Source organism: Hyperolius riggenbachi, chromosome 11, assembly GCF_040937935.1.
Source record: "Hyperolius riggenbachi isolate aHypRig1 chromosome 11, aHypRig1.pri, whole genome shotgun sequence".
NCBI lineage: Eukaryota > Metazoa > Chordata > Amphibia > Anura > Hyperoliidae > Hyperolius > Hyperolius riggenbachi.
The window spans coordinates 133,199,140-133,256,134 of NC_090656.1; the positions used below are offsets into that span (position 1 = coordinate 133,199,140).

The window sequence follows — 56,995 nt, forward strand, 5'->3', positions numbered from 1 at the left end:
ATTTTAGATTATTTTACATTATTTTCAGTTAACTAATGAGATATAATGTAAATAAATGTATAATATACATGTATTAGAGCTGAAACAGGATCAATGCCAGCACTGGAAGGGTTAAAGGGAACCTTAACCGTGGTTCAAAAAAAAAAAAAGCCTCCTGCAGCCGTCCTGTGCCCACGCAGCTCCTCCAGTATCCTCCGGTCCCACGCCGCGGCCGGCCTCTGCACCGTGCACGGAGACCATGACAGCGGTCGGTGTGGGACAGTCGGCTGCAAGGGGCTGGAGAAAGACCCAGGTGAGTAAAGCTCATTTTCACCAGTTTGCCTGATGTCTCCTTTAAGTAGATTTAAAAATTCTCTTATTATCATGTAGAACAGTTTCCCCTGCTGGTTAGAACTGTTTAAAGAGGAACTGTAACGACAAAACGGCCCCTGGGGGGTACTCACCTCGGGTGGGGGAAGCCTCAGGATCCTAATGAGGCTTCCCACGCCATCCTGCGTCCCTCGGGGGTCTCGCTGTAGCCCTCCGTACAGCCGTGACACAATATTTACCTTCCTGGCTCCTGCGCAGGCGCTCTGATGGCTGTCGGCGCCGAAGTAGGCGGAAATACCCGATCGCCGTCGGGTCTGCTCTACTGCGCAGGCGCAAGTTTCCGGCGCCTGCGCAGTAGAGCGGACCCGACGGAGATCGGGTATTTCCGTCTATTTCCATGCCGAAAGTCGCCACAGCGCCCCCGCTGGAGCCAGCAAAGGTAAATATTGAACTGACAGTCGGCACAGTCGCCGGCTGTTCGGAGGGCTGCGGCGAGACCCCCGTGGGACAGAGGACGGCGTGGGAAGCCTCATTAGGATCCTGAGGCTTCCCCCACCCGAGGGGAGTACCCCCCAGGGGAGGTTTTTGTTGTTACAGAGTCTCTTTAAGAAGAAAAAAAATCAGATGTAGAAAGTGCATTTATTTTCAGGGTGAATATGTACAATAGCTTGTAAGTTCCATGGCTCTCCCTTCTTAGTCAGGCCTAGACTTCAGAACACCAGTGAATTTTATTCTGCAAAAGCATTTTCTTAAAGAGACACTGAAGCGAGAATAAATCTCGCTTCTTGTCTCATAGCTTATCCCGCGGCTAAACGAGGGTCCCTGACCCCCCAACCCCCCCCCTCAAAATCTACGACCAACTTGGTCGTAGATTTTGCTGCTCTTGAGGCAGGGCTAACGGCTGCAGCCCTCTCAGCGCCGTCTATCAGCGGCGCATCGCCGCCTCTCCCCCGCCGCTCTAAGCGAAGGAAGGCTGAGAGGGGCGGGGGAGAGGCGGAGATACGCGCTGACAGACGCGCGTGAGGCAGGGATGCGGCGGTTAGCCCTGCCTTAATCCGGAAGAGGGGATGCGCTGTTCGGAGGGGATTTCGGGGGGTAAAGGACCCCCGTTTAGCTGCGGGATAGCGGCGTTTTAGCAGGGGCACACATTCCCCTGCTGACTATGAGTATTTTTTTTTATCAGTGAGGGTCACACTTTAGTCACTTCCTGTCTGAGTCAGCCACTTACATACCTGATATTTAACTCTTTCAGGCAGAGAAAGAAAAAAAAAAGGAACACAGCATAGTTATTTGTGTGCTAGGCACTGTATATACCCAAGTCTATCTCATCATGTCACTTCGGGTATCCTTTAAAAAAAAAGAATTCAAAAATGTATTAAATAAAAGTATCATTTGCAATGAATGTGTTTTTCTCTTGCTTATTATCTGGTTTGAAAGAATGTAACTACAGCTACTGAACCCAGGCCCATAGTTTAATCCGGAAAAGTTTACTTTTTCCTAATAAGGCGAAAAATGCTGCACTTTCAAGTCATGACACAGTTCCAGCTTTCACCAGAAAGCAGTGAAAGAACTGGAAAGTCCAAAATAAAATTGCATTGGATCGCTGCCTTCATATCCCACGCAATGTTACATCTTAGAAGGCAGCGCAACACAACTTCCGCTGGCGGGGTCTGGATGTGGAAGTGAGATAATGGACACAGGGGGGAGTGGCAGCTATCAGTGCGCCTGTTGGGAGAATCGGGAGCACACCAAACCAGCATCAGCCTATAGTGCCAGCCAGAGCCCAACATATGGGAAGAGCCTGTTCAAAAACTCTATGCAACGACCCTGAAACTTACAATACAGAGAAAGTACATTCTCTGTCTTTGTGCACCATGCTTATTACTTGGCTATTTAAAGTATCTGTAAAGGTGCATACACACGAGTATTGTCATCCACATGGACCTGGACTCGATTCCTCTTTGCATGACAGTTCAGGACCAAATACTGTACAGACGTTCTAGCCAGTGGGCTGGTGAGACAAACTACTGCTACAAAAATTGGAAAAGGGACGACACACAGCACCGAACAGGAGAGGCAAGCAGGAGGCCAATGCCTTTGACTGATATTATCCAGCACTCCTCCCCAACCAAGAACTATTCTAGCACGTGTACAAGGCTTTAAGCTTTTTCTTTTTACAGACAGTAGAGTAAAGTTGCCCAAAACTATTGCTCACTATTGTTTTGGGTAACAATGTATTGTCTGACAAATTGTCCCTGCCCCTTTAGCCATTGGCTTTTCTGGAATTTTTTTGGCCCATGTCTATATTACTTACCTTTGCACAGTGGTATCTACACATCCCTCCTACCATAGGCACCTGCACAGAGATTCTGTATTTGAAGATACTAATACTGCAGATTAGACATCAGATTAAATTCAATAAGAACATAATGCATAACAAAAATCTATCAAAAATTAGGCACATCCACTTGTATTTTTGGGACCAGTATGTGATTGAGGTTTGTAGTTTTTTTAATTGCTTTAAGTATTACAAAGCTAGAGGCTGTGTGATTAATATTTGAAAAGATTTCAGTAGAAACCTTGCTTAATCAGGACTTCTGTCTTATTTGTAAGAGGTGTTTTTTAAAAATGCCCAAGAAGGTTAAAAAGATGACCAATAAGGAGGCCCTGAAAAATCTCATGTACCATATATACAATTTGACAGTTACATACGTTGGACCAATACTACAGAATATCCAGATAGCTCGTGGCGACCCAAAACCACTAGGTCCAAGCCCTATCCCATAGAGCCATATCAATCCAAACCATGCACTGATAAGTGCCAAAAACGTAAGAAACTGCTGCATGCATGTTTGATTGCTGTGGCTCTGTAAAAATTATTACCTATAGGCTCACTATACGCCAGCGGTTCTAGATGTGCAGCCAGGCTTTTGCATATTCGGGAGTGATGCATCATAGGAAACCACAGCTGCTCACTTAAAGGGCAACTGAAGCTAGAGGGATTTGGAGGCTGCCATAGTTATTTCCTTTTAAGCAATACTAGTAGCCTGGCTATCCTGCTGATCCTTTGCCTCTAATTATTTTAGCCATTGATCCTGAACAAGCATTTGCAGAGCAGGTTTCTGACATTATTATCAGACCTGACAGGATTAGCTGCAGGCTTGTTTCTGGTGTTATTCAATCACTTCTGCAGCCAAATAGATCAGCAGGGCTGTCAGGCAACTGATATTGTTTAAATGGAAATAAATGACAGCCCCCATATTCTTCTCACTACAGTTGTCCTTTAAATCTGAATTATCACACATATCTTCTGTTTTAAGAAGGCATAATTATATTCAGTGTTGCTTTTTAGCAAGAGGGTGTTTTTCTGTCTCTTTTAGCCTTTTAGGCTATGTTTCCACTAGTGCATTGCGATTTAGTTGCAGAAAACACACAAACAAATTCGCATACGAATCGTTTATGCAAATTTTAACGCGAAATCATGGCAAAAACACTTTTTTTCCCCAAACCATGTCAGTGCCTATGTGCTTTTTAATTGAAATGTATGCGAAAACGCACGCAAATTCGCATGGTAAAAATCCAGACGAATTTCCTATTCATTACATTACATGGGAATCGCACACTATGCGTGTGGTGTGCGAATTCTGATGGCTCTGCTGTGCAGAATTTCTCTGCACAGCCCTGCGCGCAGATTCTGTTTGTAGTGGAAACTGGCCCATTGACTTATGCAAATCTGCAAGCGGAAAATGAGCTATCTTTGTATTCTGCATTTCTCTGTATCTCCTCTCTGCCAACTGATCTATCCTCACCAAGCTTTAAAACAATTTCTCTATAAGTCAGCTGGATAGCGTACTGGTAAAGCTGTTGCCTTTCATGTAGAATTTGAGCCCTTAACCAGGGTTCAAATCCCAGCTCAAGCCAGTATATAAACCAGTAATCAGTCCTAGGGCAAGGCTCCATAATGACTCTGGTCACCCATGGAGCGCACCCTATTATTATTTAGTAATGCAGCACAATTTACTCCTTCAGGTTGTCTCTTTATTCTTTAAAAAAACATTTCCATGCCATGGCTCAACAAATTTCTCGTAACCAACCTGGAACTGGCTGGCTTAAAGGGAACCTAAACAGAGGGATATGGATGTTTCCTTTTAAACAATACCAGTTGCTTGTCAGTCCTGCTGATCAATTTGGTTGCAGTAGTGGCTGAATCACACACCTGAAACAAGCATGCAACTAATCCAGTCTGACTTCAGTCACAGCACCTGATCTGCATGCTTGTTGAGGGGCTGTGGCTAAAGTATTAGAGACACAGGATCAGCAGGAGAGTCAGGCAACTTGTAATTAGAGATGGCCCTGCCTAGGAGTACTTATGGAGAAGCATGTGATCAGTTTGATCAGCTGATAGATTTTTAAGGTTCTGATTTGCTGCTCATGATCATGTGTTAAACCAGGAAGTCATCACAGCAAATCAGAACCTTACAAATCTATCAGCTGACCAAACTGATCACATGCTTCTCCATGAGTTCTCCTAGGTTGGGCCATCTCTACTGGTAATATTTTAAAAGGAAAATCCATATCCTTCTCAGTTTAGGTTCCCTTTAAGCTGGGAAAGAAACACAAGGCTGCCGAAACAGCCATTTCACAAGGCAACAGCCAATCACAAGGCACGTAAATAAATGGGGAAAAAAAACTGTGAACTTAATGCACAACCACAAATATCACCTAAAGTGCCATAATTTGGAAAAAAAAAACAATACCATTAAGGGCCACATCATAGAGATATATACCAGCATCATATTTCTACTTGTAATCGTTACTATTAGCATGCTTAGCAGCTGTTAACTATGTCATACTAGCAGCAGCCTGTAGCTGTATAGACTTGGATTTTAGCCAGCTATACATCTCAGCCACAACGTTGCTTCTGAGTCATAGATAGAACAGTAACCCAAATAAGAATTATGTCCAGTATTCTGTCATTTCAAAGAGATAGCTGAAGACATCAGTTCGCTGGGCAATCTCTTGTGCTGTCTCCCCCAGCTTGTTAGCAAGTTGTGGATTGAGATAGCGGTTCATGAGGAGGAGCTCCAGGATCTGCCGGCTATCTCTATTAGCTGCAGCAAGATGCAGCGGGGTCAGGGAGCCCTTTGTTTGTGCATTGATATTTGCTCCATGCTGGAGCAGGAATGAGGCAACGGCAGTGTTGTTCCACTTGCAAGCGCTGTGCAGCGGAGTCCACCCATCCAATGTGACAGCATGTACATCGGCTCCCTTTAGAATCAGCTCACAAACTATAGCCAGGTGGCCATTGTAGGAGGCTCTGTGCAGTGGTGTGTAGCGATCTTCGTCTGTTCCATTCACAAGATCTGGATGGATTGCTAGAACACTCTGGACGGTTTCCAGCTGGTGAAGAAAATCAAAATTGAGAAATGTAAGCATATGTACATTTTGAAGATTATGAAAAAGCAGCATTAATGCTATCATTCTATGGTACTATTATATGTACACACATGGTCTGTAATTAAAAGGAAAATTACACTTGTTGAGGAAAACTCAATAGCTGTGTACGTATGGATTTGGCACAGTACGTTTTGGCGCTGGCTTCTGATAAGTACACGGTTAGCCATACTCTGCTTTTTCATGGTTGCACTTGCATAGCGTAAAGTTCTACCATATTACATTTTCCGTCCTCAGAGGAGCTCATAATCTAATCTTACCATAGTCTAATGTCCTACCATAGTATTATGTATTTATATAGCACTGACATCTCCTGCAGCACATTACAGAGTACTTAGTCATGTCACTGACTGTCCTCAGAGGAGCTCACAATGGAATCCTACCATAGTCATAGTGTAATGTCCTACTATATTATTATTATTATGTATTTATATAGCACTGATATCTTCTGCAGCACATTACAGAGTACATAGTCATGTCACTGACTGTCCTCAGAGGAGCTCACAATGGAATCCCTACTATAGTCATAGTCTAAAGTCCTACCATATTATTATGTACAGTACTACTGACCTAAGCCCGTTTAAAAACAGGCTACCAGTCTGTCACCGCCGAGCACACACACACTCATGCGCGTTCCGTCTTGCGTTTTGTCCCAACGGCTGTCAGTGCAGGACATGGGCAATAGCACTGACAAAGGGACATGGGACACAGGGACACTTGTATATTATTAGGTAGGATTTGTATAGCACTGATATATTTTGCAGCACTTTACGGAGTACATAGTCATGCCAGGCACTATTTCTGCCATTAATCTAAAGTCCAAATGCAATCACCAGAGAGGGGGATGCTAGAGTCAACAAGACTATAAAGAAGCATTGCCCCTGTAACAGTCCAAATAGCTATCCACAACATATCAACAACAACAAATAACATTTGTAAAGCGCTTTTCTCCTGTAGGACTCAAAGCGCGTAAGCATGGCTCAGACCAATCATTGGTTGATCCATATTAGATGGATTACAGTAGCTGATCTGTAAATGCTGGCTCCCCCACCTCCCCCTACTCTGTGACAGGACTAGGACCCCCAGGGAAACTTCTGTGTTTCTGCAGGGATTGCTACTGTTTACTGTACACATACTTCAGCTCATGAATCTTCACACTTGGGAAAGGACAGACTTCTGTGACACAGACCTGCAAGAATGGGTTGAGTTTACCTAATTAATCCTTTCTTTGTAATGTGAGATACGAGATGGCATCACATTGCCATGGAGACTGTCCCCCCTCCTGCACAGCCACTAGATTACAGGCACATGATGAGGATCAGGGGAAGCATCATATGTCGCTACCCCTGCTTCTAGGAAAAAACATGGCAGCCCCCTGCTCTGCTGCTGAACATAGTAATAAATGCAGTTACAGGCGAAAAGTGACAGTCTACTGCTCTGGACTTTCAATCATTAATATTTGGAAAGACACTATCCTTTTACACTTATTTTTTTTAAATATACTTTTTATATGCTCAGTTCCCTTTAAAGGGAACCTAAACCCAACGAGGAAAAAAAAAAGAGTTTCACCCACCTGGGGCTTTTACCAGCCCACTGCAGCTGTCCTGTGCCCTCAACATCATTCCTGGATCCTCTGGTCCCCCGCCGCCAGCTAGTTTCGTTTTTGTCGACTTTGAGTCGGCGGGCCAACACGCGTATCATTGAACACGTTACTGCGGTAACAGGACGCTACAGCGGGTGTCAACACATATCTTTGTACGCTTTGACTCCCGCTATAGCGTCCTGTTACTGCGGTAATGAGTTCAATGATACACGTGTCGGCCCGCTGACTCAGAGTTAGCAAAAACGAAACTAGCTTGCAGTGGGGGACCAGTGGATCCAGGAGTGACGTCGAGGGCACAGGATGGCTGCAGGAGGCTGGCAAAAGCCCCAGGCAAGTGAAACTAATTTTTCCTCCCTGGGTTTAGGTTTCCTTTAAGCCAGGGCTGCCCAATAGGTCTATCGCGATCTACCGGTAGATCGTGACCGCCTGATTGGTAGATCGCGGCCTCATGGCCGCGTCCCATTGAATTCTGCAGCCAGCAGCTTAAGAACGCGGCCGATTGGCCGCGTCCTGTCAGACTCTGCTGCTGGCCGCTGTTATCTTGTGGGGAGGAGAGAGGCGCGGCTGAGAGGCCAGGGGCGGTGACGCAGTGTCATGGCTGGGTGGCGGTGACGCAGTGTCATGGCAGATGGGCGGCGCTGGAGACAACACTTCCGCCTCCATTCACGCTGCCCGCCGGAGCTTCACTCAGCCGCCGAACTGCATAGCTGCCCTCCAGGCAGCCGTGGCTGAGGGAGTGAAGCCAGGATGCCACCGCTGGAGCTGGAGGGAGGTAAGTTGCGTGCACCTATACCTAGATACCTGTACTAAGGCACATACACCCTGCTAACCTACACTGAAGGCACCCAGCTAACCTACACTGAAGGCACCCAGCTAACCTACACTGAGGGCACCCAGCTAACCTACACTGAGGGCATCCAGCTAACCTACACTGAGGGCACCCAGCTAACCTACACTGAGGGCACCCAGCAAACCTACACTGAGGGCACCCAGCTTACCTACACTGAGGGCACCCAGCTAACCTAAACTGAGGGCACCCAGCTAACCTACACTGAGGGCACCCAGCTAACCTACACTGAGGGCACCCAGCTAACCTACACTGGAGGCACCCAGCTAACCTACACTGGGGGCACCCAGCTAACCTACACTGGAGGCACCCAGCTAAACTACACTGGAGGCACCCAGCTAAACTACACTGGAGGCACCCAGCTAACCTACACTGGAGGCACCCAGCTAACCTACACTGGAGGCACCCAGCTAACCTACACTGGAGGCACCCAGCTAACCTACACTGGAGGCACCCAGCTAACCTACACTGGAGGCACCCAGCTAACCTACACTGAAGGCACATACACCTAGCCAACCTACACTGAAGGAACATACACCTAGCCAACCTATACTGAAGGCACATACACCTAGCTAACCTATACTGAAGGCACATACACCTAGCTAACCTATACTGAAGGCACATACACCTAGCTAACCTATACAGATGGCACAGATGCCTAGCTAACCTATACTGAAGGGACCTATACCCAGGGGCGTAGCAATAGGGGGTGCAGAGGTAGCGACTGCATCGGGGCCCTTCCTCAACTACAGTATTAGCTCTCTATTTGTCCTGTGTTCACAATAATCACTTCTATAGATACTTTGAATAGTGGTAATCATTAACAAGCTTTTCCCCATCCCCTTCTTGCACCTCTGACACTGTAGTTGCCATTGACAGGTTTTGGTGCGCCGTACCAATTGTTATGTATAGAGTGCTTGGGGGGCCCCATTGTAAAACTTGCATCGGGGCCCACAGCTCCTTAGCTACGCCACTACCTATACCTAACTACCTTCTAGGGGAGTTCCGGGGGCGGGGGGGGGGGGCTGCGGTTGAATTTGAAATGTCGGTAGATCTCCTGGCCTCAGCAAATTTAAAAGTAGCTCGCGAGCCGAAAAAGTGTGGGCACCCCTGCTTTAAGCGGTATTTCAGTGCCCATGCTTCATCAATCACATAACCTTTACTAAACTTCTTAATGCAAAATCCCCTTTCTGACTCCTAACCACAACCACCAACCCTCCTGATAACTATTTCCTAACACCTAAACCAATCCTCCCCAAATGTAACTCTTTCCTGACACCTAACCCAATCCTCCTCCAAATGTAACTCTTTCCTCACATAACCCAATCTTCCCCCAAAGGTAACTCTTTCCTGACACCCAACCCAATCCTCCTCCAAATGTAACCCTTTCCTCACATAACCCAATCCTCCCCCAAAGGTAACTCTTTCCTGACACCCAACCCAATCCTCCTCCAAATGTAACCCTTTCCTCACATAACCCAATCCTCCCCTAAATGTCACTCTTTCCTGACACCTAACCCAATCCTCCACCAAATGTAACTCTTTCCTGACACCTAACCCAATCCTGCTCCAAATGTAACTCTTTCCTCGCATAACCCAATCCTCCCCCCAAAGGTAACCCTTTCCTGTCACCTAACCCAATTCTTCCCCAAATGTAACTCTTTCCTGACACCTAACCCAATCCTCCTCCAAATGTAACTCTTTCCTGTCACCTAACCCAATTCTTCCCCAAATGTAACTCTTTCCTGACACCTAACCCAATCCTCCTCCAAATGTAACTCTTTCCTGACATAACCCAATCCTCCTCCAAATGTAACTCTTTCCTGACATCTAACCCAATCCTCCCCTAAATTTAACTCTTTCCTGATACCTAACCCAATCCTCCCCTAAATGTAATGCTGGGAATACACATTTCGTTTTTGCCTTCGTTTTGATTGTGCCTTTTGTCCTTTTCGTTCCCGAAATAATCGAACGTACGGTTAATATCACCACCCACGGTTTCGTTTTTTTTTTTTCGATTCTGATGGTTTCGTTTTTCCAATAATCGAAGGCTGCAAAGAAACGAAACGAAAATCCCTTTTTACAGGGACGGACTAACATAAACGAACATATAATCGATCTGAACAGCCATCAAGCCTACCAATGGCTCGATTAGATGGATAAAGAGAGATAATATCAAACATGTTCGATCACTAGTCGTTCGTTTTTGGGGTCTATTAATCGAAACTATAATGAGATTATGACTATTTTCACATACGTTTTCAACACTCGATTCGTTTACTGAACGAATCGAAGGCTAAAACGAAGGCAAAAAACGAAACGTGTATTCCCAGCATAACTCTTTCGTGACAACTAACTCAATACTCTCCCAAATGTCACTCTTTCCTGACACTTAAGCTAATCTTCCCTGAATGTAACTCCTTCCTGACACCTAACCCAACCCTCCTCCAAATGTAACTCTTTCCTGACACCTAAACTAATCCTCCCCCGAATGTAACTCTTTCTTGACACATAACCCAATCATCCCCAAATGTAACTATTTCCTGACAACTAACCCAATTCTCCCTTCTGTCACCTGCTTCAACATCCTGGCACCTACTGCTAGTCACCATGACCAACCAGTAACAGTGCACCTGGCGGCACTGCTCAAAATAGCGTGCAGGACGCTACAGCGGGTGTCAACACATATCTTTGTACGCTTTGACACCTGCTATAGCGTCCTGTTACTGCGGTAATGAGTTCAATGATACATGTGTCGGCCCGTCGACTCAGAGTTGGCAAAAACGAAACTAGCTTGCAGTGGGGGACCAGTGGATCCAGGAGTGACGTCGAGGGCACAGGATGGCTGCAGGAGGCTGGTAAAAGCCCCAGGTAAGTGAAACAAATTTTTCCTCCCTGGGTTTAGGTTTCCTTTAAAGAGACACTGGAGCGAAAAAAAAATGATATTATTATGATTTGTATGTGTAGCACAGCTAAGAAATAAAACATTAAGATCAGATACATCAGTCTAATTGTTTCCAGTACAGGAAGAGTTGAGAAACTCCAGTTGTTATCTCTATGCAAACAAGCCATTAAGCTCTCCAACTAACTTGGAGAGGGCTGTTATCTGACTTTTATTATCTCAACTGTTCCTGGACTATTTACTTTTCCTCTGCCAGAGGAGATGTCATTACTTCACAGACTGCTCTGAAAGACTCATTTTGAATGCTGAGTGTTGTGTAATCTGCACATATTATAGAATAATGCAATGTTAGAAAAAACACTATATACCTGAAAATAAAAGTATGAGAATATTTTCTTTGCTGCTAATCTTCTAGTAATTATTCATAGTACACAACCAATTCATTATATCATATTTTTTTTTTCGCTTCAGTGTCTCTTTAAGCGGTATTTCAGTGCCCATGCTTCATCAATCACATAACCTTTACTAAACTTCTTAATGCAAAATCCCCTTCCTGACTCCTAACCACAACCACCAACCCTCCTGATAACTATTTCCTAACACCTAAACCAATCCTCCCCAAATGTAACTCTTTCCTGACACCCAACCCAATCCTCCTCCAATTGTAACCCTTTCCTCACATAACCCAATCCTTCCCTAAATGTCACTCTTTCCTGACACCTAACCCAATTCTTCCCCAAATGTAACTCTTTCCTGACACCTAACCCAATCCTCCTCCAAATGTAACTCTTTCCTGTCACCTAACCCAATTCTTCCCCAAATGTAACTCTTTCCTGACACCTAACCCAATCCTCCTCCAAATGTAACTCTTTCCTGTCACCTAACCCAATTCTTCCCCAAATGTAACTCTTTCCTGACACCTAACCCAATCCTCCTCCAAATGTAACTCTTTCCTGTCACCTAACCCAATTTTTCCCCAAATGTAACTCTTTCCTGACATAACCCAATCCTCCTCCAAATGTAACTCTTTCCTGACATCTAACCCAATCCTCCCCTAAATTTAACTCTTTCCTGATACCTAACCCAATCCTCCCCTAAATGTAACTCTTTCGTGACAACTAACTCAATCCTCTCCCAAATGTCACTCTTTCCTGACACTTAAGCCAATCTTCCCTGAATGTAACTCTTTCCTGACACCTAACCCAATCCTCCTCCAAATGTAACTCTTTCCTGACACCTAAACTAATCCTCCCCTGAATGTAACTCTTTCTTGACACATAACCCAATCATCCCCACATGTAACTATTTCCTGACAACTAACCCAATCCCCCCTTCTGTCACCTGCTTCAACATCCTGGCACCTACTGCTAGTCACCATGACCAACCAGTAACAGTGCACCTGGCGGCACTGCTGAAAATAGCGTGCACTCAAACCAAGCACCCATTATCTATGAATTTATGCACACAATAGCCTGAATTATTGGGATTCTAGACCAAAACAACCAGCCTCTCTCCACAGTATATATAGTAGGAATTGACAAGGAGTGTAGTTTACTAGCAGACATGGGATGTGCCCAGGCATCTTGCTTTTGCAGCTAATTAGCTGCACAAAGCTAGCCCCAAGTTGGTAGGTAGTAGAAATCTGACAGAAGCGACAGGTTTTGGACTAGTCTATCTTTTCATAGGGGATTCTAAGGGATTTATTTTCAAAAGCACTTAGTGAATGGCAGTTGCTCTTTCCAACTGCCAAAAAACTGTAGCGAGCAGGGAAGCTGACCAGCATCATTGTTTAAATCCTTTTTAGGGAATATCTTTATAAAGAATAAAAGCCTTGCTGAGAATCCCCTATGAAGAGATGGACTAGTCCAAAACCTGTCGCTTCTGTCAGACTTCTACTACCTACTGTAAGTGACAGCAACATAGGAGAAAAGTAATTTATGGCTCATTTTACTGTGGAAAAAAACGTACTTCTTATTTGTCTATGTTTGCACATATTTTACATTTTAAAATTTTTCACCATAGTGCCCCTTTAATGTCAGTTTTAGAAATTCTGGGGCTGGAGGAAGCTGCAGGTAAGTCCAGATTTAATTTTTTCGCCACTGCTTAGGGTCCCTTTAATGAGGATGATTGTACATGCCATTGCCATGCATTGGCAAAGCAGGGGGATATGGATGTGGATTCTTGGAGACCGGTACTCTGTAGAAACTGTGCCACCAAGATTTTCTAAATGGATGGATTGCTGAAAAAGAACGAACTGTTGTTGGGGGAACGCCTAAACACATGGTGGACTGGCACCTGCACCACAGTCACTTTGGGTGACAGTTGCCTGTACAATATTTCACAAAATTGAATACAGGTAGTCCCCGACTTACGAAGGACCTGCCAATACGAATGCCCACCAATCCACCGCGATGACATCACAAAGTGTGTGACTACGTCTTCTGAGCTCCCCCAGCCCTGTTTCTTTTTCAGAATAGGTGCAGCGGAAAAATGTCTCACCTGGTCCACTGGTGCCTGCGGCGATCAGTGACGTCCTCTCTCCCTTCACTGTTCCTCTATACCGGCTTTTCTTGCATTGTATAATGACACGATTAGGACAAGCTGCCACTGGGGGTACAGTGAAGGGAAAGAGGACGTCATTGATCGCCCAAAATGGCAGGCGCCCATGGACCAGGTGAGATACCCGCTGCGGCTTCCACTGCGCCTACTCTGCTAAAGGTACAGATCTGGAGGAGTGCAGGAAGCACAGGGCAGGGCATAAAAGGGGCACAAGACATGGGGACATGAAAGACACTTGGGGGCTTAGGAGGCACAAGGGAGACCAAAGATGCACAGAAGGGGACACTGGAGACAGCCTGGCTGTCCCCAGTGATGCAAACCTGACCAAGCTACCACTTCACACCACCTCTGACCAACATAAAGAGAGCTGCCTGCCCAGAACTTTAACTGCCTGGCATGTTGGCCTGTTGGGACGAGTTTCCTAGTAGGTAAGGGACAGGGTGACGTGTGCATCTTGGTGCTGCTAGCACATGAAGCACTGATCTTCTGAATTAACCAGGTCTGGAAGCAGGGAGATAGGCTGCTGTGGGAACATAAGTGACACCATAGAGGAGGGGGTGAGACATGGGAATAGGAGGCGGAATCCAGGACTGTTGGGAGCTATGCAAGGGACATGTGCTAAGAAGAGGGGCGTGAAGAGGAGGAACATGGTCTGAAGCTGGCTTACCGATGTTGGCATGCTATTTGATCTCACTCCAGTCAGTTTTATATGGTTGGCACATGGAGGAGCGCTCACACAGTGCAGATGGTCCTGCCTAAATGCTTTGCCCAGCTAATCCTTGGGGTTCTCAAGGTGCCAAATTAACCTTTATGCTGACAGCTGGGCACTTACCGGTAACTAAATTAGCCGGACTGAGTCCCTGGCTGAAAAGTGCTAGGGAAAACAACAAATCTATACAATGCTTATCCTCAGAACTGTCACCATAACAACCATTAATGCATGTATAAGGCTTATGCTTTTCGATAACTGATGCAAATTCAGCTATTTGTTTACACAATTTTGTATAACTGTGCATTACATGTACATACCCGATTATTTTCTGCAGCAAATAGCAGTAACTCTTTTGGATTGTGCTGTAGCTTAACCTCCTGTGCCTGGTACCATTCCTCACTCTTCTCCTCATCCTCCTCATCAGACTCTCCAGGCCACTGGCTCTGGGTGCCCGTTGGAATCAAATGTCGGTGAGTTTCCAAGAGATCCAGCTGATTAAAGTCATCAGGAAAGTGATCAAGTTTCTCCTGTGCCTCCAAGTCATCCTCGGGACTCTCTGTGACTTCGGCCAGGTCCGAGGAGACCTTCTCCAGCGAAGTGTTCATCTAAAAGCCACAACAAATTAATAGTATATATACACTACAGTGTATAAAACAATAGACAGGTACAGTGGACAGATTAAAGGAACTATTCAGCTGCTACAATACAATGTACAAATAGATACAAGAAAGTATTTTGAGCTGTGAATCAGCACAGAAGTAGATTATTTTTTTTTATTGAAATTCAGCAATGATGTCCACCATAATCCGAACATTTGTATAGTGCTTTTCTCCTGTCGGACTCAAAGCGCTCAAGAGCTGCAGCCACTGGGACGTGCTCAAGGGTCCACCCTGCAGTGTTAGGGAGTAATACTTTTTTTTGTATTATTTTATGTAGCACAGTACATACAATTAATCTTTCTGCTTAAAACTACTAACCAAGATTTTGCAGTAGTCCATTTCCTCTTAATTTATTCTTTTAAAAAGCACCACCTGGCAGGAAATATACAAAGATGCCAGCCATAGTCTCTATTTGTGTGCCACAATTCCAGCAGTTGGACTGTGCTACAGCCTTTCAGAGACTGCATTTGAAAATAAATGAAACCTGAAGAACCCCCATGAGGAAACATACAACTCCAAAACCTAACAGTAAGGCCCCATTCACACTCGATTCTTGGCGGCGTTTTGCGGGAGTGACTTTTCTGCAATTTCACGCAGAAAAATCACTGGACAGTGCAGCAATTTCTCCGTGATCGCGTTTAGCGCTACTATAGCACTGAAACACGATCGCCGGGAAATCACCTGAAAATGGTGCAGGCTACACATTTGCGTTTCGCGATTTTGGGCAATTTGCGACGATTAGCGCAAATTGGCCAAGTAAGAACGGGCCCATAGGGTTTTAATACACTAGCACTTTCAAAAGCGCTAGCGTTTGAGCGTTTTGCCGAAATCGCTGGCAAAACGCTTAAGTGTGAATGGGGCCTAAGAGATTCACAGCCATCAGATAACATCTGAAAAAAAAAACCCCACTTTAACCACTTGCCGACCGCCCACAGCCGATGGGCGGCGGCAAAGTGGACGCCGAAAGGACCGCAATACGCCCAAGGGCATTGCGTCCTTTCGGCATGCCGGGGGAGCGATCGCGTCATTGATGACGCTCGCTCCCCCCGGCAACTGGCTCTGCCCACCTGCGACGACAACCCGCCGGCCGTTCAGAAAGCACCGGGGGGTTGTTAACCCCACGATAGCCGCTACAAAGTGTATAATACACTTTGCAATGTATACAAAGTGTATTATACAGGCTGCCTCCTGCCCTGTTGGTCCCAGTGTCCGAGGGACCACCAGGGCAGGCTGCAGCTACCCTAGTCTGCACCCAAGCACACTGATCTCCCCCCCCCTGCCCCCTGATCTCCCACAGCACCCTTCAGACCCCCCCCCCCCCCTCCCACACCACTGTTCACACCCAATCACTCGCCTAATCACCCATCAATCACTCCCTGTCACTATCTGTTAACGCTATTTTTTTTATTAGGTCCCTAACTGCACCCTGGGGACTCCTGATCACCCCCCCACCACTCAGATTCTCCCCAGACCCCCCCCCCCCGTGTACTGTATGCATCTATCCCCCCTGATCACCTGTCAATCACCCCCTGTCACTGCCACCCATCAATCAGCCCCTAACCTGCCCCTTGCGGGCAATATGATCACCCACCCACACCATCAGATCGCCCTCAGATCCGACGTCAGATCACCTCCCAAGTGCATTGTTTACATCTGTTCTCTACCCTAAACACCCACTAATTACCCATCAATCACCACCTGTCACTGTTACCCATTGGATTAGACCTTAATCTGCCCCTTGCGGGCACCCAATCACCCGCCCACACGCTCAGATTGCCCTCAGACCCCCCCATTATCAATTCGCCAGTGCATTATTTACATCTGTTTTTCCTTGTAATAACCCACTGATCACCTGTCAATCACCCATCAATCACCCCCTGTCACTGCCACCCATCAATCAGCCCCTAACCTGCCCCTTGCGGGCAATCTGATCACCCACCCACACCATCAGATCGCCCGCAAACCCGCCGTCAGATCACCTCCCAAGTGCATTGTTTACATCTGTTCTCTCCTCTAAACACCCACTAATTACTCATCAGTCACCCCCTATCACCACCTGTCACTGTTACCCATCAGATCAGACCCTAATCTGCCCCTTGCGGGCACCCAATCACCCGCCCACACGCTCAAATTGCCCTCAGACCCCTCCTTATCAATTAGCCAGTGCATTTTTTACATCTGTTCTTCCCTGTAATAACCCACTGATCACCTGTCAATCACCTGTCAATCACCCATCAATCACCCCCTGTCACTGCCACCCATCAATCACCCCCTGTCACTGCCACTCATCAATCAGCCCCTAACCTGCCCCTTGCGGGCAATCTGATCACCCACCCACACCATCAGATCGCCTGCAGACCCGCCGTCAGATCACCTCCCAAGTGCGATGTTTACATCTGTTCTCTCCTCTAAACACCCGCTAATTACCCATCAATCACCCCGTCACCACCGGTCACTGTTACCCATCAGATTAGACCCTAATCTGCCCCTTGCGGGCACCCAATCACCCGCCCACACGCTCAGATTGCCCTCAGACCCCACATTATCAATTCGCCAGTGCATTATTTACATCTGTTCTTCCCTGTAATAACCCACTGATCACCTATCAATCACCCCCTGTCACTGCCACCCATCAATCACCCTCTGTCACTGCCACCCATCAATCTGATCACCCACCCACACCATCAGATCGCCTACAGACCCGTCGTCAGGTCACCGCCCAAGTGCATTGTTTACATCTGTTCTCTCCTCTAAACACCCACTAATTACCCCTCAATCACCCCCTGTCACTGCTACCCATCAGATTAGACCCCTATCTGCCCCTAGGGCACCCAATCACCCGCCCACACCCTCAGACCCCACCCCTAGCACTCCTATCCATCAGATCAGGCCCAATACAACCTGTCATCTAAGAGGCCACCCTGCTTATGACCGGTTCCACATAATTCGCCCCCTCATAGACCACCTGTCATCAAAATTTGCAGATGCTTATACCCCTGAACAGTCATTTTGAGAAATTTGGTTTCCAGACTACTCACGGTTTTGGGCCCGTAAAATGCCAGGGCAGTATAGGAACCCCACAAGTGACCCCTTTTTAGAAAAAAGACACCCCAAGGTATTCTGTTAGGTGTATGGCGAGTTCATAGAAGATTTTATTTTTTGTCAACAGTTAGCGGAAATTGATTTTTATTGTTTTTTCACAAAGTGTAATTTTTCACTAATTTGTGACAAAAAAATAAAATCTTCTATGAACTCACCATACACCTAATGGAATACCTTGGGGTGTCTTCTTTCTAAAATGGGGTCACTTGTGGGGTTCCTATACAAAACATTGTCATTTACAGAGATATTTCTCCCACCCAGCATGGGTATGTGTAAAAATACACCACAAAACACATTATACTACTTCTCCTGAGTACAGCGGTACCACATGTGTGGCACTTTTTCGCGCCCTAAGTGCGCTAAGGGGCCCAAAGTCCCTTAAGGGACTAAGGGCCCCTAAAATGCCAGGGCAGTATAGGAACCCCACAAATGACCCCATTTTAGAAAGAAGACATCCAAAGGTATTACGTTAGGGGTATGGTGAGTTCATAGAAGATTTATTTTTTTGTCACAAGTTAGCGGAAAATGACACTTTGTGAAAAAAAACAATTAAAATCAATTACTTTTTTTGTCAAAAGTTAGCGGAAATTGATTTTTATTGTTTTTTCACAAAGTGTCATTTTTCACTAACTTGTGACAAAATAAAATCTTCTATGAACTCACCATACTCCTAACGAAATACCTTGGGGTGTCTTCTTTCTAAAATGGGGTCATTTGTGGGGTTCCTATACTGCCCTCACATTTTAGGGGCCCTAAACCGTGAGGAGTAGTCTTGAAACCAAATGTCGCAAAATGACCTGTAAAATCCTAAAGGTACTCATTGGACTTTGGGCCCCTTAGCACAGTTAGGGTGCAAAAAAGTGCCACACATGTGAATCGCCTTACTCAGGAGAAGTAGTATAATGTGTTTTGGGGTGTATTTTTACACATACCCATGCTGAGTGGGAGAAATATCTCTGTAAATGGACAATAGTGTGTAAAAAAAAAAAAAAAAAAAAATAAGGAAAAAAAAATTTCATTTACAGAGAGATTTCTCCCACCCAGCATGGGTATGTGTAAAAATACACCCCAAAACACATTATACTACTTCTCCTGAGTACGGCAATACCACATGTGTGGCACTTTTTTGCAGCCTAACTGCGCTAAGGGGCCCAAAGTCCAATGAGCACCTTTAGGCTTTACAGGGGTGCTTACAATTTAGCACCCCCCAAAATGCCAGGACAGTAAACACACCCCACAAATGACCCCATTTTGGAAAGTAGACACTTCAAGGAATTCAGAGAGGAGCATAGTGAGTCCGTGGCAGATTTCATTTTTTTTTTTGTCGCAAGTTAGAAGAAATGGAAACTTTTTTTCTTTTTTTTTGTCACAAAGTGTCATTTTCCGCTAACTTGTGACAAAAAATAAAATCTTGTATGAACTCACCATGCCTCTCAGTAAATACTTTGGGATGTCTTCTTTCCAAAATGGGGTCATTTGGGAGGTATTTATACTATCTGTGAGAAAACGCGGAAAAGCCGCCGCGTGTACTTAGAACAAGGCGGCTGATTCCGCGTCCTGCACGGCGGTCTGCATGCGTAGGCCTACATCTAGTAGTATGGCCGAACGCAGAGAAACCACTGCATGCTGTGATAGTGGTGCGGCGGATTCCGCGTCCAGCGCGGCGAGTGCTTTGCAACACATGTCTGGTGTGGCTGGGACTAATAGTCCACACAGGTTCAGAAGGACGCACGTGCGTGGAGAGGCAGAGCCTTTATGACAGCCAGAAGGGAGTCAGCTGACCAAGCCGGTCAGCTGACAATTCCACCACTTCCCATTGGTCCAGCACTTAGGGGAGGCGCTGGAGAACGCCTTGCTATATATACTGGGTGCTGGTCATTCTCTGGTTGTCTGCCGTTGCGATCACTACGTGGTAGCACTCAGACCTGTTTGTCAGAATCCGTGTTATTCTTTAGACTAGTTCCAGGGTGTTGATGACTACGGAGCTCACACCCAAGACTAGGATTACTGTGTATTATCTGTGTTATTATTCAGACTAGTTCCAGGGTGTTGATGACTACGGAGCTCACACCCAAGTCTAGGAACTAGCTTAACCATCCTGTTATACTTCAGTCTAGTTCCAGGGTGTTGATGATCAAGGAGCTCACACCTATAAATTAGACATTGTTGATTATTTGTTATGACCTTCTGCTTTCCTGACCTCTCTTCTGATTTCTGATTTGGTACTTCGCTATATCTGTTACTCCGTTGCCAAAACCTTGCTTGCCTTAGGATTCCGAGTCTGTTTCCTCCCTCTGTACCTAATCTGTCTGTCTGTTGCCGACCTGGCTTGTCCGACCTCGAGAACTATCTCCTCTGTTTAGAGATAGTTCACAGATCTGTCAGTGACACTCCACCATTAGTGGCACTCACACTCTGGTCCTTCCCAGTCTCAGCCTGACTCCTCCCCTTGGGGAGCCTCAGGCTTTTGGAAGGAAACCTGTTCTTTGGGCAGTATCTCTACTGCCTTGCACCCTCTATACGGGTGCTCTCCTCAAAGTATTACTGACTTTGATGAACAGAGGCGCCAGCAGAATAAAAACAACAATTAAAAGTTTTAAAATATGCTGGGGAGGCAGTGGTGGACTTACCTCCGAAAGCAGACTAGACTACTTGTCTGACATAAATAAACACTTTATTAGTACCCCAATAGATGCAACTATTGGGGTACTAATAAAGTGTTTATTTATGTCAGACAAGTAGTCTAGTCTGCTTTCGGAGGTAAGTCCACCACTGCCTCCCCAGCATATTTTAAAACTTTTAATTGTTGTTTTTATTCTGCTGGCGCCTCTGTTCATCAAAGTCATTATAGTGTCCACCCTTGGTGGAAGGGGGACCCACCCCTACCTTTCTTCTATCTACAGAGAGCGACTTCTTAACCCTGAGTGAGGACAGGTCTAATCTCCTCACCTGCATTCACAGTGGTTGCCTCAGCGGTAACCCTTGTTTGTGAGTATAACCTTCTCACATTACATTATCCACTATTGTCCTGAGCATACTACACCATATTGGGCTCTCGGTGTCTTTTTCTTATCAAAGTATTACTGTTGCACCAAACACTCATATTACTCAGGTGTCCAGAGGTTATGCTGGGAATACACGGTTCGTTTTTGCCTTCGTTTAAACCTTCGTTTCGATTGTGCCTTTTGTCCTTTTCGATCCCGAAATAATCGATCATACGGTTAATATCACCACCCACAGTTTTGTTTTTTTTTTCGATTCTGATGGTTTCGTTTTTCCAATGATCGAAGGCTGCAAAGAAACGAAACGAAAATCCCTTTTTACAGGGACGGACTAGCATAAACGAATATATAATCGATCTGAACAGCCATCAAGCCTACCAATGGCTCGATTAGATGGATAAAGAGAGATAATATCAAACATGTTCGATCACTAGTCGTTCGTTTTTGGGGTCTATTAATCGAAACTATAATGAGATTATGACTATTTTCACATACGTTTTCAACACTCAATTCGTTTACCGAACGAATCGAAGGTTTAAACGAAGGCAAAAACGAACCGTGTATTCCCAGCATTAGAGATATATTTGATTATCGGTGATACTGCAGATCATCAATAATCAGGTATATATATCTGCATTCTCGGTGATACTGCAGATCACCGATAATCGGATTCTCTCTGTGTTATACCGATCGTTACACTATCCTGGAATTTTAGCACTTCATGAAACATGACAGGTGGTCAGAAAAGTCAGAGATGCTTCAAAATGTGAAAATTCACTTTTGGCACCATAGTTTGTAAAACGCTATAACTTTTACCCAAACCAATAAATATACACTGAATGGATTTTATTTAGCAAAGACATGTAGCAGAATAAATTTGGACAAAAATGTATACAGAAAATTTTACTTTATTTGAAAAATGTCAGCACAGAAATAAAAAAAAATAAATCATTTTTTTGACAAAATTTACATCTTTTTTGATGAATATAATAAACAATAAAACTCACAGCAACAATCAAATAGCACCAAAAGAAAGCTGTATTAGTGACAAGAAAAGGAGGTAAAATTCATTTAGGTGGTAGGTTGTATGACCGAGCAATAAACCGTGAAAGCTGCAGTGGTCTAAATGGAGAAAAAGGCTCTGGTCCATAAGGGGTAGAAAGACTGTGGTCCTCAAGTGGTTAAACGTTATAGACTTTTTTTTTGCCATAAAACCCCCTTAAATGAAAGAGCTACAGGTGTAAGCCTAGAAGAGCAACATGATGGCGAGCAGTGAAATTACCAAAGGCCAGGCACACATTCCAACCCAGCAGGTGAAAAAGGGAGCTGCAGGTAAATTAACATGCAAAGACTTTTTAACCCACTGTCCCCATGCAGGCTGGTATTGCCAGAACAGCTGAGCCAGTGTGGGGCTTCAACACCTGAACAACTGTAAGTGCACGCATTTCTTGTTAACCGCTTCAACGACATGGGGGTTGCATTCTCCGTTGCTACAGCCACATGGACCTGACAGTCATTGATTAAAAAGAAAATAGTAAAAAAAAAAGTTTAAAATGAATATTAAAAAAAAGAAAAAAAAAAAAAAAAAAGAAGCAATTAACTTAGAAACTTGAATGGTACTTATTATACTTGAATGATGACTGTTACAGCAGTAACAGTAATCGTTCATAAAAACAAGTAACGATGATAGATAAATAGTATGGCTTTGTTAAAAAGCACATGTGATTTTGCACAATGCAAAATCACGCGTAATCACACTTTTCAATGGTGACGTGGGCTTGTATGTTTTCCTGGCGCAATTTGTGCACGTGACAAAAATGGATTCCATGCTGCATGAAATCGAAACGTGCGTTTAATTCCTATAGACTGGTGGCGGGTGTTTGCAAGGATGCAAAAAACTGTCCACGGGAAAACACCAGTGTTTTCATGGACACAGGGTGCCTTTCTCAACAGCAGTTCTGTGTTATCTCAGATCTGTGTTTGGTAGAAACCAGCACTCTCCAAAACCCTTTAACTTGGTAACGGAGCATTACACTGACACGGCACTTGGTAATGGAAAGCCAGGACTTTCAGCTTTTCAAAAAGAGTTAAATCTTATACAATACAATACAATAACATTTCTATAGCGCTTTTCTCCAATAGGACTCAAAGCGCTTAGGCTCTCTCAGATTCAGTAGTTGGTAGTGGGATGAAGTATTCACACACAACAAAAGTTATATTTCTGCAAATGCCAAACTGAACAGGTGGGTTTTCAGTCTAGATTTAAACACCTCTAGAGATGGAGCTGTCCTGATCTGTTGAGGTAAGGAGTTCCAAAACGTAGGGGCAGCATGACAGAAGGCTCTGGGACCAACAGTTTCCAAGTGGACTCTGGGTATGACTAGATTATTAGAACCTGTGGATCTGATAATGCGGGGATTGCTACGCAGCTGCAACATTTCTTTCATGTATCCAGGGCCCAGATTATTCAGTGATTTAAATGTCAGTAGGACGATCTTGAATAGAACCCTCCATTCTATAGGTAGCCAGTGAAGTGAGTGCAGGACTGGCGTTATGTGGCAGTGATGGGGTTGGTTGGTTAGCAGTCTGGCAGCAGTGTTCTGTATCAGCTGTAGGCGGTCCAAGTCCTTTTTTGGAAGGCCAGTGTAGAGAACATTGCAGTAGTCCAGTCGGGAGGTAATGAAGGCATGAACTAAAGTTGGTAGATCTTCTGGGGGGATGAGGTGATTGATTTTTGCGATGTTTTTAAGGTGAAAATAGGATGATTTCACCACAGCAGAGATGTGAGTTCTGAAGTTTAAATCCCCATCAATTAGAACTTCCAGTCTACGCACATGATTAGAGCTGCGTAGATCCGTGCCACCTATTCCCAGTGGTGAAGACTGTTAAGTTGTTTTGTTGTCATGTGCTGCCCTCCAATCAGAAGGACTTCAGTTTTGTCTGCATTTAGTTTCAGCCAGTTGTCATTCATACATTGCTGTAGTTCACGTAAGCAGGCGTTTATAGTTGAAGTTGGGTCTGTCACACCAGGCTTGAAGGAAAGATATAGTTGGGTGTCGTCCGCATAGCAGTGGTATGTCAGGCCATGTTTCTGGATTAGTTTTCCAAGCGGTAACATGTAAATCGTAAAGAGCAGGGGAGAGAGGATTGAGCCCTGGGGCACTCCATACTTAAGTGGTATAGGGGTGGACAGGAAGGGCCCCATAGACACTTTTTGGGTTCTGCCACTCAAGAAAGATTTGAACCACTGAAGAACTATGCCATCAATGCCGCAGTATTCCTGTAGCCTGTTTATCAAGATGTCATGGTCAACTGTATCAAAGGCTGCAGAAAGGTCTAGCAGTAGGAGGATGGAACACTCTCCTCTGTCCTCTGAGCAGGTGGTTGCATATTTGGATGAGGGCAGTTTCAGTGCTGTGGTATTTCCTGAAGCCAGACTGGAATGGGTCATAGCTGTTTTGTAGGATTTTGGATTCTAGCTGGAGATATACAGCTTTTTCTATTAGCTTACCCAGAAAGGGAAGGTTAGAGACAGGTCTGTTGCTGGTCATTGCATCAGGGTCCAGGGAGGGTTTTTTGAGGAGAGGCCTGATGATTGCTTCCTTCAGTAAAGCAGGAAATATCTCTGATTTTAAGGAACAGTTAACAATTTTGAGGAATACCGGTACAAACAGGTCGGGGCAGCTCAACATGAACTGTGTTGGGCCAGGATCCAGGTCACAGGTAGTTAGGCGGAGGTGGAGGATGCTTGATGTGACTTCATCAATTTCTTTCAAATCTTGGTAGTGGAGCAAACAAAACTTAAACAAGGAACTGCCAAACTCTACAGATGGTATATTACTTATTATTTAGTATTTATAAAGCGCCTACATCTTACGCAGCGCTGTACAGTATATATATATGTATTGTCTTGTCACTAACTGTCCCTCAAAGGAGCTCACAATCTAATCCCTACTATTATCATATGTCTATGTATGTATTATGTAGTGTAAGTAATGTAGTCTATGGCCAATTTTAGGGGTGAGCCAATTAAATTATCTGTATGTTTTTGGGATGTGGGAGGAAATCGGGGTACCCAGAGGAAACCCACACAGACACGGGGAGAACATACAAACTCCTTGCAGATGGTGCCCTGGCTGGGATTCGAACCGGGGACCCAGCGCTAGGCCTGAACGATTTTAGGAAAAAATTGAATTGAGCGATTTCTGTCCGAAATTGCGATTTCGATTCACGATTTCCTTCAAATCAAGCTGTCTTTCCTTGTTCCCCTTTTCCTCTTCATGCCTTCTCTGGGTCTCTCTCTTGCCCCCTTTGTGTCTCTGTGCCCGCTCTGTTTCTCTCTGTGCCCACTCTGTGTCTCTCTGCCTCCTCTGTCCCCCAAGCTGCATCAGTTCTGAACATAGCTTCCAGCACGAGTCCAGCGATGCCCGTCTATGCACTTCGCCTCCTGCAGGCTCTAATGCACAGAATACTTCCTGCATGTCATGTGACATACAGGAACCCAGAGTTTTGACATGCACAAAAGTCAGGCAGAGAGCGATAGAGGAGGGAAGGTATGTCCAACTCTGCGGGCCGCACGCACCGGGACTTTGGGAAAGTTTGAAGGCGCTTCTTCAAACTTCCTCATGTGGAAATGACATGATTGCGATATTCGCCACTATGACGATTCTGAAATTGTGATCTTGGTGATCGCGATTTCGATATAAATTCAATTTATCTTTCAGGCCTACCCAGCGCTGCAAGGCGAGAGCGGTAACCACTACGCTACCGTGCTGCCCAATGGTATAATATTTAAGTACCGTAATTTAACCAATATACTACTATCATCCAGTGTGCTCTAATGTTCCATACACACGCTCAACAGCGGTCTTTTATGCAGCTGTTGAACAACTTTAGTTGTGAAACAAGTTAAAACAGCGAAGAAAAAGTATATAATGCGTGCCTTATACAACTGACCACTGTGAACCTAGCCAGAGAGTACATTTGAAATCGGCGCTGGTAGACTAGGGAGCAGGATACAGCCTGATCCTGCTTCTGCACAAGTCCGGGCCGTATTAATTACTATTCCCCCTCCAGGCCGCCATGGATAGTGTGTTTTTTAAGCAACTTCAGCCGACGTTATTCACTGAGCGCCGCTATAGACTGATTCCCATTACAGTCTATGGCGGCGCTGGCTGCGCCCAAATCTAGCAGCGCTGAAAAGCACTGCTCCGTAGCCAGAGGCATTTGGATCCAGAACAGAAAAGGTAAGAGTGCTTCACGTCATCTGCAGAACATGCTAGTGGGGCTGGCCACAGAAGGGCTGCAGCAATACTTCAGATAGAAGACAGAGGCCCAGTGCACACCAAAACCGCTAGCAGATCCTCAAAACGCTAGAGGTTTTTGGAGCAGATTTCAGAGCGATTCTAGGCATGTTTAGAGACGTTTTCTAAACATGCCTTGCGTTTTTGGGAGCGTTTTTGTGTAGATTACAAATATTGTTACAGTAAAAGCTGTTACTGAACAGCTTCTGTAACAAAAACGCCTGAAAAACCTCTCTGATCTAGCGTTTTTTCAGGAGCGGTTTGCGTTTTTCCTATACTTTACATTGAGGCAGAAATGCTTCTGCAAACCGCAAACGTGCTGCAGGAGGCACGTCTGCGGTTTGCTAAAAAACGCAAATCGCTGGTGTGCACCATCCCATTGAAATATATTAGCCAAGCGTTTTCACAGGCGGAAGCGGTTTGCGGATCGCTGCAAAAACCGCTCGGTGACCTTGCCAGAGGCATATTTGGATGGAGAACAGGCAGGCCACAGCAGAGAACAGCAGCCACATGTCATCCTCTGCAGAGTGAACATGCTAGCAGCGTGGTCACAGAATGGAGATACAGTTACTGTGTGAGAAGAAAGGTATGATAACAGCAGATAACTGTGATTGCAAATAGCATTTCATTCACCGATATGTAAGCTGAGCCCTTTACACACACATTTCTCACAAAGCTATTTGAAGCATACAGCTAAGAGTACACATTTAAAGTGATTATTATAATAAAACACAAAATGACGCTTTAGCAGATCCTTCCTTACCTTGAAGAAAGCTCAATAGTTCCAGCTTCTGTCTGCATACATGCTGAAAAAACTACACTTCCCATCATACATTGCTACATCACATTTCCTGCGTATTGACATACTTCCTCTATGCTGATTAGATTATAGGTGCTAGAGGCAGAACCATGTCTGTCGCCCCCTGGTGGTCATTTTGTCATAGTCTCTACTATAGAAGCACCAAGAAGATCAGGTCTTCTCTTCAAGAAAATAAAAACCAGCATAACCAAACTCTTCACATTTTGAGACACTGTAAAGGTGGCCACACACGATACAATAAAATGATCCGATTTTATAGCAAATCTATAAAAACAATCGGATCTCCCGAAAAAATCTAAAGCTTTTTTTTCATTCGACTGAAAATTCAGATCGGATTTTACGGTTTCTTCAATTTGTATCGATCCGGAATGCCAGATATTTTTCTTCAATCTTTCTAAAGATTGTATGGTGTGTGTTAGATTGTCAATTTATTAATATACACAACCTAGCAATTTTGTCAGAGTTTCCAATCATTTTTATCATAATTGGGAAAAAATTTAACATACGTGTGTGGTACATTGGTCATATTTTTTGAAATGTTACAATCAGTCACAAACATTGTTTGCAATTCTTAAATTGAACAGATATTTAAAAAAATGTATGGTGTGTGGCCACCTTTAGACACCGTTAGCAATTTCCAGCTTCTAAAATAAAAGTGTTGTGTATACAAGTGCATTTTATCTAGCAAAATAAGGGGCTGCTAGATAAAATGTACTTGTGTTCGGTAGGGGTGTTAAGTAGGATGTTTCAAACATAAAGAAGAGAAGTGTAAATATTCAGAATGTTGATCAGTGCTGCTTGAGATGTCGGGCTAGTTTAAAGGAGAACTGCAGTGAGAGGGATATGGAAGCTGCCATATTGATTTCCTTTTAAGCAATACCAGTTACCTGGCAGTCCTGCTGAGCTATTTGCCTGCAGAATCACACCAGAAACAAGCATGCAGCTAATCTTGTCAGATCTGACAAAAATGTCACAAACACCTGATCTGCTGCATGCTTGTTCAGGGGCTATGGCAAAAAGTATTAGAGGCAGAGGTTCAGTAGGATAGCCAGGCAACTGGTATTGCTTAAAAGGAAATCAATATGGCAGCCTCCACATACCTCTCACTACCACATACCTCTCACTACAGTTCTCCTTTAAGCAGTGCTTGCAATCTTAGGAATTGTAGTTTTCCTACCTGTCCATTCCTCTACTTTTTTCTGGCTGTCTGATTATAGGGTTGCCAGCGGGCGTCAGTGAGTCGGGGCAAATTGCTTATGTTGTTTATAGTTGTCTTGTGTTTAGGGCGTAAATGCAATAAATCCTGCTTGCTCCAAAGTATGGTAGTTGAACACGTTGCTTAACCTGCTGCTCCATTAACTAGGGTACTCGTTTCTCCTCTTGCTGAAACTTTAAAATATACATTGTGAGATGCATGAGCACTTAATTCTGAAGCCTGGTACCAGTGGCGGTTCCAGCTTCAGATTTTTGGGTAGCTCAAAAGGGCACAATGGTTGACAGGCGGGGCTCACAGGGCCCCCCCCCTCCAAAAAAGGAAAGAAGCGAGTGCGGCATACTAAGGGTGCCACATCAGTTAATACCAGGTATAGGTGCCACCAGTATAGGTAATATAGCTGCCTCAGTATAGGTAGCATAGTTGCCCCAGTATATGTAATAAAGTTGTCCCCAGTATAGGTAGCTAGAATAGTTGCCCCCAGTATAGGTAGTATAGTTGCCCATAGTATAGTTGGCCCCAGTATAGCTAGTATATTTGCCCCCAGTGTAGCTAGTATAGTTGCCCCAGGAGGGAGAAGCAGGCCAAGAAGGAGGGGCAGCAAGGACAGTGGCGGGGAGGGGCCAGAACCTCCCTCCTCCCCTTACCTGGGTCTCCTCCTTCTGCTTCTCTCCCCCTCCATATATGCGGCGGCAAGCAGCGTCACTGTGCCACAGGTCTCCACCTTCAATGCTGCTCACTGTGCTTCCGCTAATCAGGAGTAGGTGGAGACCTGTGGCGACGGTGGCTCTGCGTTCCAGTGCTTGGAACGCAGAAGTGAGGTGAATAATTCTCCGCCAGCTTGCCGACGCATATATGGAGGGGGAGAGAAGTAGAAGGAGGGGACCCAGGAAGGGGGGGCTCTGGCCCCCCTCCCAGCCACTGCCCCTCCTTCTAGCGCTGCTTCCCCTCCTGCTCTGCTGCTGTGAGTGTCAGGGGCTGGGGGGGGGGGGGGGCTTTCGGAGGTGCTCACAAGGTGTAGGCTGAGGCTTGAGTCCGGGTAAGCCCCAATTTTGAGCTGCCACTGCCTGGTACACACTTTCAATTATGATTGGCCAATCACTGACCGATTTTACCACCTTCATGTAGTGTGAGGGTTTACCTACAGAGTCTGCTCATAGTATTCAACGAGTCTGTTGACCTTCATACTACATGGAGGATGTAAAATTGATCAGTGATTGACCAATCTTAATTGAAAGTGTGTACCTGGCTTAACTCTCGTACTGCTGCTTGTTGTCTTTGGGGTTCCTCCTGTACCAATCCGTTTTATTAATTTTACCATCCTCAAAGGAAAAAAGAAGGTTCTCAATCTGCATACCAAAATGTATTTATCAAATTACACACATAATCCCATTAAACCCCCCCTTCCCCTCCCTCCTAAAAAGTCCCTGCCTGGACCTAGGAGCGCTCCTCACACACATACACCAAACATACATGAAGCATTGTATCTGGCCAGGTAAAGTGCTTGTAGCTATTGTGGCAACAAGAACAAATTGATATATCTTCAAAGTTATACAACAAGGATCTTCAATCTTAAGATCAGTTTATAGGCACCATATACTGGATGTACTGCAGTGCAAATCTTCTACCGATCATAACTCCACAGTCCAGTCTATTGGTACCTTCACATTAACTGATTATGCAACTGATAATTCTCATCTCCTTCTTATGTTTATAACCGTAATTATTGAAATGTTCCTTCAATGTCAGCCACATTGCATAGCAGCACTCACCACCTCTTCTATAACTTTGCTCTGTCTCCAGCTATCTCCAACTCCTCGGGCTTGTGGCTGCGGCGTCCCGCTGCTCACACCGCCCTGGTATTGGAACACATGGGGACTCTCACGAGGTGTTTCTTCCCTGGCCGGCCAGACGCCAAACTCCAAATGCACGGTGTCTGCGGACTCCTACGCTCCCGCTCCGGCGGATAGTTGGACCATGCCTGCATACGCGTTACGCCCACTCAGTCACGTGGGCTTCGTCAGTGCATGATGCTGTTGTCTCATCGTGGGGGCGTTCTACTACTCCATTTATCCGCGTCACCATGACTCTCCGCCTACAGGGTTGTTTCTCTTTTCTACTCTAAGTTACGCTGCTGATTTCTCCTTATACAGTCACCACATCATTCAGTTTGAGTCCTGATTTTTCTCCCACATTATCTTCTATCCACATTGTTATAGCCACTTGCACTATATATTCTCAAAGGGTTCTTTTAACAACCTATTTTTTATTTTTTTAGTTTCTTAAGTATGCCCTTATTTTTAGTGATTCCTCTTGTCAATGACATTCAACTTGAATCCATAGGGTAGCCTTATTTACCACCTACACACATACAATATCAATTGCCTTCCATGTGTCTGTGCACCAATCATTGGATCCAATCTCACAGAACAAACACAATCATTCTGTTTCTAGCTATATTTGTTGTTTAACATTCCAAATCTGTGACTATTTTTTTTTATATTTAACATGTACATGTGGCTTCAAAGCATAATGGCTAAGACCCAAACATTTGGCAACATATTACTCAATCTGGCAGAAAAACTGCCAAATTAAAGTCAGTATTCAGACCTCCCGCGTAAAGAGTTCCCAGGGTATATATCCACCGACTTTCCACCTGATACAGAGTTTTTTCATAGTCTCCTCCTGAACATTTCAATAATTACGGTTATAAACATAAGAAGGAGATGAGAATTATCAGTTGCATAATCAGTTAATGTGAAGGTACCAATAGACTGGACTGTGGAGTTATGATCGGTGGAAGATTTGTACTGCAGTACATCCAGTATATGGTGCCTATAAACTGATTTTAAGATTGAAGATCCTTGTTGTATAACTTTGAAGATATATCAATTTGTTCTTGTTGCCACAATAGCTACAAGCACTTTATCTGGCCAGATACCATGCTTCATGTATGTTTGGTGTATGTGTGTGAGGAGCGCTCCTAGGTCCAGGCAGGGACTTTTTAGGAGGGAGGGGAAGGGGGGTTTTAATGGGATTATGTGTGTAATTTGATAAATACATTTTGGTATGCTGATTGAGAACTTGGAAGTCCTTTTTTCGTTGCAAGTAGTCACTATTCAAAGTTCTCCTCATATGAGTTGCTGTCATAAGTTTGAAGACTAGTTCACTAGGAATATAAATAAATCTTTTACCATCCTCAGCCTCCCAAAAGTTCACAGAATGGTGAACAAGAGCTTGTGTAAGGGTCATTAGTTTTCCTTTAATGAACATTTGAAAATGACATATCATTTTAAAGTGTACCAGAGCCGAGTATATACAAAAGATTTGTACATACCTGGGTCTTCCTCCAGCCCCATCCGGACCGATTGCTCCCGTGCCATCTTCCTTTGCCTTCCCGTGTTCCTGCTACAGGTCCCGTAAGTCTGGCCAGCCGGGGTCAACCAGCGCATGTGCAGTGCGGTTGCGCGCGCACCCCCGTCTCGCTCCCGCTGCTGGCATCTGCGCAGTAGTGCACATATTACACAGTAAAACACAGATAATATGCATATTTACATAAATCTCTACATCAGTCCCGAGGGACAAATGAGGAAGAAAGAGGGATTTGGTTCTCAAAGAGAATGTGTGCCAAACTCCAGCCCGTGGGCCAAATCTGGCCCGCAGAGCCATTCAATTTGCCCCCCAAGTGGTTTCCCAACTTTGCATTATGTTTGGCCAAATGTAGACCACCAGGGAAGCTATACTGAAGGTGAAGCCCTAGATCTCCAGGGAAGCCATATGGTGGAAGGAGGGGGAAAGAACTAGATACCAGGGAACTGTATAGGGGAGGGAGAGAGGTCACTAGACACCAGGGAACTGTATAGGGGAGGGAGGACCACTAAACAGTGGGAAAGTGTAAAGGGGTTAAAGGAGGACCAATAGACACCAGGAAACTGTACAGGGGAGGGAGGAGGCATTAGACCCCAGGGACCTGTATAGGGGAGGGAGGAGGTCCACTAGACAGCAGGAAACTGTATAGGGTAGGGAGGGGGGCCACTAGACACCAGGGAACTGTTTAGGGGTTGGGGCACCACTAGAAACTAGAGAACTCTATAGGGAAGGAAGAAGGCATTAGACACCAAGGAACTGTATAGGGGAGGGAAGGGGAGCCATTAGACACTAAGGGACTTTATAAGGGAAGGAAGTGGCCACAAGACATTGAGGTTGGCTCGCAACTTGGTCCCAGTGTTCCATTTTGGCCCGCTTTGTATTTGAGTTTGACACCCCGTGCCTGCAGTACGCTTGCGCCTGCGCATGACACACTTGACGGCGAGAAGGCAAAGAAGAGTGCACGTTGCCGGGAGCCGACTCTTAGCGGGAAAAAAACGAACCCGCAGCGGGGACCAGAGGACACTCAAAAGAGTTGCGAGGGCACAGGACGGCTGAAGGGGGCTTGGGGAGGCCTCAGCCTGAGGCCCTCAGGTAAGTGAAACTTTTTTCTTGCCCAGGGTTAAGGTTTCCTTTAAAGGGACACTTAAGTCAAACAAAAAAAATGAGTTTTACTCACCTGGGGCTTCCAATAGCCCCCTGCAGCTGTCCGGTGCCCTCGCCGTCTCCCTCCGATTCTCCTGGCCCCGCCGGCAGCCACTTCCTGTTTCGGTGACAGGAGCTGACAGGCTGGGGACGCGAGTGATTCTTCGTGTTCCTGGCCACAATAGCACCATCTATGCTGCTATAGCATATATCATATACCAAATAAAAGCATAGAAGGTGCTAATGTGTCTGGGAACGCGAAGAATCACTCGCGTCCCCAGCCTGTCAGCTCCTGTCACCAAAACAGGAAGTGGCTGCCGGCTGGGCCAGGAGGATCGGAGGGAGACGGCGAGGGTACCGGACAGCTGCAGGGGGCTATTGGAAGCCCTAGGTGAGTAAAACTCATTTTTTTTGTTTGACTTAAGTGTCCCTTTAAAAGCACCTCAGAGTGCCAAGGAAGAGGTGAATTGGCACTTTGAGGTTCTTTTGGCTGCACTTTCTTCACTGGTTCCATCTCCCCTTCTTTTGTTTGGGGTTTCTTATTTTCATCACTCTGCAGCTGGAATTGACCTTTCTTGTTCTCTAATTCACTCCATACAGCTTTTTCTTATTCCTAATTACTTTGGGCATCCATTTTCTCTGGGGTTGCCCCTTGTGTGTGTACTATATGAAATTTACTATGTATTTACACAATAGCACTTTATATCTATACATCAATTGATCAATCATATCAGTAATTTCAGTCCTTTCATGTGTACAATAGGCACAGAGCACTTTTTAACCTTGCTGAATTTCCTGCTGGTTACACGGCTTATTTAGAGCTTTACTTGAATATATATATATAATGCCCTGCCACCCTAAGGCCTTGTTCACATTAGGGACGTTACTGTGCGCTTTTCACAGCCCAGTACCCTGTGCGTTCCCTTGTAAATAAATGTGCCTGGTTCACATCTATGCTCTGCGCTGTGTTACAAAAACATAGTGTTGCATGCATTTCTGTGCGTTGAGCTATAAAGCGCACATCAATGCAAGTTTTTTTTTACCCCTTATTGGAAGAAAAATACATTGCCATATGAAAACAAAGGTTTATGGACAACTGCTATTGCTACAAGAAACAAAACATTAAAAAAACCAACGCACTGAAACAAACACATGCGTTTTTGACCATGCGTTTAGACGCGATTCTCACCGCACCTAATGTGAACAAGGCCTTGAGTGCGCTTCTGTCCGCTTTTTACCAGCACATCAATGTTACAGATTGATACATGTTGCTGAAAAGCGGACAGAAGCACACTAGTGGGAAAGAGGCCTTGCCATGTTTTTAATTGATGTTCAATAAATGTTGGTTACATTTCTACATATTCCTGTTTTGTGCAGTAATATTTGAGGCTTTTTTACCATGGTTTTAGTTGCTTATGAGGCCTCTTCTGTACACTCTGGTTCTCTATTTCTTTTAGGATTGTTGATACATTTTGAGGGTGGTGCTTGCCCACTTGCTGCTGTTCTTCATTCTTGGCTGACAGCTGAGAGCAGCCGACTGTCGTCAATAGGGAATTGCAAGCAATGTTCAAAAAAAAAAAAAAAGCAGCAGTGATGGTTTTTTCCCCTGGCTTTTTCTTGCAATTTTGCATTGGGAAGCATTATGTGCATTTTTGCATTGCGGAAAATGCACACGGTTTTAAGCAAGTGTGACCCCTGCCTCAGGCCAATTTTTAAGGAGAAGTCTATTCACTTAACAAGTTTTTGTGCTGTAGTAGGAAACCCAGTGCTCAGAGGAAACCCATGAAATTGAGATGCAAGTTGCATTAAACGTGAATGAGTCCATTCAGGGCCGGATTTACCATAAGGCACTGTAGGCACATGCCTACAGGCGCCTGATGATGGAAAGGCGGCTCACTCCTCTTTCTGAGCGCCTCCCTCTCTCCTTCCCTATGCAGAGTCCTGATTAGAGTGTAAAGGAGAGGTGACCCTGCTCTCTGTTTTCCAATGCCGGGATCTCTCTTCAGTCATGGTCACATCTAGCTACTTAAAGAGACACTGAAGCGAAAAAAAATATATGATATGAGTTGGTTGTGTACTATGAATAATTACTAGAAGATTAGCAGCAAAGAAAATATTCTCATATTTTTATTTTCAGGTATATAGTGTTTTTTCTAACATTGCATCATTCTCTAATATGTGCAGATTACACAACACTCTGCATTCAAAATGATTCTTTCAGAGCAGTCTGTGAACTAATGACCTCTCCTCTGCCAGAGGAAAAGTAAATAGTTCACTTTCAGTTGAGATAATAAAGGTCAGAAAACAGCCATCTCCACGACTTTGAAAGTCGTAGAGATAATGGCTTTTCCTGGACAGAAATGGCGGCATACTCCTGGGTTCAACTCCTCCCCTGAACCCGATTGGACAGATCTTTGAATAAATTAAAAGAATCCAGCCCCCCCTGCCATTCTCTTTTTTTCTGTCCTCGATGGACAAGGTCTTTCCTGATACCTCCATGTCGTCATACTTAATGGGTTAGCTCCGCCCCCCTGACCCCTATAGGACCCGGTATAAAATTATAAATAAGGTCATGACCCCTAACCCCCCATTCTCTTTTTTGTCCTCAGACACTATAGGATCCTAGGTAGTGAGGGCTTATTAGTCAGGTCTTATTCTTACATTCTTCTTATATTCCTTTTTCTATTCCTGTAATTTATAATGGCTCATTGAGCACCTTACCCAGGTACAGGTTTTTCTAATCATATCTTTTCCTGTACCCATAGTGTTCCTTAGGCTACTAAATGTGCCACATAAGGACACTATAGCATACCCGCACTGGCTAAAAAGGTTAAATACCTTAGAGGTTCGCTGTGGTTCCCGTTGGGAGATCTATCCTTTGCCTTTAATTTTCGCTTAACGGCAGAAGAGGAATCCTGGAAGGCCTAGAGTCCGGTTTCTCAGGTGAGCTATGCGGAGGCAAGCTCCGGGCAAAAAGAGGCGGTACCCTATCCTCCGGGAAGGAGCATTGATGGTGGCATGGCGCTGACTTCCGCTCCGGCGGAGACGGCGTCCGGAAGTAAGGTCTGCGCATGCGCGACCTCGTCTGCTCTCCTCCGTGGTCGCGGCGGCCATCTTGATTTAGGGCAAGCGTGCCCTTTTTGTCATAGGAGGCGTAGGGACGCAGAGACACGCTACTTAGAGCGAGCAGGGATCAGTATACGATCTCTGTCTTGCCGGAAGGACGTCTCTCAAGCCGCTCAAGCATGGAAAGCACAGTTGTAGTAGTAGATGGTAGGTCAATCTTTGCAAAATAATGATTATTTTCTATAAGAGCTTATATGCAGCTGTATATCCAGAGGTAGGATTCCTTTCTAAATAAGATTCTTTCTATTCATGTTCCCACAGCGAACCAGGGAGCCGAGCGGGCAGCCGAAAGTGGTCCCTCGGGGTAAGGTTATTATTTAAAGGGGACTGAAAAAAAAAAAAAAAAAAGTTTTTTTGCATAAAAGACTAAACAATATAAATTATTGTGTTATGTCTTGTAGCTCACAGCAGCGTGACAGCCGATCAAAATCCAGGTCAAAGACCAGGAAACGAAAGTCGAAGTCAAAAAAGCGACATCATAAATCTTCATCAAGGTCTAGATCCAGATCAAGGAGAAAGCATTCATCTAAGCGCAGCAGGCGCAGCAGATCGAGAGATCGACGCAGATCTAGATCCAGATCAAGATCACCGCGACGCAAACAGATGCCGGTGGAGGGACAATGTTGGGCATGCCCCAGTCAGGCAATACCGGGCAAGACTGTGTGCGAATCATGTTTCTCACAACTAGCGAAAGGACAAGGAGAAAAATCAGAGGATATTGAGGAGGTTATCCGAAGAGTTGTAAGAGAGGAGGCGATGGCTAACGCTCCTAGTACATCTCAACCACAGGAGCAGGATTCAGACGCTCCTGCAGCAGAAGAAATTGATGAAATACCAGGACTATTTGATTTCAAGCTCACTGCACCTTTCATAACAGCTGTAAAGGAAGCTCTGGATTGGTCGGATCCAGTAGAGGATCAAGGACAGAATAAAGAATATTATGCGCATCTTAATAAAAAGTCTCCCACATTCCCTTTAATGAGCGAAATAAAAAATATATTAATGGAGGAGTGGAAGAAGATCGAAAGCAAATCCTCAATTCAAAATCGATTCGCTAAACTTTATCCTTTGAAGGAGGAGGAAATTCCTTTTCTTCAGAATCCGCCAGCGGTAGATGCATCTTTGTCCAGACTAGTTAAACACGTCACTCTACCAACTGACAATGCGGTAATATTCAAAGATGTCCTAGAGAGAAAAGTAGATAATGAGCTTAGAAAGATGTACCTCTCTGCAGGAGCGACCTGTAAACCAGCTATAGCTCTTACTTCAGTCGCAAAGGCTCTAAGAGTATGGACTGCAAACATAGAACAAGCGATACTCAGCGGAACTGACACAGGAGAGATCATTTCAGCACTAGAAGATATAAAAGTGACCGCGGATTTTGTAGGAGAAGCGTCAATGGACATTCTGAGAACATCCGCGAGAACCATGTCAAGCTCAGTTACTGCAAAGAGAGCCATGTGGCTAAGGCCTTGGAAGGCGGACATCAGTTCTAAACAAAACTGGATAAAGATTCCTTTTGACGGTACCAATCTATTCGGGCCAGAGATGGACAAAGCCATTGCAAGAGTCACTGGTGGAAGATCAGGGCTTATACCCCAGGATAGACCACAGAGAAGGAACTTCACAAACTACAAACCATCCCAACCTAACAGATATAGAGACGCAAGATCGTACCGTCCAGGAAAACAGTTTAAAAGGAACTGGAAGAGTTCACAGTCTACATTAGCAAGATCAATAAAATCTAACACCCAAACGTCAGGACAACAGAAGCAGTCCTTTTGAAGTTACGTCCACCCAAGCGACCATGGTAGGAGCCAGACTTCAGGCATTCAAGGACGTTTGGGTGGAGAAGATAGACGAACCTTGGGTAAAATCAACAGTATCCAAGGGACACAGGTGGCAATTCAAGAGACAACCAGGAAACAGATTCCTAAGGACCAGGTTATCAAGAAACTCGGTGAAAAAGACAGCATTGAGGGAATATGTACAATCTTTGATCACGCAACGGGCAGTAACGTTTGTTCCTCCAGCAGAGAAGGGACAAGGAATGTATTCTCAACTTTTCCTGGTGCAGAAAAAAACAGGAGACTACAGGCCTGTAATAGACTTAAAATTTCTGAACAAGACAATTCGATTACCAAAATTCAAGATGGAGTCCTTGCAATCCATAATTTTAGCCATACTGCCAAACGACTGGCTACTCTCAATAGACCTCCAAGATGCATACCTACACATACCAATCCACCCAAAGTTCCAAAAGTTCCTCAGGTTTTGTGTCGACAACAAACATCTCCAGTTCTGTTCACTGCCCTTCGGGCTTTCTACAGCACCACGTACCTTTACGAAAGTTCTCGTATCTGCAATAGCAATACTCAGAGTACAAGGAATACGAATCCACCATTACTTGGACGATATACTGATCTTGGCAGACTCGAGAGAAAAATTAATATTACACAGAAATCAAGCGATCAGTTTCCTGACAGATTTAGGCTGGTTGATCAATTGGAGAAAGAGCCAATTGGAACCCTCAAGAACTCTCATCTACCTGGGGGCCCAATTCAACACTTACAGGAATATAGTATCATTACCACAGGAAAAGGTCTCCTATGTAACAAGGATCATGTCAACATTATTACAATGCCAGAGGATTCAGTCCAGACAATGCCTGCAGGTTCTGGGAACAATGTCATCAGTAATCCCTATGGTAAAATGGAGCAGGTGGCACATGAGACCATTACAGATGGAGTTCCTCAAGCAGTGGAATCACTGGTCCATGAGACAGACGATCAAATTATCAATCAAAACCAGACTTTCGCTCAGATGGTGGACAAACGAGGAAAACCTACAGCAGGGACATTCATTGATGCCATATTCATGGAACATGATTACTTCAGATGCCAGTCAGATGGGATGGGGAGCCCATTACCACCAAGCATGGGCACAAGGAGTATGGCATCCATCACAGAGGAATCAGGTATCAAATATACTGGAATTGAGAGCAGCTTACAAGGCCACGCAGGCCTTTGCCCCGATGATCAAGGGATCAGCTGTATGTATACAGATGGACAACAGAGCAGCTGTGGCCTATATCCAGAAGCAGGGAGGTACAAGAAGTTTAGCCTTGATGGAGGAATTGCTTCCATTGATGTCTTGGGCAGAAAGGAATCTGACAGCAATCAGAGCAACATATATTCCAGGAATACAGAATGTCCAAGCAGATGTACTCTCCCGAATGAAGATACGGAACAACGAATGGATGCTGAATCGATCAGTTTTCAAACAACTGGTACACCTGTGGGGTCTTCCTCAGGTAGACTTATTTGCCTCCAACAGAAACAACCAAGTACCGAGATTTTTCTCCAGACACCCGACTCAGGGGGCAGCGGGTGTAGATGCTCTTATGATTCCATGGCAGGCTTCACTAGTATACGCTTTCCCACCAGTACCACTCCTGTTGAGATTTCTAAAGAGACTACAGATGGAGAAGGTGGAAGCGATAGTAATCGCACCATTTTGGCCCAAGAGGCCTTGGTTTCCTCTTCTGATGAAAATGTCAACGTCGCCTCCAATCAGATTACCCCTCTCAGAGAACTTACTGTCACAGAACAGCATAAAACATCAGAATCCACAGATTCTCTCATTAACGGCATGGAGGTTGAAAGAAATATCTTAAAGAACGCGGGATTCTCTGATCCAGTGGTGGAAACCTTGTTAAAAGCAAGAAAGATATCCACAAATAAAACTTACCACCGAACATGGAAAAAGTTTATTGAATTCTCAACGCTTAGAAATCTGGATTTCCTAAATCCTTCCATTCCCCAAGTATTGGACTTCATTCAGACCGGAGTCGACTTAGGTCTAAGTGTGGGCACCCTTAGGGTTCAAATATCGGCAGTATCAGCATTAACGGGAAGGCAGTTTGCTTCGGAGAGAACGGTACAACAATTCTTCCAAGCGCTCTTAAAAATAAGGCCACCAATAAAGAAGATCTTACCTAATTGGGATTTGCCATTAGTTTTGGAATATCTTTCCTCATCACCATTTGAACCTATAGACTCGGCCTCGATCTGGAATATCACTCTAAAAGCTACATTTCTGGTGGCCATCTCTTCAGGTAGAAGAGTTTCAGAAATACAGGCATTAGGTCACTCAGAACCCTACATCACCTTTTTTCCAGACAGAGTAGTGTTAAGACCAAGGGCTGGTTTTCTACCAAAAGTGGTATCGGTTAAGCACTTAAACCAGGAATGGACTTTACCATGCTTCACTGAAGATCCAGAGTCAGAGACAGTTCATCCATTGGACATTGCAAGAATCCTTAGACATTACCTGGCAATGACAGATTCCTTTCGGAATTCGGAAAATCTATTTATTTGTCCTTCTGGTCCCAGGAAGGGTAATGGAGTTTCATCAAGGACAATTGCAACCTGGATAGTTAGGTTAATCAAGGCTGCCTATAATTCCAGTGGAACAGAGCAACCTTCCTCATCCTCAGCACATTCTACAAGAAGTATGTCCGCATCCTGGGCAGCTTCTGCTGGGGTTTCACTATCAACCATATGTAAAGCAGCAAACTGGTCCACTCCAAACACATTTATTAAACATTATAGAATTGATCCTGCAGTATTAACTTCTGTAAATTTTGGAAAGAGTGTACTTAAGGCTAAACATAAATAAGGTTTTTTTGCATTTAATTCCCACCCGTCTTGTCTTTTTTGCTAGTTATATCCCATTAAGTATGACGACATGGAGGTATCAGGAAAGCCAGAAAATTTGTACTTACCTCTGTAATTTTCCTTTCCTGATACAACTCCATGTCGTCATACGACCCACCCTCTTGTTGCTAGTGTCTGAGTACTGGTAACGAGAATGGGGGGTTAGGGGTCATGACCTTATTTATAATTTTATACCGGGTCCTATAGGGGTCAGGGGGGCGGAGCTAACCCATTAAGTATGACGACATGGAGTTGTATCAGGAAAGGAAAATTACAGAGGTAAGTACAAATTTTCTGGCTTTTGGGGTGTCCGTTTTTGTTTTTATTTATTCCTATTGGCGCCCGAATTTTTTTCTCTTTTATAAGCAGGTTCAGCCTCTCCTGCTTCATCTAGCATTGCGCTGCCTAAATGGTGGCTATAAATGCGCCCTACCTAGCCAGAAGGACGCAAGAGTATGGGAGTCTTCCGTCCTGTTGTCTTCCTCTATACGTGAGATCTCGCGAGAATTCGCGAGATCACTGCTGATTGGTGGTTAGCCGCTGACATCACCTCTGGCCAGAGCGGCGTATATGGATACATTTCCGAACGCCAGAACAAACAGCTGATTCACAGCAACGGTGGTGGCTGGCGTGCGCTGCAGGAATCGGTGGCACATAACTTGGCTACATTATACCGGACGGAAAATCGTACTGATTGGCCTGGAGTGCCTGGGACGACATCAGTCATAAAGCTGCTGGAGCAGGTATGCAGACTCATCTTCCTAACGTGTGTACATTGCAGAGAAATTTATTTGCATGTTAAAGTGACACTCTCATATTGTCTATAGACAGAAGATGAAAGTGGATTCAGTGCAAGTTGAGGAGGTGATAGAGGAAAGGTAATGATGTCTAAAAGACATCAGTAATTTTCCTTCTCTGCACTGGGTGTTTACGGTTAATCAAATCCACACTAGGTGAAGGGCATATTAAAAAAGAGTGCTTCCTCTCTTACAAGAAGCGGATATTTAGTGGAACATACTTTTTTCTTTTTATTCATGTCTCCACAGTCCGCCAGAGGGAGAAGGGAAGAGTAATGTGTCTAAAGGACACAAGTCCTCATCCAGAACAAGATCTCGCTCGAGGTCAAGACATTCATTGTCGGGAGGCCATCATTCTTCACGTGATGCAAAATCATCTGGAAGAGGCTCTCGCAAGGAACATAAAAAGTCTTCAAAGAAAGAGAAGAAGCGTTCTCCTAGAAGAGACTCTCCCCGGCGACGTTCCTCAAGTAGAAGAGGAGGTTCTCCAGAGAGACATTACTATTATAGATCTCATAGGAGTAGATCTCCCAGGAGGAGATACTACTCGCCAGAGAGATACTATTCCCCAGAAAGGAGATATAGATCAGAGAGATATTATTCTCCAGATCACTCAAGGCAGCAGGCAGCAACTTCAGAGCAAAGATATCAGCAACCTGCGAAGTCACTATGCTGGTCATGCGCACAACCAGCCTTACCGGATAAAATGGTGTGCGAATCTTGCTTTGCAGAACTAGGAAGAGACAAAGACACAGACAACCAGCAAGTTATGTCTTTGATACAACAGGCGGTTCAGGAAACTTTTAGTAAAATGACTGCTCAGACGGGGCCGGTTCACCCTGGTACATCAGAAGAAGCATCTCTGCAAGAGGGTACTGCACCCCTGGGGTTTGATTTCGCGCTTGTACCGGCTTTCGTTTCTGCAATTAAAGAAGCTATTGCATGGGAAGAGGACAAGGAGACGAATAAGGAACCAGATAAATATTATCCGCATTTAAACAAACAGCCTAGCAACTTTCCATTAATGAGCGTTATTAAGGATATCTTCCTCAAAGAATGGAGCAAAGTAGATCAAAAGCCTTCACTAACGAATCGGTTTTCTAAACTATATCCCCTAAGTGCTGAAGATGTCAAAATTATGGAATCAGCACCAGTGGTTGATGCCTCAATAATGCGCCTGGCGAGACATTTCACTTTGCCTATGGATGACGGAGTTCTGTTTAGTGATCCTCTAGACAGGAAAGTAGACTCAGATATTAAAAAAGCTTTCCTGGCGGCTGGAGCGGCTTGTAAACCAGCAGTGGCTCTAACGTCTCTGGCCAAAGCTATAAAGGTCTGGGTGGAAAATATAGAGATCGCCATTAATTCTGGAGCAGAAAAAACAGAAATTATAAAAGCATTGGATGAGCTTAAATTATCCAGTGATTTCATTGGAGAAGCAGCTATCGATACCATTAGGTCCTCCGCAAGATCAATGCTGCATAACGTTACGGCAAAGAGAGCACTCTGGCTGAAACCATGGTCGGCAGATCAGTCATCAAGAAACAACTGGTGTCGTATCCCCTATGATGGAGTTCACCTTTTTGGAAGCCAGATGGACGGAGCCATAGCCAAGGTGACGGGGGGAAAGTCAGGCCTCCTTCCCCAAGATAAGAAATCTCGACCAGTTAATCCCCAGACGGCGAGACGATCGTTTCCTAATAAATTTCAACAAGCTAAGACGTATAGACCAGGTAGACAATTCAACAGAAATTGAAGGGGAACCCAGTCCACCTTTCTTAAGAATAAATCAAAGCCAACTCCGGGATCACAGCAAAAGCAGAAGTCCTTTTGAAGGTACGCCCACTCAGACAACACCGGTCGGGGCAAGACTTCAAGCCCTCTGGAATGTCTGGGTGGAGGCAGTGCAGGATCCGTGGGTGCTGAAAACTTTAAAGAAAGGGCATGCTTGAAAGTTCAGAAGAACACCTCCTTCGATGAAATTTCGAGAAACTCATCTTCCTCGCAATCACCATAAGCGACAAATACTGATGGAATATGTACATTCATTAGTGCAAGCAAAAGCAGTGGTTCCAGTTCCGGAAAAAGACAAAGGATTGGGAATCTATTCTTCTCTATTCTTAGTACCCAAAAGTTCAGGAGGATGGAGACCAGTCCTGGATTTGAAATTTCTAAATACCTTAAAAAATCCGCCACTTCAAGATGGAGTCACTGCAAACAATAATAAAGATGATAAGGGTGAACGATTGGATGTCAACTGTAGACCTCACAGATGCTTATCTACATGTCCCAATAAATCGGAAGTTTCAGAAATTACTAAGGTTTGCAGTAAACAAACAGCATTATCAATTCCAAAGTCTTCCATTTGGGATCTCGACAGCCCCTCGGACGTTCTCAAAAATCCTTCTCCCAGTAATAGCAAACCTGAGAATACAGGGGTTAAGAGTCTATCATTATCTGGACGATATATTGTTAGTGAACCAGAATCGTACCACTCTACTGTTACATCAGCAAATCTTGATAAAGGAATTGGAGAGGTTAGGTTGGTTAATCAACTACCAGAAAAGCCAGTTGACACCATCTCAGGACATGATCTTCCTGGGAGCCCGGTTCATAACCCCGCAAAACAAGGTATGCCTACCGGAAGAGAAGATCATAACTATACAAAGAAAAGTACAGTCAGTTTTTTCACAAAGGAAATTATCGTCAAGGCAAATCATGAGTCTTCTAGGGACGTTCTCATCAACCATTCCGCTGGTGAAATGGGCACATTGGCACCTAAGGTATCTTCAAATATTTTTTCTCCAGCACTGGAACAAGTCGAATATGCTACAGAAATTTATTCTATCAATAGAAGTGAAGAACTCCCTTCATTGGTGGTTAAACAAGACACATCTTCAGGACTGTCATCAAATTCAACCGGAAGATCCAGTCATAATAACGACGGATGCCAGCCAGATGGGCTGGGGGGCTCACTGTCAGGACTCTACAGTTCAGGAGAAATGGAAAGTCCCACAGAGGGGAGTGCCTTCCAACATTCTGGAATTGAGGGCAGCTTACTTAGCATTGAAAGCTTTCAAACATATGATCTTTCAGAAATCTGTCTTGATGCAAATCGACAATACGACAGCAGTGTCGTATATTCGAAGACAGGGGGGTATCAGAAGCTGGACATTACTCAGGGAATCAAACCATGTGATGTCATGGGCACAAAAGAATCTCCAGAATCTGTCGGCAGTATATTTACCGGGAGCTCAGAACATACTGGCAGACCGCCTGAGCAGGAAGTTTGCAGACCCCCACGAATGGGAATTGAACAACAAAGTTTTCAAGAAGATAGTGCAGAAATGGGGGGAGCCACAAGTGGACTTGTGTGCCTCGGCTCAGAATGCGAAGTCTCAGAGATTCTTTTCCAGATACCCTCATCCGTTGGCACAAGGGACGGATTGCCTGACGCAACAGTGGAATTTCCAGATGGGTTATGCCTTTCCCCCGTTTCCGCTGATAACGAATCTCTTACACAGATTGTTAAGGGAAAGTTGCATGATCATCCTTATTCTACCGTACTGGCCAAGAAGACCTTGGTTCACGCTGGTAAAGGAAATGAGTGTGGAGGACCCGTTAATATTACCAAAGATCCCAGACCTACTTCATCAAGGGAGCCTACTGTATCCACAAGTCAGCAAATTAAATTTGATGGCTTGGAAATTGAAAGGAGGAAGTTGCTAGCGTTGGGATGTTCAAGTGAAGTTGTTACAACCTTATTAAAAGCCAGGAAGATCTCGACCAATACGACATATCATCGCATCTGGGAAAAATCCATTTCATTTTCCACAGAGAATAACCTGAGTTCAATCTCACCAAGAGTGCAAGACGTATTGAAGTTTCTTCAAACCGGTGTGAAAAAAGGATTAAGCTTATCGGCTGTCAAAGTCCAGATATCAGCACTTTCGGCTCTAACGAATGAAAAATGGGCTTTCAATCCACTGATCATACAGTTTGTTCAGGCAGTTCAAAAGATGAGACCTCCTAGGAAACCCTTTTTTCCTCAGTGGGACTTATGTATTGTATTGGATGTTCTGTCAACAGCACCATTTCATCCAGTTGAGTCAGCTTCTTTGCAAAATATAGCCCTAAAGACACTGTTTTTGACAGCTATCTTGTCAGGAAAGAGAGTTTCAGACCTACAGGCTTTGGGTTGCTCAGAAAATTTATTGCAGTTTTTCCCAGACAGGGTTGTGATCAGGCCAGTGCTCTCTCACATTCCTAAGGTTGCATCCGCGTTTCATATCAACCAGGAACTTACCTTACCTACCTTTGCAGTGGACAGTGATCTTTATCCTTTAGATGTAGGAAACAGCATTAAAGCTTATCTTAGTAAAACTGCCCCCTTTAGGTCATCCGGTCATCTCTTCATTAATATTCAAGGGGCCAAAAGAGGTCAGCCATTGGCGACCAGAACCATTGCAAACTGGTTGGTAAAACTCATTCAGTCAAGTTATAAATTGAAAGGTCTGGAGATTCCAAAACAGGTTAATGCTCACTCTACCAGGGGTATGGCAGCTTCCTGGGCAGCCTTTTCGAAGTATCTGTTGAGACAATTTGTAAGGCAGCTAGTTGGTCTTCTCCGCATACGTTTATGTCTCATTACCATGTCAATCCAGCATGTTTAACGTCTATGGATTTTGGAAAAGCTGTACTGTCGGCAGTTGCTAAATAAATTGTGTGTTTTTGTTGCAGTCCCGCCCTCAGTTTCTGATTTGTTATATCCCAGGAGTATGCTGCCATTTCTGTCCAGGAAAGCGGAAAATTGTATACTTACCTTCCGTAATTTTCCTTTCCTGGATCAGAAAATGGCGGCATACGAATCCCTCCCTCTTGTCCATTCGAGGACTGATTTTCACGAGAATGGCAGGGGGGGCTGGATTCTTTTAATTTATTCAAAGATCTGTCCAATCGGGTTCAGGGGAGGAGTTGAACCCAGGAGTATGCCGCCATTTTCTGATCCAGGAAAGGAAAATTACGGAAGGTAAGTATACAATTTTCCGCTTTTTGTATAGAGATAACTGGAGTTTCTTAACTCTTCCTGTACTGGAAACAATTAGACTGATGTATCTGATCTTAATGTTTTATTTCTTAGCTGTAATACACATACAAATCATAACAGTTTTTTTTTCGCTTCAGTGTCTCTTTAACCACTTCAGCCTACAGGGTTGAGATTTTTTTTTTACGTCTGAGCAACTTTCACCTCCCATTCATTTGCCAATAACTTTATCACTACTCATCACAATGAATTGATCTATATCTTGTTTTTTCGCCACCAATTAGGCTTTCTGTGGGTGATACATTTTGCTGAGAATTAATTTATTCTAAACTCACTTTAACAGGAATATTAAGAAAGAAATGGAAAAAAAATCATTAATGCTCAGCTTTTGGCCATTATAGTTTGAAATGAATACATGCTGCCATAATTAAAACCTATGTACTTTATTTACCAATTTCTCCCGCTTATTACACCTTTTAAATTATGTCCCTATCACAATGTATGGCGCCGATATTTAATTTGGAAATAAAGGTGCATTTTTTCAATTTGCATCCATCACTATTTAGAAGCCCATAATTTAATAAATCATATTGATATACTCCTTTGACATGAATATTTAAAAAGTTTAGACCTTTAGGTAACTATTTGTTTTTTTTTTTTTTTTTATTATTGTAATTTTTTTTTTTTTAATTAAAACTTGTATGTGGGTATTTTTTGGTGTGGGAGGTAAACAGGGGATTGTAAATATTTCAAAATGTATTTATTCAGTGTTAAGTGTTTTTTGGTGTAGTTTGCTTTTTGGCCACAAGATGGCCACAGTCAAAAAGTCCTGTGAGCGATCGATCTCGCTCCCAGGAAGAAGATAGAAGCAGGGACACTTTTTGATCTCAGAAAAGCCGCAGCGTCTGAAGAGACATTGTCGGCTTTTCTCTGGGGGGGGGGGGGGTCCGATCAGTGAAAGGGATTTATAATCCCTTTCATTGATCGCTGGGCTAACGGCACCCAGTGGGAGCGCGCACGGGGGGACCCGCAGGAGCGCGCGCGACCCGCGGGAGTGCGCGCAGCCTAACTGGATGAAAATTTTCGTACAGTTGGGCTGAAGTGGTTAAAGGGATCCAGAGACGAAGCACCCTTGTGTATTTTACCATATATATTAGTAAGAACATTAGAGAAAACACTTATCATGCTCTGTTTCATCCTCACTGCTAAAAGTGTCTGTTATCAGCTGTGATAAGAATCCCAGACTGAGCATTCAGTCTGGCTTTGCAGGGAATAATTATAGTGGAGTCGTTATAGCAGAGCCACAAGGGGCAGGCTTGGGCTTGAAAAGACACCAGAGAAGACAGACTCAGCTATAATCTTTCCGTAGCAAAGCTAGACTGAGTGCTTAGTCGGGGATTCTTAGAGGTGATGACAGTCAGATTAAACAGAGAACAATGAAAGAAAGAGCAGATTAGGTGTTTACTGTCATGTTCCCACTGATTTATAAAGTAAAATACAAGAGGGTGCTTTATCTCTGGTTCTCTTTAATACTGAGGGTACCTCTAGCTACCTAATACTTAGGGGCACCTCCAGCTACTTAGTATTAGGTAGCCAAAAGGACCATGAATATTAAGGAGCACTTGTAGCTACTTATTTCAGGCAAGGGAAGTAAGGGAGAAGTAACAGCTGGGACAGCCAGCACACTTTCGGTGCAGTTCGTCAGGGGTTTGTAGGTTCATGGAGGGTGAAGTCTAGAGTGCCAGGACATCTGTGCCTACAGGCACCTGTGAGGTTAATCCAGGCCTGAGTCCATTTTTTAACAGGCACTGTCAGACTTAATGCAAATTTGCATGTGGGTAAGTGTGAACTCTGCCTAGTTTAACAGCCTATGCTAAGCAATAGGCTTGCTTACATTTAGGCCTGGAACCCACTAGCAGCACTTTTCTAAATGCTTGTAACTTGAAAATCTCTTGCTAAGGTTATGCTCTGGGGATTCAAAAACAAAACACCGCTCAACTGGGATCACTCACATAGCATTACATAAGCAAGAGCTTTTCAAATCACCAGCGCTTAGAAAAAGCGATACAAGTGGGTCCCAGACCTTAATGTGATTTCTGCATGCAGAGGGGGGAAAAAAAAACCAAACTATGGCAGTGTACATTTTTAAGCACACCACGCGCTTGGTCTCCATCAACTTCAAGACCTTGTCGGATCGAAGATACAGGCCATGACCTTCTTCATGCATGAGCACAGATGTACTGTGCCTGGGCGAGTATGGCTGTGCCAGTGCAGTAAGCTGGAGCTGTCATGCACGAGCAGCTCCGTGCTACCTCAGGCACAGCCACTGTTGTGCATGGAGAGAAGCGCGGCCACAAACTTCCAGAGACTCCCAGAGGCAAAGACAACACAGGAAACCTTTACAGGATCCAGAGGCTTCCGTCTTATTAGGCAAGTAATTTTTATAGTGTTTTTTGACCTCAGGTCCACCTCAAACATAAAGCACTTCCCTAGGCTTCTCATTACACAGACAAGACAAGCTTATCAGTCTGCTTACATCTGGCAGTCAAGATTTCAGTTGTAGTGACTGCACTGTATGATGTCGTACAACTGCACTAGGCGATCACAGTGGTTGCTGAGCTCCCCAGAAGGGATTACATGAAGCTGATATACAGTATGAACTTAAAAATAGAAAAAGACACTCATAAAAATGTTTTTTCCCTTTAATTTAAAAATGATTTGTGTTGGGTTGTACACAGAAGGCAGTAAACAACTTTGGGCCCAGTACACAATGGGCTTGATTCACAAAGCGGTGCTAACAATTAGCACGCTGGTGAAAAGCCCTTTATCATGCCTAAACTCAGTTTAGGCATGATAAGTTTAGGTGTGATAAGTTTAGGCGTGATAACTATAGCACCAACTGGGTTAGCACCGCAGTGCACAGCTGATCAAAAGTTTTGCGTTAGCAAAGCCTGGTGCTCTTCGCATAGAGTTTAATGGCGCTGCTTTGCGTGCGGGACTTTGCGCGCGATCTAAACTTATCATGCCTAAACTGGCTTTTCACCAGCATGGTGCAATGGTTATCACGCCTAAAGTCTCTAACTGGGTTAGCACCGCTTTGTCAATCGAGCCCATTCTTTGTAAACTTACTATTTCCCCACAAGTACCTGTAAACTAAATCATAACAATCACACGAAAAGAATGATTAGAAGTGGAAATGACATGAGGGCTCCAAATGCTTGCTACTACCGTAATTGTCCTCCTTGCTCTGGAGGTGGGGTGGTATCAGGCTATGGGAAAAATGCCTCATGACACTCTGCGAGCCACAGGGGGGCATATCCTAGACTGCCAGAGAATGCTGGGACAAACCTAAATCCAAGACCAAGATGAAGAATCATTTGTTCTGTAGTTCTAGTCAATGAGCTTTCGGGTTGACACAGGATCATGCAAATTTATGCTGCTTCAAAATTAAATTAAGTCCAGCCAATATGGAATTTGCTTTATCTGTTTTCAAGCTGCATCGATTTAAACACAACTTACTGGCTGTTCTCATATTAGATTGAATGAAAATATGTAATTTGTTTAATTTATGACACATCCCTGATGGAGGAGCAGAGACTTTTAGGTTTTGTTTTTACCTTCGTCTCTTCTCAGTATATCCGTTCTGGGGAAAGGGCTTCTTCCAGCCCCTAGAAGTCTATCAAGTCCCTCGCTGTAGCTCTGCTGCCCTACAGGGTGCCACTGTCATCCCACCCCCACAATAGGTCCTCAACCACAGCTGAAGTTGAGAGCTACTGCATGGGTGGGCCCGTGCCTCTCTCGGTAGTGCTCTCATGGCCGTAAACATTCTGCACATACACAGTTCACAAAAACGTAATACTGCACAAGCGCAGAATGCTCCCGCTGACGGGAGCATGGTGGAAAGGCGTGTAGACCCACGTAGCCTGCAACCACAGCTGTGTTCAGGGGCAGCAGATCCTTTGAGGGAAGTGAAACTACTGTAAGGGACCTGCTAGAGTGCTAGGGGCTGGAAGAAGCCCCAGGTAAGTAAATCTAATCATCTTTCTTACAAGGTTGACAATTCCAACCATCAATAGTAACATATTTGAAATACAATAGTATCATTTTATGCTGTGAAGGTACCTCTGGCTCGTCCTACATGTTAAGTGTCATTACAATTGACATAACAGTCATAAACCAAAGACGTGATAGTTCTTGTAAAGTAAAACTGAGGCGAAAAGAATGTTGTAAATACCTGCATAATCTGCAAGGTCTCCAGATACCGTGTGGCCCCTTCCCGTTGTTGTGCCCAGCCCCCTCTACATGCTGCAGCTATAACCCCATTCTTGGCTCCAGTGGTAAGTCAAAGGTGCATGTACTCTTTGTGCTTGCTCCCCCATGGCTGAGTGTAGTTGCTGCCCCTAGAAGCACCCTGGGCGGCCTGCGTGGTTCTGGATGTTTCACAAACTGCACATACCCAGAACATCCTTGATCATGGCTACTTTGCACAGCCGTTTGGAAGCACGATCCATGAGGCCATGTGGAATGGACAGCTCATGTGTCCGACTCAGACATGGCTGTGAACAGGACCTACAGCGTCAGTACAAAAGGGAGGCCTGGCACAATAAGGGAATAAGGGACCGCAGAGTGTCTGGGAACCTAGATTATGCAGGTGTATATAGAACAAGATTTTTATCATCTCAGGTACACTTTAAGATTTAATATGTTCTCAAGATATACTGTATAGTTTTATGTTGTAAGAGTATCTCAGACTTACTGCATGTTAGATGTTCCTTCAATTGACGTAACCATAATAAACAAAAGAACTTTAATCTCTAAGTATTCAGGCTATTTTATAGTCACTAAATAGAACCTGTCAGCAACAGTAGCTTTATTTTTTAAATATTGGAGATGCTGGAGTGATGCTTTTACCCAAGTAAAAAAAGAGCAATGGGTTGAGTGCACAGTAGAGAGATGGCCATTTAAACTGGAAGTAGGCGTAAGCTGGATTCGATAATTTTATCGAATCGGATGAAAATTGGTGCTGCAACAAGCACATCTAATCGACGATTTGACTGATTTCAGGATGTATTGATCAAGCATGCTGGGAAATATCTGCCCAGTCGAGTGCACAACAGTAATTGTAATGACCGACGAACACAACAGAACACAAATCTCACCTGTCCAGCTGCTCACAGTCTTGTTTACTGCTTCTCCACTGCCAGGCACATGTGCTACGTCACACATGCGCCACTGCTACATGCGGCCACCACGTGGTTGCTTGGTGAAGCGGCGACCATGGGTAAGCAACAGACAAAATCAGGAGCAGCTGGACAGGTGAGATTTTAATGCAAGGGCACATTAACATTTGGGGGGACAGGGTCCAGGCAGCATCACAAGGCTTATTCCCGAGATATTTCATGCTGAAATCTGTCAGGAATTGGTCTGTGATGGATGGGCAGCCAACAGATCTCTCTCTGATCAGATTCAATCAGAGAGAGAACTGTCTCTTATTCAGTCTGCCCATACATCCCTAGAGGGGTTCCTGCAGCATTAATCGGCACACACACTCAGTTACTGTCATCTGGAACAGCCTGTCCTAAGCTATGAACAAAGGTGGTGAGACACCAAGTGGCAGACAAGCAAGCAGCACCTCTGCAGCAGCAAGCACTCTAGTCATCAGTATTTTATGGCAGATCACTAAATGACATTGTGAGAAAGCTGAACTAATGTTAAGATTTTTATTCAAGACCTTCAGGAATGAATGCCTCTAATGAGTACCCAATGACTAAAATCTAGTGTTCGTGCAAGACTAAAGAGGCCTGAAACCCCTCCCAGACAAAAGCTTTGCTGGGGTCTGCTTGGAAGTCCGGCCCTCAGAAATCATATTCTTCTATCAGTTATGCTGTTTGTAGTTTATGCAAGTAAAGAAAAGCAAAAATGCAAAACTTTGTACAGTTGTATAATTACTGACACACTTTGAATACATCACATGCCAGCCCACCTCCACATTAGCATCACATTTCTAATCATGCTTTGCACAAGTTTATCTGTTGTATTAGACACTTCATAATGAATTCTAGTTTGAGGAGTCAGATTTTGTGACACTTGAGCATATATGTCACTGTCACCCATGGGATTATAAATGCTGCCATCGGCTGCATTAAATTGCAGTCGAAAGTCGCTCATGGCCGGCAGATTAATTCTGAGATACCTACCTGAGGCTTCCTCCGGCCCCTTGTAGTCCGTCGGCTCCCTTACTGTCCTCCTGCTCCCTTCCATTGTGGTCCAGTGAAATCCTCAAGCCAGCTGTGTTTCCAACTACTGCGCATGTGCAGTCCCAGCAAACATCTGATCGCACTAGTTTCCAAGAGACATTTGTGCAAGCACAGTTAGTCTTAAAGTGCTCATGCTCAGAATGCTTCATAATGGGAGCGCAACTGTGGGTCTGAGAATGCGCATGCATAGTAGTCCTCAGCTTACCATGTTGTAGATTTATTGGGACTGTCAGCAGAAAAACAGAAGGGACCTGCAGGACAGTGAGGGAGCACACTGACAACATGCGGCTGGAGAAAGCCTCAGGTAAGTAAAAATCCTTTCCTCTATTGGACTCAGGCACACGTTAACGGCGCAATGAGTCTGCAGTTCAGTGGTTCACCTGAAATCGCTTGTACAGATGTCCCAGAACTGCAAAAATTAGTTATCCATTCACAAGCCATTTTAAATTAATGATATGGACTATGCAATGGAGAACAAAACTACCTAAGGTTTGGTGGGAATAGCTGGAACAAAGCATATGCTGTTCTGAATAACATTGTTATACATATGCTACCTTTTTTATCAGGTAAGAAGATGTGTAATACCGGTAGTATAAAAATACGATTATGCTCAAAGTGCAACCGACCTTCTATATCTGCTCACAATGGTCACCATTAATCCCTTTCTCTCTATAGTCACAGCAATGGGACCATAGAGCTTTCAATGCAAGCAAGCTGATATCCAATAACCCTATTTTTATTAAATATGGTTTTCACTGAATCCTGCTATAGTGATCTCTGCTTCCATAGAGGGTCCTTAGCAGCCTGACTGAATACTGAATGAATGTTTGCCTAAATGAAACTGGTTACAGGAATAATACAAGAACTTACCAAGTATTACAATAATCTCTCGGAACAAGTTCAAGCTATTATTTTAATACACAGTGCTCTATTAGTCTGTAAAGCTGTATGTATTGAGTTATTCCATAAAAGGTATAGAGCTGCATGCCATAATGCCTTCATCTTCCGCATTTGTGAGATAGATGCATCATTCAGTCTCCATGAGACCCGAGTAGCTCACCGCTTAATTAGGTCTCACCACTGTGTTAAGAATTTAGTCTGTTTAATTAAAAAAATTCTATTAAATAAATAAGCCACTTGCTCCCTTTGTATCCTTTCGTATTTAGTTTCTTTAGTCTGCTGTGAAGATTCGACTGGAGATGTCATCCAATAGCCAGTCTATCCCTATCAGAAGGTTTTCTCCAGTCACCGCACTGCAGCCTTGGATACACCAGTGATGGGTCTTAATGTTTTCCAGTTCCAGTGCCTGCAGGAAACAGCAAAGCAATGATTAGAGCCACAATTTCTTCAGTACTGTATTACATTTCTGTTCAATAAGTACAGTAACACAGAGTACATCTTTATGGTAATGTTCCCTGAAAAGGAAAGGAAGGGGGCACTATGTTGCCCCACCATTTCAGCAGCCATGGCCTACTCACCATCCCCATTGTGAAGACTAAATATGGTCAATTAGATGCAAATAAAACTCTGGCTTGTGTGCAAATATCATGCAGCTTGAAACTAGACCGCCTAAATTAAATTCCTGTTGACTTTGAATGGCCCAGTTTCAAGCTGCAATTTGCAAGCATGCTAAAATTTACATCTTATTGACCATCTCTAGTTAAGATGTAGGGCTAGATTGCCGCAGGGACCATATAGAACAAGGGGACAAAGAGAGGACCGGGAAGGCTCAATGGGATCCAGAGCCATCCATCTACATAATGTAGGGGAGTATCTAATTTTATTTTTGGTGCCACTAGATTTATTTAAACCTGTGTGGAAAGGTGCACAACCACACAAAAGATTTTTACCTTAAAAGGTTCTGTTCCAGACACTATAATTCTAATTTACATTACAACATGAATTAATTGCCTTTGCAATTTTAAACCTAGTTGATCTTTAAGTTTGGACCAAAAGCAAAGCAAGATAAAAAAATATTTTTTTTTTCCTTTTTGGCCAGCCATTATCCCCTTAGACCATGGCTGGGCAAGCTTTGCGGGGCCTGGGATGCATGCTGCGGACCGCAATCCTACATGTGGCTGCCAGTGTGTAATACGCTGGCACTTCCTGACGACGTGTCATGTGATTCCCTGCTGCCATAGAGACTAACGCTGTCCCATATAAACAGTGTCTCACAAAAAGTAAGCACACCTCTCACATTAGTACTATAGAAATCAATATGGTGTCTCTGTTCCCAATGGGATACAAAAAAAAATTAAAAATACATACATACATACATACAAAACTAGTCTTAATTGGTCAACTTCAGGTGAGGTGATGTCCTTATGGTTTTTCCAAAGGCAATACTGAATGGTTTCTAGGTAGCCATGAATAATTTTCTGCAAGAAATAATTATTTCTGTTTGTAATGCTACATACACACTTGAGATAAAAGTCTTTGGAAAAGGCAAGATCACAGACCAATTTTACCCCCTTCCATGTAGTATGAGAGCCATACTCTACACCAGGGGTCTCAAACTCAATTTACCCAGGGGCTGCAGGAGGCAAAGTCAGAATGAGGCTGGGCCGCATAAGGGAGTTCACGTGTCCCCGCCGCAAAACGAGGGCTGCAGAGCCCCCAAATCGCCCCGGGGGGCAATCCGCCGGCATTTCCTGGAAGGGGCAGAGCTTTCAGCTTCAGCTCTGCCCCTTCTGACGTCAATCGCGGCGGATCGCCGCCTCTGCCCGCCCCTCTCACTTTTCCTTTACAGAGAGGGGCGGGGGAGAGGCGGCGATCCATTCGGCGATTGACATCAGGAGGGGCAGAGCTACAGCTGGAAGCTCTGCCCCTCAGCGCAGTCGTGGATGTTTGCGCGGGGGATTTGGGGGTCTGCAGCCCTTGTTTAGCGGCGGGGATGCGGCGGATTACTTGGGAGCACTGAAGCGAACTATAAGGTAAGATGGGCAAATATAGTTCGCTTCCGTGTCTCTTTTGCTTTTGCCGGCAGTCAGGGCCGGTTTAAGCAACAATGGGGCCCCAGAGCAAAATAAATCTTTCCCCCCCCCCCCCCCCCCCCCCAACAGATACCCTGGAACAAAAATCGGCATTAAGGGACCTTTTTTGCAGCTGGTATAGTCAGGGTGTGAAGCCCCAATCGGTCGGAGCTCCACATTCTGGCTACCCCAGCCTGCATGGGGGACAAGGGGTTAAAAAGTTTCAGGAGGGGGGACCCCACATAATTAAAAATAAATAAATAAAAAAAAATAAAAAATAAATAAATTGGGAAAATAGGAAAAAATGCCAGGAATCTTCATACAGCCATATTGCGGCTGTATAGCGATCCCTGGCCAAAGCGCTGCGGCTGCGTATGGACGCCCTGGAAACCCTGTCAGGAAATGTATTGCTCTTTCTTTTGATACATGTAAAATTACACTACCGTTAGGCTTGCTACTAAAAGTGGCATTTACCGCATTTAAAAGTATACTATTTTCCTTCGAAACTTTAAAATCGATTTTCTCAAAAACTATAAGGTCTTTTTGAAAAATAGTTTTTTCCTCTTATTCCTAATGACCTCCTTAACATATCCTGCAAATTTAGGGTTTCTATCATTTAAAGGGAATGTCCAAGCAAAATAAAAAAAGGAGTTTCACTTACCTGGGGCTTCCACCAGCCCCATGCAGCCATCCTGTGCCCTCGTAGTCACTCACTGCTGCTCCAGTCCCCCGCTGGCAGCTTTCCGACCTCGGAGGTCGGCTGGCCGCATTGCGTACATTTTTACGCATTCCCGCTAGTGCAGGAACATTAACACATACATTTTTACGCATTACTGGATCAATGCGTAAAAATTTACGCAATGAACCAGTAACGCGTAAATTGTATGTGTTTATGTTCCTGGACTAGCAGGAATGCGTAAAAATGTACGGAGGTCGGCGGGCCGCATTGCGAGGTCGGCAAGCTGCCAGCGGGGGACTGGAGCATCAGTGAGTGACTACGAGGGCACAGGATGGCTGCAGGGGGCTGGTAGAAGCCCCAGGTAAGTGAAACTCATTTTTTTATTTTGCTTGAACCTTCCCTTTA

The 56,995-nt window shown here is 44.5% G+C and overlaps 2 protein-coding genes across 2 annotated transcripts in view; both read right to left on the reverse strand.

The window, feature by feature from the left end:
- Window positions 1-4,715: 4,715 nt before the first annotated feature.
- Window positions 4,716-27,301, reverse strand: ANKRD49 (ankyrin repeat domain 49). Its single transcript, XM_068260184.1, has 3 exons — window positions 27,216-27,301; window positions 14,704-14,991; window positions 4,716-5,709 (listed from the first exon to the last, which is right to left on the reverse strand). Exons 2-3 carry the CDS (start codon window positions 14,989-14,991, stop codon window positions 5,266-5,268), a joined length of 732 nt encoding a protein of 243 aa, XP_068116285.1. The 5' UTR covers window positions 27,216-27,301; the 3' UTR covers window positions 4,716-5,265.
- Window positions 27,302-52,606: 25,305 nt separating this feature from the next.
- ARL2 (ADP ribosylation factor like GTPase 2) overlaps window positions 52,607-56,995 on the reverse strand; it is a 26,136-nt gene continuing 21,747 nt past the window's right edge. The window contains exon 5 of the mRNA XM_068261761.1: window positions 52,607-54,245. Coding sequence (XP_068117862.1) covers window positions 54,111-54,245 — 135 coding nt within the window. The 3' untranslated portion in view covers window positions 52,607-54,110. The remainder of the gene's footprint in view (window positions 54,246-56,995) is intronic.

Excerpts from the sequence above, each read along its gene's own strand:
- ANKRD49 (XM_068260184.1), bottom strand. The coding sequence starts at position 14,991 with ATGAACACTTCGCTGGAGAAGGTCTCCTCGGACCTGGCCGAAGTCACA. Across the intron at positions 5,710-14,703 it reads TTGCTGCAGAAAATAATCGG|CTGGAAACCGTCCAGAGTGT; the intron begins GTATGTACATGT and ends TTTCTTCACCAG.